Source organism: Bos indicus x Bos taurus, chromosome 1, assembly GCF_003369695.1.
Source record: "Bos indicus x Bos taurus breed Angus x Brahman F1 hybrid chromosome 1, Bos_hybrid_MaternalHap_v2.0, whole genome shotgun sequence".
NCBI classification, from domain to species: Eukaryota; Metazoa; Chordata; class Mammalia; order Artiodactyla; family Bovidae; genus Bos; species Bos indicus x Bos taurus.
In genome coordinates this window covers 22507435-22579523 of record NC_040076.1, presented here as the reverse complement: position 1 = coordinate 22579523, position 72089 = coordinate 22507435, and the positions used below count along the sequence as shown (strand labels likewise).

Below are 72089 nucleotides of genomic sequence, written 5' to 3'. Positions count from 1 at the left end.
TATTTGTACATTTTTAAAAATTAGATTAATTCCAGTATGTTCAGAGTAATCATAAAAGAGAAACAACAAAAAAATTGGATCACTGAGAAACTTAAAAGACACACACACACACAAAATCTTAAAATAACTCTAGGATCAATAAGTAATGTACCCAAAGCTGCAATTTAGAGGAAAATGTATAGCTTTATACAATTTTATCATTACAAAAGAAAAATTACAAATTAATAAAGGGTCTTAACAAAAGACCCTGATGCTGGGAAAGATTGAGGGCAGGAGGAGAAGGGGACAACAAAGGATGACATGGCTGGATGGCATCACCGACTCAATGGACATGGGTTTGAGTAAACTCTGGGAGTTGGTGATGGACAGGGAGGCCTGGTGTGCTGCGATTCATGGGGTCGCAAAGAGTCGGACTGAGCGACTGAACTGAACTGAAAACAAAAAATTAAAAGAAAAGCAAAGAAATAAACCAAATACATACCTGGAGAAATGTTTTTCTCCTTTGAAAGATGAATAAAAATTTCAGAGCTTTTATGTATGGGTTATTCAATAAGCAACACTGATACAATCATCTAATTTCAAAACTATTAGAATCCTATTTCATAATTTACCAAAAAAAAAAAAGAAAGAAAAACCCTACATAAATATCTAAATATTTAAGAGAAAAAGCCCAGCAAAACCCAAACCTACAAATACTTATATAAAAGCATTAGAAAAAAAATACAAGTGGATAGGATAGGAAAGGCTGTTGTAAGTAGCATAAGAGTCTAAAAACGTTTTTAAGGAATTATTGAGATGATTTTACCACATAAAAATCTAATACTCTAGACAATTAAAAAACAAAATTATACATCAGTTAGTTAAAAAAAAAGGGGGGGATACTTAAATGTCACAAATGTATTTTTATAGTCATTCAAAAAAGATAAACATCCCAAAAGAAAATAGGACAAAGGGTGAGAAATGGATCACTGAAGAAAAAAGCAATAAACTGATTTTTTTAAAAGTCTGACTTCACTAGAAATCACAGGAATGCAAATTACTACTATTTTTTACTTATCTACTGGCAAAGACTGAAAAATAATAACTACTGAAGACATAGGCAGTCTGAAAAACAGATAAGAGCATGTAAACTTTTCGGTGCCCAAAGTTGGCAATACAAATCAGAAACCTTAAAAACATACAACCATTTGGCCTATAAAATTTACAAAATTATCAAACAAGTGTAAAAATACACATGTACAAACAATGATATTCACTGAAGTTCCAATGATAGTGGAAAACTAGGGAAAAAATAAAACATACAGAGACTGGACAATTAAACGGTAGAACACTTGTTCCACACAACCATGAAAGATAATGATGTAAAACTATATATATGATATATTGATGAGTTTCAAAGAAGTCAAAACACAGCATGCCTAGTATGATCTCTTTTTCTATATACAAATACATATACACACACACACAAAGAGAGTATCTATTTATCCATCCACCTATCTATAGGTATATGGGACTTCATTAGCCACCTGCTACAATGCATTCTATAAAAAAGGCAATGCAGTTTGAGGATGGCAGAGTGAGAAGAACAATAAAAGAACAATGCATTTTGAAGATGGCAGAGTGAGAAGATGGTAGTGTCCTAAGTCCTCAACAGTGTTGTGGGACCAGCAAATTAACCAACCCAGGAGCCGCTGTAGGACTGCTTGTTGAATGAGATAATATAACTTCCATACAAACTGAGTCCATTGAAACATAAATTTTTGTAACTTGAAGCCAAAGAACTAATTGAAACAGTGTGCTGAACTAAAAATACATTTCACCTTAACTTACCTTAAATGGGTATCTCCCAATTTCAGCCTCCAGTTCTTCCGGGGTAAAAACTTTGCCTATGAATCTTTTAGCATCATATATTGTGTTCTGAGGATTAGAATCTGCAAGCTCTAAGCTTTCATACCCCACATAAACGTCGTCGTCAGTGAAGGATACCATGCTGGGTATGCTGATATGACCATTTTCATCTGGAATGACCTTTACTTTTCCTGTGCCAGGAAAAAACACCCCAACTGAACAATACGTAGTGCCAAGGTCAATTCCAATCACTTTAGGAGTAGGCAATGGTAAATACTGTTGTGCCAAATAGCCAGCCAACAGGAGAGTCAAAACAGCTGATCCTGAAATACAGGCAAATTAAAAGTTATGTCTTATTAAACTAGTATAATTTGATAAATTACAACACTAAAATCACTCTTCAATACTAGACTATAAAGTCTCAAAATTTTTTTCTTTTTTACTCATAACATTTCTCAAACATCATGTTTTTCACAATTCAAACTGACTATAATACCATTAAAATGAAGTAACAAAAAAGAAAAAAAAACCCTGTATGTTAGTGTACTTAAGGATGAGTAAAGGGCTGAAAAAGAAACATTTCAGTAATACTTGTACTAATATTGACAGGAAAAGTCATTTATCTGGAGCAAAAGTCAGAATGTAACCCAGTTCAGTTCAGTGGCTCAGTCGTGTCCGACTCTTTGTGACCCCATGAACCTCAGCACGCCAGGCCTCCCTGTCCATCATCAACTGCCAGAGTCTACGGAAATCCATGTCCGTTGAGTCAGTGATGCCATCCAACCATCTCATCCTCTGTCATCCCCTTCTCCTCCTGCCCTCAATCTTTCCCAGCATCAGGGTCTTTTCAAATGAGTCAGCTCTTCACATCAGGTGGCCCAAGTATTAGAGTTTCACTTTCAACATCAGTCCTTCCAGAACACCCAGGACCAATCTCCTTTAGATGGATTGGTTGAATCTCCTTGCAGTCCAAGGGACTCTCTTTCTCCAACACCACAGTTCAAAACCATCAATTCTTCGGCACTCAGCTTTCTTTATAGTCCAACTCTCACATCCCTACATGACTACTGGAAAAACCATAGCCTTGAGTAGACAGACCTTTGTTGACAAAGTAATGTCTCTGCTTTTTAATATGCTATCTAGGTTGGGCATAACTTCCCTTCCAAGGAGTAATCGTCTTTTAATTTCATGGCTGCATTCACCATTTGCAGTGATTTTGGAGCCCCCCAAAATAAAGTCTGCCACTGTTTCCACTGTTTCCCCATCTATTTCCCATGAAGTGATGGGACTAGAGGCCACGATCTTAGTTTTCTGAATGTTGAGCTTTAAGCCAACTTTTTTACTCTCCTCTTTCACTTTCATCAAGAGGCTGTTTAGTTCTTCTTCACTTGCTGCCATAAGGGTGGTGTTATCTGCACATCTGAGGTTATTGATATTTCTCCTGGCAATCTTGATTCCAGCTAGTGCTTCCTCCAGCCCAGCATTTCTCATGATGTACTGTGCATATAAGTTAAATAAGCAGGTGACAATATACAGCCTTGACATACTCCTTTTCCTATTTGGAACCAGTCTGTTGTTCCATGTCCAGTTCTAACTGTTGCTTCCTGACCTGCATACAGGTTTCTTAAGAGGCAGGTCAGGTGGTCCAGTATTCCCATCTCTTTCAGAATTGTCCAAAGTTTGCTATTTAGATTTTATAGTTTTATAATTAGCTTTAGATATCAATATTAAAACAAAATTCTATTATTAACATTTCCACACCAAAAACCCTGATATTGTAATGCTGAAACTCTTTTATCTCCCCTCTCCTTTTTCTTTTCAAAAGGATGAAATGGATAAACTGGAACGAAACAGTTTTGGAAGTTGCTTAGATATTAAACTGTCACTTCATAACAGAACACACTTAACCTTTTCTGTATTAAATATGAATGAAGGACATCTTGCAGCGGTGATATTTAGGAGAAAGAAGTGTGTAAGTTGATGCTAACATCCCCTGCACAAATGGTTCCTAGCTAACAGAAGCTTGCCAATAAATGTTAATTATGAAAAAAACAAATATGTACAAATGTTACACTGCCTGTAAACTTAAGTGAAGGAGAAAGAAGCCACTTCGAATTTATAGTTAATCTGTTACTTGGTTTCAGGAGGCTGTGTTATACACCTGTGTCCACTCAGGTTACATACAACTCAAAATGCCAATCTAAAGGAGTCTCTTTTACTAATTCTTAGCTTCGTAACAATTAATTACTCAATAAGAAATCCTCATCAACACGTAATGAAATGAAATCAACTCCCATTCCCACCTTCCACTGGCTCTTACAGACTCATTTTCAGAAACATTTTATCACATTCTCGTCTGGAGAGGGTAATTCCTACCCGGATTGGTGGAAACACTGGCCTACACATTAAAGAGCCCTGGGTCTCTCAAAATCCAGCATCCCACGAGCCTACACGTCGGTATGCTGCTAATGCTCCTCCCCCTTCCTCCACAAAGGAGTCTCGGGAATGCATATTCTAGAGGCCTCTCAAAGACCCCGATTCAACCAACGATTCAAAAATCGACATTCCTTGGATAAGAACACTTTCTGAGTTCCAACATCCTTGAAATGTATGCAGAGGGTCGCCGCCGGCCCTACCCGGGCCTACAGCGGCCGGGGCATTCCTAGAGGCGACCCCCAACCCGGCGTCAGGAACAGCCCTAAACCGCCTCAAGGGCACCTTTCTGACGCCTTTCCCGCCACGCCAGCGGGATCGAGCAGTTGCAACAACGATCCCGACCCATCCCTGCTTCCCTCAACCGCTCCGGTGCCCGCGACAGCGTAAAGAACCCTCCTAGTTACTAACCTAAGATCGTCATCTCTCCGGCCATCACAGTCCCGCCGAAGAGACTTGCGATGACTGTAACATACGTGAGGCACCGCCCCCAAGCCCCCTGGCAGACCCGCGCTCTTCTGGGAAATGTAGTCCTATTGCTCTGACTCGGTCAGAGAAACTATTAGAAAGGACTTCATTTCCCGTGAGGAGGCGGGGATTAGGGCCCCCATTCAACCGCTGCCAGTGACGCCTGAGCCGCCCTCCCACGCACGGGCTACAGAGCCAATTACGCTGGGATGGCGGAGTACTAAGAAGAGGGACTGGAGTTTCTAAGCAAACGTGAGGTAAAAGGCCATCTCTTTAGCACCGCCTCGCCGCTCTGCATTCTGGGAGGTGTAGTTCCTCTCACTCCCCGTTCGCCTACGGGAGAGTGAGGACTGTTTGGTTTTGGCGTTTTGGGATGATGTCCCTAACCAGGCCCAGGTTCCAGCGTTTGTTATTTCGTTCTTACTACCTTTTGAAACGTGCTTTTTTGCCTGGGATCTAGATTCCAGATGTGGGTTCTTAAATGTCTCCCATTCCCCGCACACAGCATCCTTTAGAAGAGCCTCTGTCACAGTGCAAGCCTAGAGGGTGACTGGGCGGGCTACCTTGGAACTCGGATAAGAACCTCACTCCTTTGCTTTTCTTTTGGGAAAAAAATGTATTCGAGCACCTTCAGTCAGTGCGATTTAACCAAAGGAGTAGGGATATGTTTTCTCTATCGCTAAAACCGAGGGACGTTAAAAACAAAAATGTAAACAAGATACCTTAACGTTCTCTTGAGTTAAGTCATAAGTGGCAGGAATTGTTCTTATGTACAAATCCCATAACATGCCACGGCCATTTGGGACCCTTGTGAAGTGTTTTTCTGGTTCTAGTCTTCAATAAACCCGATTTTTCTCCCTTCTTTGTCACTGCTTATACATAATGGCTCCTTCAGAGACTGTTTTGTCTGTTACTAATGTTAACATTCATCAGAACTATGATCTTGGAGAATTGAACTCTATTTCCTCACCTTAGTTGTAAGTCAGACGATCCGTGTTGACAGCAAGTCAACCTGCTAGGAGAATAATCGGCCAATGACTTTCTAACTAGCTTTCTAACCGATTAAAAAATGTATGTGAAAATGTTGATGGTTATTGAATATGTTATGGTTAATGGGGATTCATTATAATGTTCTCTTCACTTAGGTGGTATTTTAAAAATCTTTCGTAATGTAAAGAATAAAAAGTATGTGTATTTTTAGTGAGTAGTATTCACTACCATTTCCTTACGAAGAATGCATAATTCAAACAATCCATGAATAATATTAAGTATAATGATCATCTTCACACTTACTGAGCACGATGTTAGCCACTGGTAACAATCAGAAGGAGAGACAGAAGGTAGATACATAAATGTAATTTACTATGGTATATAACATAATTATGGTATGGCCATAGGGGATAAACAGTACTGAATAAAGTCTGTATAATTTTATCTTGAAGAGAAGACAGTGGAAGATAATATGCCTAAGAGTACTTTGAAGAGTGAAAGGGGCTGGGAGAGGTTGATGGGATAATAAGAAGCAGTTGGTTGGAGGTATTTCAGGATGAGGGAACTGGATTACCAAGAGTGTAGAAGCAGAAGGCAATCTCATAGATCAGAGCTGTGCTGTGTGCTTAGCCTCTCAGTCATGTCCGACAGTTTGAGATCCCATGGACTGTAGCCTGCCAGGTTCTCTGTCCATGGGATTCTCCAGGCAAGAATACTGGAGTGGGTTGCCATTTCCTCCTCCAGGGGATCTTCCCAATCCAGGGATTGAACCCAGGTCTCTCACATTGCAGGCAGATTCTTTACCGTCTGAGCCACCAGGGAAGCCCTAGATCAGAGCCGCTGGATCATAAAGCATCAGGTGGAAGTTTGAGAGACAAGACAAGAGATTAGACCAAATCAGGAAGATTAATTAATTGCGGCAGGCACTGGTCATTGCCTTCTTCCTGCGACACACCCATGCTAATAGGAACTATCTAGTCCATGGGGTCGCTAAGAGTTGGACACAACTGAGCGACTTCACTTTCATTCTTCACTTTCATGCATTGGAGAAGGAAATGGCAACCCACTCCAGTGTTCTTGCCTGGAGAATCCCAGGGACAGAGGAGCCTGGTGGGCTTCCGTCTATGGCATCGCTCAGAGTCGGACATGACTGATGCGACTCAGCAGCAGCAGTGAGACTAACCTGGTTGATTCTCAGGGTTATAGTAATGTTATTAATAACAGAAAATACCAGAGTTGGAGAGTAAAGATGAGGGCAGGAATATGGAAAGAAGTGTGGATATACTGATTTCTTCATTTTTCCTAGCAGGGAGTTAGTAAGTATTGTTTAGAATGGAGAATTTAAGAAATAGAAGCATAAGTAGATTATATAAGTTCATGAAGGCAACTTCCTGAGAGACCAAAAAATAATAACATTTATAAAAAAGAAATAGGTTATTAAGAATAAGTGAGATAAAAATATGCATTATTTCAGTTTTTCATAAAGGAGTGTCAATATATATCAAAATTAAACTTTTAAAATCCATGTATTAAAAATATATCAAGAAAAGAAGCAGCAAAACCAAAAAATATGGCAAATTTACGATCAGTTTTTATATTTATAAATATAAATGAGATAGACTAAAAACTTCCAAATTGTCACATTGTAAGTTTTTTAGCGAATGCAGTTGTCAGTGTTATTAGAGACTTTTAAGTGGATAACCAAATGAAGTTCATACCTTGAAAGTATCCTAGAGGGCAATGTGGACCTACCCCTTTATTTATAGAGAAAAATAAAAGGCCAAACTAAGGCAAGAAAATTATGCTCTTAATTAGTGTTTGTTCTCTTAATAAATTAAACGCACTTTCAATTTAGTGATTAGAGGTAGGTACTATTTAAAAATACTAGGTAGAGTGAACAGAAACGGCAATGGCACCCCACTCCAGTACTGTTGCCTGGAAAATCCCATGGATGGAGGAGCCTGGTAGGCTGCGGTCCATGGGGTCACTAAGAGTCAGACACGATTGAGCGACTTCACTTTCACTTTTCACTTTCATGTATTGGAGAAGGAAATGGCAACCCACTCCAGTGTTCTTTCCTGGAGAATCCCAGGTACGGGGGAACCTGGTGGGCTGCCGTCTATGGGGTTGCACAGAGTGGGACACGACTGAAGTGACTTAGCAGCAGCAGTAGCAGCAGGTAGAGTGAAAATTGTCTACATATCCCAATAATTCACATTATTACTTCATGAATGTGCATTAGGAAAATCATTGCAAATAATAAACTGTTACAACATATCAATGTAATTCAAAAGACAAATAGCCCTTGTTGTTGTTTAATCCATACTTATTTCTCTCTCCCCTCATCTATATAAGAAAAATTCATTGAGTGGAAAATCGATCCAGTTCTCTGCACATTTATTAAAAGAGTAAGTGTATTGAAATTACAACCTAGTGTGTATAACATTTTTACATTGTATGAAACACTATAATATTTGAATATAAAAGATTATTCCTATGTTAAAAGTATGCTGTTAACAGGACAAGTCTCATTTAATGAACCAGAGTATGCATATCTTTTTTTCCTTGTGCTATACTGTTATGGTTCCATTTATTTCTATCTTCTGGGCACTAAAAATTTATTACATGAAGGTTTTTCATGTAGAGATATTGGTAAGGAATAAATTTGGTTTGTAACTATTAATAAAAAGTTGATGCCAATGTTTTTTTTTTTCTAAGAATCTAATTATTATACTTCATGAGTTTTGAAGGATAAATATATTTCCTAATGAGTTTTAAAATATCTCATATTCTGGATATTGGCTGTAAGTTTTAAATGAATTTAAGTGGAAATATATGTTACATATGTCTGTAGTAAGTAATAAATATATTGCCTTTTAAAAATACGTTTCTGAGTAAAGCAAAGTATAACAAAAACTTAAAGGCATAAGAACACATTAATACTTCTCACATGATCAAAAATATATTCCAAACAATAAATCAGTTCAAGACTTAGAATTATTACCAGTATAATTGAGAATGAGACAAGCATACCCATTACCTATTATAGAGCATTGCTCTGGAGTTAACAGCTAGTGCAAGAAAATAAAATAGAGATATAAGTTGGGAGAAGAAAATAAAGAAGCAACTTTCTGATTATTTTCTAATTATGTAACTATTGTATTAATTTAGACATTCTAACAAAATACCATAGACTGGCTAACTCAAACAATTTATTTCTCACAGTTCTGGAGACCGGGAAGTCCAAGGTCAAGGCACTGGCAGATTTGATGTCTGGAAAATGCCTGATTTCTGGTTCATAGACAGCTGTCCTGTCTTAACACAGAGTGCAAGGGACAAGGGAACTCTCTAGAGTCTCTTTTAAAGGGTATTAAGGCTTCTGTGATAGCTCAGTTGGTAAAGAATCTGCCTGCAATGCAGGAGACCCAGGTTCAATACCTGGGTGGAGAAGAGCCCCTGGAAAAGGGATAGGCTGCCCACTTCAGTATACTTGGACTTCCCTTGTGGCTCAGCTGGTAAAGAATCTGCTCGTAATGTAGGAGACCTGGGTTAAGTCCCTGGGTTGGGAAGATACCCTGGAGAAGGGAAAGGATACACACTCCAGTATTCTGGCCTAGAGAATTCCATAGACTGTATAGTCCATAGCGTCACAAAAAGTAGGACATGACTGAGAAACTTTCACTTTCACTTTTTCACTTTCAACCCCACTCAGAAGGATTCTATTCTGAAGATCTAATCACCTCCTAAAGTCCCACTTCATAGTACCATCACACTGGGGTTTAGTTTCTATATTTGAATGGGTGGGAGTGGTGCACAAACATTCAGTTTATAGCAATTATATATGAGCACACCAAAAATATCTGTGAAATAATAGGAATTGAATAGGTGGGTCCCTTTAATAATATTGCACACAAATACATTTTCTATTTGCAAACAATAGCAAGTTAGAAAAATATGGCAGGAAAGATCCCAGTTAGAGTAGAAACAAACAAACAAAAAAAGATAAAATCCTAATAGCCAGGACATGGAAGCAACCTAGATGTCCATCAGCAGATGAATGGATAAGAATGCTATGGTACATATACACAATGGAGTATTACTCAGCCATCAAAAAGAATACATTTGAATCAGTTCTAATGAGGTGGATGAAACTGGAGCCTATTATACAGAGTGAAGTAAGCCAGAAAGAAAAACACCAATACAGTACACTAACGCATATATATGGAGTTTAGAAAGATGGTAACAATAACTCTGTATACGAGACAGCAAAAGAGACACTGATGTATAGAATAGTCTTTTGGACTCTGTGGGAGAGGGAGAGGGTGGGATGATTTGGGAGAATGGCATTGAAATACGAATAATATCATATATGAAATGAGTCGCCAATCCAAGTTCAATGCACGATACTGGATGCTTGGGGCTAGTGCACTGGGATGACCCAGAGGGATGGTATGGGGAGGAGGGAGGAGGGTTCAGGATGGAGAACACATGTATACCTGTGGCGGATTCATTTTGATATTTGGCAAAACCAATACAATATTGTAAAGTTTAAAAATAAAATAAAATTAAAAAAAATAAAAATAAAAGGAGAAACTTTCAAATTTCCCTAAGACTAGAACAGTGTATTTAAGTAAATGAAAAGACAGTACTTTCTTGGACAGGAAAACTCAATCAGTTTATGATAGAAAATTTTAAACATATATAAATTGATTATCATGTACCTCATCCCAGGTGGTACTAGTCGTGAAGAATCCACTTGCCAATGTAGGAGACACAAGACGTGTGAATTTGATACATGAGTTGGGCAGATCCACTGGAGTAAGAAGTGGCAACTCACCCCAGTATTCTTGCCTGGAAAATTTCATGGACAGAGGAGCCTGGTGGGGTATGATCCATGGGCTCACAAAGAGTCGGACACAACTAAGCACACACACACACCTCATCCAGTTTCAGTAACTATCAGCTAGCGACTAATCATGTTTCATATCTGTTTCCACCCATTTCCCATCTCATATTAGCTTGAAGCATATAGGAGATAGATATATCGTTTTATCTTTAAATATTTCAATGCTCCTCTGTCCATGGAATTCTGCAGGTAAGAATACTGGAGTGGTTAGCTGTTCCCTTCCCCAGGGGATCTTCCCATCCTAGGAATTGAACTCCAGACTCCTGCATTGCAGGCAAATTCTTTACTCTCTGAGCCACCAGGGAAGCCCTAGTATTTCAATATGTCTTTAAAAATTAATAATTTTCAAATATACACAAAATAATGTCATTTTTGTTGTTCAGTCGCTATGTTGTGTGCAACTCTTTGTGACCCCATGGATTGTCGCTCATCAGGTTACTCTGTCCATGGGATTTCCCAAACAAGAATACTAATACTGGAGTGGGTTGCCATTTCCTTCTCCAGGGGATCTTCCCAACCCAGGAATCAAACCCACGTCTCCTGCATTGGCAGGAGAATTCTTTACCACTGAGCCATGAGGATACCTGAATATGAAAATAATTCTCTATTATTAAGAATATAGCTAGTACTCAGTGGCAGCCTCTTCAAAATTCATACTTGAGTGTTTTTAGCACAACCCTAGTAGGCTTTGCTTCTTTCCTTGCTATTTGCTCTGAAAAGATGCCTTGGAATCCCCTTATTCATTTTTTCCCCATACTAATTATTAGTCATACCTCCAAGCCATACCTGCACCTTTTGCTTGGATTTGATAGAGACATAACTTGTGTGCTAGGGGGTTATTACTTAGGGATGCCAGCTCTTCTTATATTTTTAATTTCAATGAAATATCAAATACAATGCTAGATGGATATTTTCTAACTTGACAAAGTGAAAGGAAATCATTTGGAATATAAGAGTTTAATGAGAAAATAACCTTTCCACATGTTAAAACAAATGACAAATCTACAAAAATCAAAACAAATTTGTACTACAGAGGAAATAGAAAATAGACCAAAGACGAAAGAGGCATTTCCTTTAAAAGGAGGGGAAAGGGAGAGATGGATTATACATTAAGGTTTATTGGAACAATTGGTTATTTATGTCATTAACCATAAAAAGAGATATTTAACATTAAGATAAATTGGAATTGGATGAAAGATTTAATTCAAAAAGTAGATGTAATTTTTTTCATTAAGTTGAGGTTGGAAGAGATATTTCAAATTAAAACTCGGTAATTATAAAGCAAAATGAAAATGACCAAAAAAAAAGAGAAATTTGATTTAGAGAATTTAAAATTATTCATATATAAATATCAATTCAGTTCAGTTGCTCAGAAATGTCCAACTTTTTGCAATGCCATGAAATGAGTCAGGCTTCCCTGTTCATCACCAACTCCCGGAGCTTGCTCAAACTCATGCCCATCGAAGTCAGTGATGCCATCCAACCATCTCATCCTCTGTCATCCTCTTCTACTCCTGCCTTCAATCTTTCCCAGCATCAGGGTCTTTTCCAATCAGTCAGTTCTGTCATCAGGTGGGCAAAGTATTGGAGTTTCAGCTTCAGCATCAGTCCTTCCAATGAATATTCAGGACTGATTTCCTTTAGGACTGACTGATTTGATCTCCTTGCAGTCCCAGGGACTCTCAAGATTCTTCTCCAACACCATAGTTCACAAGCATCAGTTCTTTGGTGCTTGGCTATCTTTATAGTCCAACTCTCATATCCATACATGACTACTGGAAAAATCATAGCTTTGACTAGATGGACCTTTGTCAGCAGATTAATGTCTCTGCCTTTTAATTTGCTGTCTAGTTTGGTCAGAGCTTTTCCTCCAAGGAGAAAGCATCTTTTAATTTCATGGCTGCAAACACCATCTGCAGTGATTTGGAGAAAAAAAAAAAAAAGCCTGTCACTGTTTCCCCACCTATTTGCCATGAAGTGATGGGACTGGATGCCATGATCTTAGTTTTCTGAATATTGATCTTTAAACCAACTTTTCACTCTCCTCTTTCACTTTCATCAAGAAGCTCTTTAGTTCTTCTTTACTTTCTGCCATAAGGGTGGTGTCATCTGCATATCTGAGGTTATTGATATTTCTCCCAGCAATCTTGATTCCAGTTTTTGCCTCATCCAGCCCAGCATTTCACATGGTGTACTCTGCACATGAGGTAAATAAGCAGGATGACAATATACAACCTTGACATACTCCTTTCCCAATTTGGAATCAGTCTGTTGTTCCATGTCTGGTTCTAACTGTTGCATCTTGACCTGCATACAGATTTCTTAAGAGGCAAGTAAGGTGGTCTGGTATTCCCATCTCTTTAAGAATTTTCCACAGTTTATTGTGATTCACACAATCAAAGGCTTTAGTGTAGCCAATAAAGCAGAAGTAGATGTTTCTCTGGAACTCTCTTGCTTTTCTGATGATACAACGGATGTTGGCAATTTGATTTCTGGTTCCTCTGCCTTTTCTAAATCCAGCTTGAACATCTGGAAGTTCATGGTTCATATATTGTTGAAGCCTGGCTTGGAGAATTTTGAGCGTTACTTTGCTAGTGTGTGAGATGAGTACAACTGTGTGGTAGTTTGAGCCTTCTTTGGCATTGCCTTGCTTTGGGATTGGAGTGAAAACTGACTTTTTCCAGTCCTGTGGCCACTGCTGAGTTTTCCTAATTCGCTGGCATATTGAGTGCAGCACTTTCACAACATCATCTTTCAGGATTTGAAATAGCTCAACTGGAATTCCATCACCTCCACTAGCTTTGTTCCTTGTGATGATTCCTAAGGCCCACTTGACTTCACATTCCAGAATGTCTTTCTCTAGGTGAGTGTTCACACCTTCATGATTATGTGGGTCATGAAGATCTGTTTTGTGTAGTTCTTCTGTGTATTCTTACCACCTCTTCTTAATATCTTCTGCTTCTGTTAGGTCCATGCCATTTCTGTCCCTTAATGTACCATATTTGCATGAAATGTTCCCTTGGTATCTAATTTTCTTGAAGAGATCTCTAGTCTTTCCCATCTATTGTTTTCCTCTATTACTTTGCGTTGATCACTGAGGAAGGCTTTCTTATTACCTCTCCTTGCTATTCTTTGTAACTCTGCCTTCAAATGGGTATATCTTTTTCTCCTTTGCCTTTCACTTCTCTTTTCTCAGCTATTTGTAAGGCCTACACAGACAACCATTTTGTCTTTTTGCATTTCTTTTTTTGGGGGGATGGTCTCGATCACTGCCTCTGTACAGTGTCATGAACATCCTTCCACAGTTCTTCAGGCACTCTGTCTATCAGATCTTATCCCTTCAATCTATTTGTTACTTCCACTGTGTAATCATTAGGGATTTGATTTCGGTCATATCTGAATGGTCTAGTGGTTTTCCTTACTTTCTTTAAGTCTGAATTTTTCAATAAGGAGTTCATGATCTGAGCCACAGTCAGCTCCAGGTCTTGTTTTTGCTGACTGTATAGAGCTTCTGCATCTTCAACTGCAAAGAATATAATCTCTCTGATTTCGGTATTGACCATTGACTGATTTCAGTGATTTCCATGTGTAGAGTCTTCTCTTGTGTTGTTGGAAGAGGGTGTTTTCTATGACCAGTGTGTTCTCTTGGCAAAACTCTATTAGCCTTTGCCCTGCTTCATTTTATATTCCAAGGCCAAACCTCCCTGTTTGTCCAGATGTTTCTTGACTTCCTACTTTTGCATTCCTGCCCCTATGATGAAAAGGACATCTTTTTGGGGTATTAGTTCTAGAAGGGTATCTTTCTACCATGAGGTATCTTTTTTGGGGCAGATCCAACATACTCCTGTCTATCATTGTTCAGCAGAGAGTTGTAATTTTGGAATTCTCGCAGAAGATGAGCATTCCTTCTACTCCACCATCTTGTGAGTATACCGTATATAAATATACATGAAGTCAAAAGACAGATTTTAAACTGGGGAAATATTAAACCTGCACATTGTACAAAAAAGATTAACTTCCTTACTTAACAGAGAGCTCCTCTAAATATAAATATTTGCAACCTAAATAAAAAACCATAAAAGCTATAAGTAGTCAATTAATAGAATGAAAATAAGAATGAAAGTGAAGAGCTGGCATCAGTGACCAGTGTCTCCTTAAATTTTACACTCTGATTCTGACCCTCTGACAAAGTAGACTCTGAGGCAATAAGCATTATTAAATGTAACAATGAGTATTTCATGATAATAAAGGATAACAACCATCTTAAATTTGCATATGCCTAAACAAAGCTTTAAAATATATAAAGCTATAACTGATATAGCTTAAAAAACACATACAGGGAAAACATTAAAACCCAGAACCAGAGATGAACATTTTAGCATACCACTCTTAGTAACAGCTAGCTCATGCCTTTGTCATCATATGACATTTCTCTCTATGTCTTAGTGTATCTTTAGATGGTCATTTTCTTATAAGAACGTCAATAATATTGGATTGAGAAGTCATTCTACTCCATTGTGACCTCATCTTACCTAATTATATGTGCAACAATCCTACTCTCAGATAAGGTCACACTCTGAGGTACTGAAAGTTGGAATTTCAACATATTATTTTTGGGAGAGCAAACAATTTCCACTTAGATGGCAAAAAGAAGATGTTACACTTTTGCTTTACATTTATATAAATGTGATTAGAGTTTCTTTACATTTCCATCCTTGAACTATTGCTGTGTCATATTTGGTATGTAGTGTATGTGGTTAGCTCCACAGTAGTTATTACTATTTTTACATCATTAATATGCTTTTGATTTAACTTTAGTTTTTATAGTGTTCATTTCTTTTATGCTTTCATCTTTGACTATTTCAACTTGAAAATATTTCTTTAATATTTCTTATAATGCTGGTTCATTCGTAACACATTCTTTTAGGTATTTTAAAGAGAGGCTGAAAACATCTTTAATTCACCTTCATTTTTGAAGAATATTTTCACTGAATATAGAATTTTAATTGGCAGTTGTAATTTTTCTTCTCAATGATTTAAAAATGGCATTCCATTGCTTTTGTCTCTTATTGTTTTGGAAAGTCAGTCATAAATCTCATTTTTACTTTTTGACAGCAATGTCTTTTTTTTCTCTGCCTGATAAAAACATTCTTTTTCTTGATAATTTGAGCATTTTAACTGCGTTTTTCCATGTACAGTTTGTTTGCATTTATCCTTCTTGGGTTGACAGAGATTCTTAGATCTCTGGTTAATGCCTGCCATCACGGTTGGAAAAATCATCATATCTCTTCAAATATTGTCTCTACCTTTTCTTTGGAGATTCCAGTTGCACATATATTCATTCCTGATTATTTTCTGTTCTAGAGTCTAATATGAAATTCTGTTTTTCTTCATATTCTTTCTATGAGTTCTTCACTTTGAATTTTTTTTTCTATTTTTATGCTCACTATTTGTCTTTGCTGTGTAAGTCTGCTATTTACTGTGTCGTCTGCTATCGAGCACATTCCATAATTTCTTAAGTTCATATATATTTTTTTTCAGTTTTATAATGTCTCAATTTTATATTGATTCTAATTGTGTACTGGAAATCTTTTTTTTATTCTTTCCCTTTTGTACATTATTTAAATTATTCTTGTTATTTATTTTAAAGCTCTTATCTGTTTATTCCAATGACATTGCAAGAATGGAGAATCTTATATCATTTTATTTTAATTTTTATTTTCAGTTACATTTTCCTGCTTTTTCAGATTTCTCATATTTGTTTCAGCATGCCATAAACCATAGAGAGAAAGGTTGACCTTATTTTTCCTCAGTCAGTATTTGGCTCTTCTGTTATACACATGGACCGAGGGCAGATTACCTCAGTTCAATTGGAAATTTAGCTTGATGGGGGCTGAATTGTAGGTTAAAATAAATTTAGTGGTTTGGGGGTTTCATATATTTTAGGTAGAGACATTTCTTTTGTTTTTGAAAATCCCTAGAAGGGCTTTGTCTCCTAAGTATTGCTTGAAAGCAAAAGTTTTTACACCACCCTAGCACTCATGCTACATTTCCAGTGACTACCCAAAGCTTTGTTTCTCTTTTCTCCTAGTAGAGTTCATCTACTCAAGTCTAATTGCATCTTCAAATCACAGATTTGACAAATGTCCTAATGAATAATTACTGCTGATCTCATCTTGCTGAGAAGACATGTTCCAACTCTGGAAATAGTCTTTTCTTCTTTGCTTCCTAACTGCTCTGGTGTCTTTATAAATTTTACTTACCAGTGAATGCATTTTTTCCCATTTGTTAACATGGTTAACATGGGGGTTATGGCTTGTATCTATAGTCTGCAATCTACTCACTAGATTCAATAGACAGATATTTTAGTTTGTTTGTTAACTCTAACTGATGAGGCATGACTGGTTTGAATATTGTGATGAAAAGTATTTTGACATCACATTCAAACTCTTGGGTAATAAGGGCCATAATTCTTTAACAGTTTCTACCATGGATCTGGATATGGGAGTATGGCACACATGCTAGTCCTACATCTAATTGCACTATTTATTACTGTGTTCTGCTAACTTTGGTAGGTGGTATGTGTGCCCAAGACAAAGGAAGACAAGGAAGGAAAGAACCTACAGTAGAAACTATGAATGGTACCTCCATGAGAGAAGGGCCTATGATACCTTGTTCTCTGTTGTATTCCCAGTTTCTTAAACAGTGAATGCTAAATACGTTGTGGCTGCTTAAAATATATTAACTGAATGAATAAGTAAATAAGTAGTAAATATGGAGTGGATATAATAGGATGTAGGTAAGATCCAACCAGTCCATTCTGAAGGAGATCAGCCCTGGGATTTCTTTGGAGGGAATGATGCTGAAGCTGAAACTCCAGTACTTTGGCCACCTCATGCAAAGAGCTGACTCATTGGAAAAGACTCTGATGCTGGGAGGGATTGGTGGCAGGAGGAGAAGGGGACGTCAGAGGATGAGATGGCTGGATGGCATCACCGACTCGATGGACTTGAGTCTGAGTGAACTCCGGGAGTTTGTGATGGACAGGGAAGCCTGGCGTGCTGCGATTCATGGGGTCGCAAAGAGTCGGATACGACTGAGCGACTGAACTGAACTGAACTGAAGACCTTTTACTAAATTTTAGGAACACTCAACTGCTTACAGCCTATGATCATGTCTGGCTTATGTTCATATTTCCACAGCATACCATACCTCATTTTTAGATGCTTTTGAGTGAGTGATTGAATGTGTGTTGGAGAAGGTCATCATACATATTTTTAGCATTGATAAAACAATTGGATTTATCCATTCATTCCATGAAATTTTACCGATTGCCCATCTGTTGTCAAATTCTGCATAGATTGAGGGCAATTTTTACTTTTATAAAGTAATAATATAAAAATTTGTACAAGCAATAAGATAATATCTTTAATTTTTTTCACCAAATGCTACATAAGCAGTGTATTCAACAACCTGATAAAATAATGTTACTCTTTTATCTTGGGCATTAGTGTCTTCTGCAATGAAGCCAGTCAAAGACTATACTACCTTGAACTTAAAGATTCAAAACAAGTGACTCTACTCATGAGAAATAAATCACTTTTTTCTGAAAAACCATTCATTATTGATAAATTTGTATGTAAATATGTATCATTTAAAGTCTTTTAAAGTTATAACAGTCTGACTTGCTAAACAATTTATTTAAATGATTTATAAATCAAAATAATAATTATCATTAATTCTATAATAACTGCTTTATAGTATTATAAGCTGCATTTCTAAAACTTGATTTGGGGATAGGTTAACTTTTTAAAGATAGGGAACTAAGATTTAGAGAGCTAAAGCAGAATTTGAAGATAGGTCTGTCTTACTGAAAGTAAGCAAAGAAACTATCTTATTTTAGTCAGTTTGGACTGCTATTAAAAAATACTATGGATTGGGTGGCTTATACAATAGAAATGTATTTTTGCATAGTGGTTCTGGCAGTTGTCCATGATCAAGGTGCCAGCCAATTCAGTTCCTTTTGAGTGTTCTCATACTGGGTTGCAGATGGTTGCCTTCTCACTGTATCCATACATGCTTGGGAAGCAGCGGGGGGATGGGGGAAGGCAGTGGTGGGTGGAGAGAGAGAGTGAGAGAGATCTTTCTGTTCCTTTTAAGACCACAGTCCTTTTAGATTAGGGCCCCACCCTTCTAACCACATTTAATCTTAACCTCTTAAATACCCTATCTCTAGGTAAAGTCACATGGGGGGTTAATGCTTCAACTTAAGACTTTCAGTGGAACACAGCTCAATTCATGGCAGTTATTAAACACTATAATATGTAGTTTTGTAATTAACTACAGTTGTAGTTTTTTGTTGGTGTTTAGTTGCTAAGTCATGTCTGACTCTTTGCAACCCCATGCACTGTAGCCTGACAGGCTCCTCTGTCCATGGAATTTCCCAGGCAAGAATACCGGAGTGGGTTGTCATTTCTTTTTCCAGATCTTCCTGACCCAGGGATATAACAAGCATCTCCTGCATTTCTGGTGAATTCTTTACTACTGAGCTAACAGAAAGCCCCCAGTTACTACAGTTACAATTTTTAAATAACAATGAAATGATTCAACATCCTTAGGTTCTTTTTTTCATTTAGTTTTACTCATCTTCTGGGTGTGATTTACTTTGTGACCTACATTTAATAATTCTATGAATAACTCCCTGGCACATAGTAATATGTTTTGAATTAATGAATGATTTCCATCTTCAAAAAACAAGTTATGGTCACACAGATTTGTGTTCTTGTATGGTTTTCAATTTTTTGTTTCCAAAGTATGAATAAGTTAATATCTTATTTTTAATGCAGATGACATCCATTATTTATTCTTTCTAGTATTTTCTGAATTCAGATGATAGTTATAAACCTAAACTGTCTTTGGCTTCCTAAATTATATTATGCTTTATGATTTGGCACTTCAGTAGTCTAATCTTCTTTGTCGTCTTCAATGTTCTTCAACCCTCAAGAGTATGTAGCCACAGCAAGATCAACTTTTAGATATGGCTTTGGAGCACATGAATAAAACCATGTCCTTATAGTTAAAAATAATTTTCAACAGCTGGAACATTCAGTAAGGAGTTAATATGGATTCTAGAATCATATATCAATTTTCAGGTAGTTTTCTCTTTTTCAACAAAGAAAACCTTAAGAAGCATAGTCTTTTACAAAGAATTTATTTAGTTTTCCATAACAAAAATTTGGAGATGGAGGAGATGTGGGTTCTATCTCTGGGTTGTGAAGAGCCCTTGAAGTAGGAAATGGAAACCCACTGGAAAATTTCATGGACAGAGGAGCCTGGTGGGCTACAGTCCATGGGGTCACAAAGAGTGCAACACGACTGAGAGACTGAGCACACACACACCCACACATACACAAAATACAAAGTTTGGGGCTTAAATTTTTACCTGACATACAGAAAAAAATTTAAGAGAAGTGCAAAATAGCATTCTAGCCTTAACTACATAGAGGTTGAAGACAGAGGTGAGAAGGGAAGGGATGTGAAATGTTCAGAATTTCTGATTTAAATCTTTTAACAACAACTTATCTGAGATTTTAGTAATAAGTGTTGGAAGGTTTGTCTAATTTTTACCACACTGGCTCTACTAAGTATATCAAGATACTCTTTTGGTTCAGACTGGGATTAAGTCTATAAACTTGAAACAGAATAGCATCTGTTGCCTGGTAGAACAGGAATTATTCTGGGCCAGGTATTAGAGAGTTTCAGGGCCAGCTCTGTGAGGTTAATTACATCTCTTTCCACAGAGATGGCCTTGGAGAGTCACTTTTCTTCTAAAATGTTGTACCTGAATCCTCTCCCTCCATCCTTCCTTCTCTTTTCTGACCTTTTCTCTAAATTTATTCTATATCTACCATTTCTTACAATAAGGAACCAAGGTGAAAGAATTCTTTAAGTCAGGGAGCTTATAACTTAGCTGGAGAAGCCCAGATATTTAACAACTAGTTTCTAAAATAGTCATACAAATTTTAAGTGTGATAACTGCTTCAGAGACAGATTTACCTTAATGGAAAGGGGACATTTTAGATAATATTTTATGCCCTTTTTTCCTAACTGTTATTTCCAAGCATTAAAGGGAATGATTCAGCCTTTTATTTTCTTACTGCAATAAAAGAGAGATGTAGTTGCTAAGGGGCCAAGATTTCTATAAAGAAAATAATACTTGTATGCAGTCTACGTTGAACTCTTTTTAGACTAACTTTAGGACTCTTTTAAATATATTCTTAACAAAATTAGTTGCACTTTTCCTAAAAATTTCTTTTGCACTATTCTAGGAAATAGATTTAAACTTATTTCAGTGCCATATATTTAAGAATTTCAAGTGTTAGCTATGAGTTGTTTTATTCATGAAGATGGTGAGCTCAGAGGATTAGGTGAAATACACTATTGCCCTAGATTTCTCATTTTTTTATGTGAAATTTTTTTCTCTAAATTTAATCCAACTGAAAATATTTTCTTCATATAGCTTGTTGTAAAACAAAATTAAACAATGCAGTAGTATGTAAAATTAGGAAACTTTCCCCCTTCAAACAATCCAAATTCCCCATAATGGTAGATTTTCTTGATTTTTTTCTGCAGACATACATAACTATACATTTTTTAAACAGCAGATTGATCATATATATTATTCAGTAATTTTGCATATTTTCCTTAATAATGTATACTAAGTATCTTTCTATGTTGTTATACAAATTCTGTTGCAGTCTAAAGCTATGTAATTATCTACTACACTAATGTTCTGTAATTTATCAGTCAGATCCTTGGGTATTATTGGATGGTTGTGTTTTTTCTAGCTTGCTGCTCTTAAAATTCTCCACTGAAATCTTTCTGAATCTATATTCCCTTTTTCTATGATTATTTCTGCATTTCACTTATTAGAAGTTAAAAACTTGAATTTTCAATAAGTATTTTGATAGGTGTTTCTAGTTTGTCCTCCAAAAATCTGTTCCAGTTTACCCTCCTGTATATAAATTTTTATATGCTCCTGCCCTTCCCTTGGAGAAGGAAATGGCTACCCACTCCAGTATTCTTGCCTAGAGAATCCTGTGGACAGAGGAGCCTGGTGGGCTGCTGTCCATAAGGTCACATAGAGTTGGACATGACTGAAGCGACTTAGCATGCATCCATGCGTTGGAGAAGGAAATGGCAACCCACTCCAGTGTGCTTGCCTGGAGAATCCCAGGGATGGAGGAGCCTGGTGGGCTGCCATCTATGGGGTCACACAGAGTTGGACACGACTGAAGCGACTTAACAGTAGCACCAGCCCTTCCCTGCCTTCTGGCCAGTGCTGCATATTATTAACATTTGCTAATCTCATAGGAGATTATTACATTATAGTTGCTTTATTTTTGCATTTATATGTTTATAAGTGATAAAATCTTTGTTAATGTTTATAATTCATTTATATATATGAATCCATTTATTCATATATCATTGAAGAAAGTAGGGAAAACCACTAGACCATTCAGGTATGACCTAAAATCCCTTACAATTATACAGTGGAAGTGACAAATATATTCAAGGGATTAGATCTTATAGACAGAGTGCCTGAAGAACTATGGAAGGAGGTTCATGACACTGTACAGGAGGCAATGATCAAGACCACCGTCAAGAAAAAAAAATGGAAAAAGGCAAAAATGTTTGTCTGAGGAGGCTTTACAAATAGCTGAGAAAAGAAGAGAAGTGAAAGGCAAAGGAGGAAAACAAAGATATACCTATTTGAATGCAGAGTTCCTAAAAATAGCAAGGAGAGGTAAGAAAGCCATCCTCAGTGGTCAATGCAAAGAAATATGGGAAAACAATAGATGGGAAAGACTAGAGATCTCTTCAAGAAAATTAGATACCAAGGGAACATTTCATGCAAAGATGGGCACAATAAAGGACAGAAATGGTAGGGACCTAACAGAAGCAGAAGATATTAAGAAGAGGTGGCAAGAATACACAGTAAAACTGTACAAAACAGATCTTCACGACCAAGATAATCATGATGGTGTGATCACTCAACTAGAACTAGACATCCTGGAATGTGAAGTCAAGTGGGCCTTAGGAAGCATCACAAGGAACAAAGCTAGTGGAGGTGATGGAATTCCAGTTGAGCTATTTCAAATCCTAAAAGATGATGCTGTGAAAGTGCTGCACTCAATATGCCAGCAAATTAGGAAAACTCAGCAGTGGCCACAGGACTGGAAAAGGTCAGTTTTAATTCCAATCCAAAGAAAGGCAATGCCAAGGAATGTTCAAACTACCACTCAATTACGCTCATCTCAAATGCTAGTAGAGTAATGCTCAAAATTCTCCAAGCCAGGCTTCAACAGTACATAAACCGTGAACTTCCAGGTGTTCAAGCTGGATTTAGAAAAGGCAGAGGAACCAGAAATCAAATTGCCAACATCCACTGGATCATCAGAAAAGCAAGAGAGTTCCAGAAAAACATCTACTCCTGTTTTACTGGCTATACCAAAGCCTTTGATTGTGTGGATCACAAGAAACTGTGAAAAATTCGCAAAGAGATGGGAACACCAGACCACCTTACCTGCCTCCTAAGAAATCTATATGCAGGTCAAGAAGCAACTGTTAGAACTGAGCATGGAACAACGGACTGGTTCCAAATCGGGAAAGGAATATGTCAAGGTTGTATATTGTCACCCTGCTAATTTAATATATATGCAGAGTACATCATGTGAAATGCTGGGCTGGATGAAGCACAAGCTGGAATCAAGATTGCTGGGGAAAATATCATTAACCTCAGATACATGGATGACACCACCCTTATGGCAGAAAGCAAAGAAGAACTAAAGAGCCTCTTGATGAAAGTAAAAGAGGAGAGTGAAAAAGTTGGCTTAAAACTCAACATTAAGAAAATGAAGATTATGGCATCCAGTCCCATCACGTCATGGCAAATAGATGGGGAAACAATGGAAATAGTGACAGACTTTATTTTTTTGGCTCCAAAATCACTCCAGATGGTGACTGAAGCCATGAAATTAAAAGACGCTTGCTCCTTGAAAGAAAAGCTCTGACCAACCTAGATAGCATATTGAAAAGCAGAGACATTACATTGCCAGCAAAGGTCCGTCTAGTCAAAGCTATGGTTTTTTTCAGTAGTCTTGTATGGATGTGAGAGCCAGACTGTGAAGAAAGCTGAGCGCGGAAGAATTGACGCTTTTTTTTCCCCCATAAATGGAAGAATTTATTTCAGCATTAAAAAGAAGAAAAGAAATGCCATTATAATAAAAGACAGTCTTTGAGAATAAATCAAATTATCTTCATGAAAAATTCATGTGTTACATTGATTTTGAACTGTGGTGTTGGAGAAGACTCTTGAGAGTCCCTTGGACTGCAAGGAGACCCAACCAGTACATCCTAAAGGAAATCAGTCCTGAATATTCATTGGAAGGACTGATGTTGAAGCTGAAACTCCAGTACTTCGGCCACCTGATGCGACGAACTGACTGATTGGAAAAGACCCTGATGCTGGGAAAGATTGAAGGTGGGAGGAGAAGGGGATGACAGAGGATGAGATGGTTGGATGGCATCACCAACTCAATGGACATGAGTTTGAGTAAACTTCAGGAGTTGGTGATGGACAGGGAGACCTGGGGTGCTGCAGTCCGTGGGGTCACAAAGAGTTGGACACGACTGAGTGACTGAACTGAATTGAACTGCACTGGCTTGATAAAATGAATTCAAATTGTTTGTTAGAGTGATTTTACCAAATTTATGCTCCTGCTGCTGCTGCTAAGTCACTTCAATCGTGTCCAGCTCTGTGCGACCCCATAAAAGGCAGCCCACCAGGCTCCTCTGTCCCTGGGATTCTCCAGGCAAGAACACTGGAGTGGGTTGCCATTTCCTTCTCCAAGGCACGCACGCATGCTTAGTTGCCTCAGTCCTGTCCAACTCTGTGCGAACCCATGGACAGCAGCCCACCAGACTTCTCTGTCCACAGAATTCTCTAGGCAAGAATACTGGAGTGGTTTGCCATTTCCTTCTCCAATTTATGCTCCTATCCATGCCATATAGTGCTTTAATTGAACCACATGGTTGTCAACACTTGGCTTTATCATTCAGTTCAGTTCAGTCGCTCAGTCATGTCCAACTCTTTGTGACGCCATGGACTGCAGCATGCCAGGCCTCCCTGTCCATCACCATCACTCCTGGAGTTTACTCAAACTCATGTCCATTGAGTTGGTGATCCCATCCAACCATCTCATCCTCAGTCGTCCCCTTCTCCTCTCGCCTTCAATCTTTCCCAGCATCAGGGTCTTTTCAAATGAGTCAGTTCGTCACATCAGGTGGCTGAAGTATTGGAGTTTCAGCTTCAACATCAGTCCTTCCAGTGAACATTCAGGATTGATTTCCTTTAGGATGACCTGGTTGTATCTTCCTGAAGTCCAAGGGACTCTCAAGAGTCTTCTCCAACACCACAGTTCAAAAGCATCAATTTTTGGCATTCAGCTTTCTTTATAGTCCAACTCTCACGTCCATACACGACTACTGGAAAAACCATAGCCCTGACTAGATGGGCCTTTGTTGGCAAGGTTTTTGCTTTTTCATATGCTGTCTAGGTTGGCCATAAATTTTCTTCCAAGGAATAAGTATCTTTATTTCATGGCTGCAGTCACCATCTGCAGTGATTTTGGAGCCCCCAAAAATAAAGTCTGCCACTGTTTCCACTGTTTCTCCATCTATTTGCCATGAAGTGATGGGGCCAGATGTCATGATCTTAGTTTCTAAATGTTGAGCTTTAAGCCAATTTTTTCACTCTCCTCTTTCACTTTCATCAAGAGGCTCTTTAGTTCTTCTTCACTTTCTGCCATAAGGGTGGTGTCATCTGCATATCTGAGGTTATTGATATTTCTCCCAGCAATCTTGATTCCAACTTGTGGTTCATCCAGCCCACTGTTTCTCATGATGTACTCTGCATAGAAGTTAAATAAACAGGGTGACACTATATAGCCTTGACATACTCTTTTCCCGATTTGGAACCAGTCTGTTGTTCCATGTCCAGTTCTAACTGTTGCTTCCTGACCTGCATACAGGTTTCTCAAGAGTCAGGTCACTTGGTCTTGTATTCCTATCTCTTTCAGAATTTTCCACAGTGTATTGTGATCCACACAGTCAAAGGCTTTGGCATAGTCAATAAAGCAGAAATAGATGTTTTTCTGGAACTCTCTTGCTTTTTCAGTGATCCAACAGATGTTGGCAATTTGATCTCTGTTTCCTCTGCCTTTTCTAAAACCAGCTTGAACATCTAGAAGTTCGCAGTTCACATATTGTTGAACCCTGGCTTGGAGAATTTTGAGCATTACTTTGCTAGTGTGTGAGATGATAAAGTATGGCTTTATCATACTAGTTAACATTTTCTATTGTTATAAAACTAGTTATGCCTCATTGTGATATTTACTTACATTTTCCTTATTGTTAATGAGATTGAGTTTTTGAACTAATATTTTACAGTTTTTAGTACTAATATGTGTTGCAAATATTTCTATGAGGTATCTTTACCTTTATCTTACCTTTAATGTTTTAGTGACATTTATTTTAATTGTAATATGGATCATTTTGTCAATCTTTTATGATTAATACCTTTTACATCTTGTTTAAAAACACCAAACCTACTCTGAGGTGTTTAATATACCTTCTTATATTCTGTTAGCTTTGAGACTAGGTCTTTAATCAAGCTCACATTGATTTGTTTTTGATAAGGATCCTATAGTATTTTTTCATATTTATAACTATTAGCTGAATATTATTTATTGACAAGTTCGTAATTTCAATGTTTTGCATGGCCATCTCTATTATACATCAAATTTCAATATTTATTGGTTCTATTTCTGAGCAGTCCGTTTTATTTTACCAGTCAATTGACCTAATACCATTTTTATTATTATAGTTTTATAATAGATCATGCTATTAATCAGGGCAAATACCTTTGCCTTATTCCTTTTCTTCAAGAGTTTGTTGGTTATTGTTATTCTTTTTTTTATATGAATATTAGAAAAAAAAGTCTTGTTTTCATTTCTGTATTTGAGGAACTTAAAAAAGACTCCACTCTGTCCTACAACAGGAAAAAACAGAACAGACTGAAAAATCAACTATTCTAAGATTCATAAAATGGATAAATGGCTGGAGAAAAATATATCATGCTAACACAGTCAAAAGAGACTAGCTATATTAATTTCATGCAGAGCAAAATATAAAGTGAGGAAATGGATAAAGAGGACATTTCTTATTGATTGCTTGTTGATAAAGAAGTCAGTCTTTGTAGAAGAAATAACAATCCTTAACATGTATGTTCTTAACAACAGAGTGTCAACATGCATGAGGGAAAAAGTGCCTTTATCAGAAATAGATCCAGTAGGTAGAAAAATAAGTAGGGACATAGTTGAATTCAATAACCCATCAATCAACTGGGTATAATTGACATCTATAGACCTTTTCCAGAGAAGGTAATGGCACCCCACTCCAGTACTCTTGCCTGGAAAATCCCATGGATGGAGGAGCCTGGTGAGCTGCAGTCCATGGGGTCGCCAAGAGTCGGACACGACTGAGCAACTTCACCTTCACTTTTCACTTTCATGCATTGGAGAAGGAAATGGCAACCCACTCCAGTGTTCTTGCCTGGAGAATCCCAGGGATGGGGGAGCCTGGTGGGCTGCCATCTATGGGGTCACAGAGTCGGACACGACTGAAGTGACTTAGCAAAGATAGACCTTTTCGTCAAACAATAGCAGATTATACATTCTTTGCAAGCACACATGGAACATTTATTGAGACAGACCACATTTGGGGCTATAAAACACACCTTAACAAATTCAAAGTAGTAGAAATCATATAGTATCTTCTCTCAGTTCACAATGGAATTAAATTAGAAGTCATAATAATAGAAAGATGACTGGAAAATTCCAAAATATATAGGTATTCAAACAATACACTTCTAAATAACACATGGATCAGAGAAGAAATCTCAAGAGAAATTAAAAATATTTTGAACTAAATGAAATTAAAAACAGCTTATCAAAATGTAGGACATGCAGCAAAAGCAGTGCTTTGAAGGAAATTTATAGCATTGAATGCATAGATAAGAAGAGATGGAAAATAAAAAATCTAAGGTTTTACCATAAGAAACTAGAAAAAAAAGAGCAAATTAAATTTAAAGACTGCAAATAGAAGAAGTAAGAGTTGTACAGAAATCAATGAAATTGTAAACAAGAAGTCAACAGTAGCAAGAAATAGACAGTCTGGACAGTTGTCTATCTATTAAATAAACTGAGTCAAAAATTAATAATTTTCCCAAACTGAAAGCAACAGGCCCAGATGGGTTCACTGGTAAAATCTGTCAAACATCTAAGAAATAAATTATACCAGTTCTCTACTATCTCGTTCAGAATATGCAAATGGAGGAAATACTTCCTAATCCATTCTATAAAGCCAAAATTACTGTTATACCAAAACCAGACAATGACATTACAAGAAGAGAAAAATACAAACCAATATCTCTCAAGAACATAGATGCAAAAAATTTCAAACTTGACATCTTTCACAAAATTAACTCCAAATGGATCATAGACCTAAATGTAAAGCACAAAACTATAGAACTCCTATAAAATAACATAGGAGAAAACCTGTATGACTGTGGGTATTGATGATGACTTTTTAGATGCAACACCAAAGGCATGATCCATCAAAGAAGTGTTAAGTTGGACTTCGTTAAATTAAAAATTCCTGTTCTGCAAAAGACAGTTAAGAGAATCAGAAAATAAACCACAGACTAGGAGAAAATAGTTGCAAAAGACATATCTGATGAATACCTATTATGCAAAATATTATTATGCAAATAATAAATCTATTTATTACATATAAAAATATTAACAATTAATAATAATTATATAATTAATAATCAATAATAAACAAATAAGTATATAAATAATAAATAATGAGTAAATAAATAATATAATTAATAAAATATATAAATAGTAATTAATATTAATAATTAAAATATTAAATAAATAAAATATATTATGCAAAATATACAAAATCTTTAGAAAACTTAATAAGGAAACTAATGACCACATTAAACCATAGGCCAAAGACCTTGACACCTGAACAAAAAGATATACAGATGCAAACATTCATGTGAAAAGATGCTTTACATCACATATCATCAGGGAAATGCACATTAAACAACCATGCGATGCCACAGTACACTTATTAAAATGGCACAAAACCAGAACACTGACGACACCAAATCCTTGTGAGGGTGTGGATAACAGGAATCTGATTGGTAGGGAGAATGCAAAATGGTACAGTTACTTTACAAAATAGTTTGGCAGCTTCTTACAAAGCTAAACATATTATGCAGCAGTCTTGCTCAATGATATTTACCTAAAGGAGTTAAAAACTTAGGTCCATACAGAAACCAGCATGTGATTATGTATAGCAGCTTCATTCATAATTAACAAAACTTGGAAGCAACCACGAAGTGCTTAGGTAGGTGAATGTATAAATAAACTGGTACAACCAGACAATGGAATATTATTTAGTGCTAAAAAGAAACAAGATATCAAGCCATGAATAGAAATAGAGGAAATTTAAATGCATATTACTAAGTGAAAGCAGTCAATCTGAAAAGGCAACATACTCTGTATGATTTCAATTAAATGACATTCTAAAAAGAACAAAACTATGGGGATAGTAAAAAGATCAGTCATTTCAAGGGGTTAGAGTGGAGGCAAGGGATGAAAAGGCAAAGAAAGAGAACTTGTAGGGCAGTGGAAATTTTCTGTACAATAAATAATGATATATATGTGTTATTATACTTTATACAGAATGTACAAAACCAAGAGTGAACCCTAAGGTAAACTGTGGACTTTGGGTGATAATGATATGCTAATGTATTTTCATCAGTTGTAACCAGTCTGGTGGGGGATATTAATGGAGGAGGCTATACATGTACTCAGGAGGAGATCTATGGAAAATTTCTCTACCTTCCCTTCCATCTTATTGTGAGCCTAAAACTGCTCTCTCTTTTTTTTTCAAGCACTTAGATAATCCACTTTGGTCGGAACAGTGGATCTGGGACCATTTTAGTCCTGTCCAAGACCCTCCTTGAAAAGTGAAAGTGAAGTCGCTCAGTCGTGTCCGACTCTTTGCGACCCTATGGACTGTAGCCTACAAGGTTCCTCCATCCATGGAATTTTCCAGGCAAGAGTACTGGAGTGGATTGCCATTTCCTTCTCCAGGGAATCTTCCCGACTCAGGGATTGAACCTGGGTCTCCTGCATGCAAACAGGTGTTTTTACCATCTGAGCCACCTTTAGATTATTTTCTGTCTTGCTACTAGCCAGAATTCCGAGTAGTGATTTTTGCATTTGCCCTCAGGGCATCTCTGCCTCCTGAGGATTCTGTTTTGGCCTTCGTTTTGAATGTCATCAAACTTTAAATACACACACACACACACACACACATATATGTATTTTAGTCATTTAGAAATTTTCCTCAGATTTTCAGCAGCATATGATAAAAATAATATTTTACTGAAGCTTTTTTTCTTCACTAGTGACAGTACTAGTGTACCTAACATACAGTTCTTCCAGAAATGCAAGTCTTCCAGTTTTCTTATATCTGCAAACTTAAAAACTCTGAGTTAAAAATGTCAGAATTTAAGTTGACTGATGACTCCTGAAATGGCATTTTTTATTTGTGAATTAGGGTCAGTGAAAGTGACCACACACCTTAGCTTCTGCCATTAAAATCAACTGACCTGGATTCATATTCTCTTTCTGTGCTGTACATTATCACCAAAGTTGGAAAGAACTGTGTACCTAGATAGCTGAGAACTCTCAATCTTCTTTCTCTCTTATTTAAAAACTATAAACCAGAGATTATTTGCTCTCCAGATGGGGATATATTAATCAGTAAGAGTGAGAAACCATGCTGAAATGAGAGGAGAGGTCAAGAAAATCTCAGTATTAGGAGTTTGAAAGTTGCTCAGTCGTGTCCGTATATAGTCCATGGAATTCTCCAGGCCAGAATAATGGAATGGGTAGCTGTTCCCTTTTCCAGGGGATCTTTCCAACCCAGGGATCGAACCCAGGTCTCCCACATTGCAGGCAGATTCTTTACCAGCTGAGCCACCAGGGAAGCCCAACAATATTGGAGTGGGTAGCCTATCCCTTCTCCAGGGGATCTTCCTGGCCCAGGAATCGAACCGAGGTTTCCTGCATTGAGGAGGATTCTTTACCAGCTGAGCTACCAGGGAAGAACTTTAGAAAAACAGTCCAGAAGTAGATACGTCTGGATGGTGTTTCCAAAACTAAGAAGTCTCTGAAATAAAGACACAAAACCAGAAGATTATTTTGTTGACCTCTTATTCAATGTCAGGTTTCCTTATGACTCTAGGGTACTTCAAATTAATTTTAAAATTATGAATTGGAAGTCTGACACTTAAATTCTTAGCCAGACCTTACTATCAATATTTGTGCTTTCCATGATCATGCAGTAGCAGTTCACTAACATTTTGGCATACTATAATTTGGATGTAGTTTGGCTTTTAGCTTTGAGATGTAGCTTTATAAGGCTGAAACAAGAAAGGAGTCATTTCCATGTTTCAAACAATGTCCTCACCAGACAGACTGGGTAGAAGGATGCCAAGAGTACAAGGTTTGGAGCCAGACACCCCTGACTTCACCTCCCAATATACAATCTGAGGGAAGTTCTTCTAGACCCTGTGAGCCTCAGATGGCCCAGCTTGCAAAATGGAGATTACAGGTCCTTCTTTGCAAGGGTTGTGTGAAAATGAAGTGAAATATACTTGACAAATAATAGGTATTCATTAATTTTATTTATTAGGCATTCATTTATTCAATAGGATGACTGACTCCCAATTTTATTTATTAGGCATTCATTTATTTTATACTTGACAAATAATAGGCATTCATTAATAGTAGCATATATTCTCCACTATAATTATTAGTATGTACTTCCTAGTCTTGTATAATTCAGGAGAAATCTACATTTTCTTAAAGAGAATTAGCTAATAAAAGGAGAATGATAATTATTCTTTCATCTTAAGCAATATCTACCTTTTATTCAAGGAATGAAGAGAAGGAGGTAAAAGAGGATGAGCCTGGGGATCTCATTTACTAGGTTGGTCATCAATATGAATCAAATTTATTGCTTAACTTTCTTCCTCATTTATTATTGGCATAGACTTCAAGTAAATAATTTAATCATCGTATAGAATGTATGAAGTTATATATGAACTGCTTTCCCTGTAGCTAAAGTTTGAATCCAAATATTATTAGCAAAGTAACTCAAGTGGAGCCAATCTATTTTAGACCACTTATAGTGAAGGTTGCTGCCAAACTAATCTTTCCTAAACAGTGAATTTATCAAGTCACTCTTTGAATTTATCAAATCTCATCTTTCTTATGTCCTGATTCATCAAATCTAAACTTTCTGCCAAGCTTGAATCTCTCTACACTGGCCCTGCACTTTCAAGCCAAATATTCTTAGTTCTTCCCTTACACTGCTCTCTGCTTTAGCGTGACCTACTCCCTACCCACAAATAGAGTCTTACCAGGCTTTCCTCCCTTGTCATTTCTCATGTTCTCTTACATTCACTAAGACTTCTATCTACTTAGACCCAGCCCAGGATTCATATGTCCATTCAGTGCTTTTCCACCATGAGCATTCTACTATCTAACAATCCCAAAACTCTTGCAGAAACTTTTAGATGGCTTAATTTAGCTTATAACTGAATGCTGAATTTTGTTTACAATATTATTTTGGGTGAAATAAAGTGGTCTGTCCAATTAGAATATGGAGTCCTTGAAAATTGATTGTCTTACAGTTCTGCATCTCTTACAATCCTTTGAACATCAAGCTTTGATACATGTTCATTGATTAGCTATTTAATTATAACTAGCATTTTTATATTTGCCCACATTGTAACTTTACCCATGAATAATATCTAACTTACTCAGTTAATTATGCTACAAGCAAATTAAGATCCTGATTGCAATTTGTGGTTTTTGAAATATTTTTTAAATCTTGGTATTCAAAGCATGAAATTTGAGGGTGCTAAAGAAAATGCAAATTATATTTTGTTAGACAAAAGTATATTTATAGTATCTTAATTAATCTGAATTATTTAAGAAAAAATATATTCCCACTGAGTAAGTAAAAGTTCTCTCAGGGATAGGAGTCCCAATTTATCAGGCACAATCAGCTGATTAATCTTTATGCTGATGACTTTTAAGCACTGCTGTAGTTAACATCTCTCTTGAGAATTTTATAGCAGTGAGAGAAAATAAACCAGTCTCTTTTACTGGTTTATAATACTATAAGATAATTTTTTAGTATTTTTATGTCATCATGGCTTACCTTCATTTTCTAAGACAAAATCGTAACTTAAAGTCTTCAAAATATTTGTTTTATACTTTTTTATCACTTTCATTAACTATATTAGTATTATGTTCTTTCGAATAGCAAAAATTGTTACAGTATTTTGGTAGAGTTGTATGGTATACTGGTATACTTTAACTTTCAGTAGGATATTACAGTACACAAAACAGGCTTCATGTGATTATATTAGGTGGCATTAGCAAAGTTATCTTGCTAGCCCAAATTTTGTTTCCAGATTCAGAGGGAAAATGCACTCCACTGATTTTTTTATCGCCTTTTAAAAATATGAATCTCTCATTGTGCTCATGCTGTGAAATTTTAATGGTTTAGTGAAGATCCACCTCATGCGAAGAGTTGACTCATAGGAAGACTGATGCTGGGAGGGATTGGGGGCAGGAGGAGAAGGGGACGACAGAGGATGAGATGGCTGGATGGCATCACTGACTCGATGAACGTGAGTCTGAGTGAACTCCGGGAGTTGGTGATGGACAGGGAGGCCTGGCGTGCTGCGATTCATGGGGTCGCAAAGAGTCGGACACGACTGAGCGACTGAACTGAACTGAGTGACGATCTGGGCAAACAGGATACAGAGTGAAACAAGTATTAATTTTGAAGGCTTGAACAGTGAAATGCATAGTGACCAGCAGGTGTCGCTGTTACACAATGTAGTTGAGATTCTGGAGGCTTTTCTAACATTGACCTTATTTTAATCTAAATTGTTTTCAATTTTTTATATTTAAATTTCCTTTCGTCTTCCATACCACTTAAAGAAAGCCTTACTCCTTACATCTTTAATCTTGGCCCTAATTTTTATTTTCCTTAATATGCTCTATCCAAAATTCATCTTTAGTGCCCAACTTCTGCCTTCTTTCTCTATCTTGTACCGTTTTTTGTTTTGTTTTGTTTTTTTTTTTTTTAGAATGAGAATTGAATTAAGATCTTTAGAAGCCCTCAGGACTGAAAATATTGTGTATCGAATCTTCAAGTATGAATTAAATCAAAATACAGTAGATTGTAAAGTAATGGTAAGGAGGCTTGACTAAATTGCTCTTAAAAAAAATTAACTGAAAGTTCAATAATACCTGCAGCAATATGGCTATGTTTCCTTAATATATCAAATGAATGTTTTTCTTAAAATTTTAGGTCTATGTTGAGGGATTTCTAAATTAGGTCTGTGTTATATACAATCGGAGAAGGCAATGGCACCCCACTCCAGTACTCTTGCCTGGAAAATCCCACGGACGGAGGAGCCTGGAAATCAGCGGTCCATGGGGTCCCTGAGGGTCGGAAATGACTGAGCGACTTCACTTTCACTTTCATGTATAATCTTATCATTGTGTAAAAGAAAAGGCCAAGATGAAACCTAAAATTGGGCAAAGGCCTCAGCCAGGAATTTTCATGGACCAAACTGGAGTGGATAAGGGGGGACCAGGGAGAGCCATGTAAAAGCAGAGGAGGAGTAAATGTGCACACCTAGACGCTGCCCAAGGGAGTGTTGATTGTGCATTCTTTAAGATGAAAACCTAACATGTATCCGTTATTTAGTTGATAACGAATCCGTCTGTAATCCAGGAAACCTGGTTCGATTCCTAGGTCGGGAAGTTTCCCTGGAGAAGCAATAGGCTACCCACTCCAGTACTCTTGGGCTTCCCTTGTGGCTCAGCTGGTAAAGAATCTGCCTGCAGTGTGGGAGACCTGGGTTAGATCCCTGGGTTGGGAAGATCTGCTGGAGAAAGAAAAGGCTACCCGCTCCAGTATTCTGTCCTGGAGAATTCCATGGATTGTATAGTCCCTGAGGTCACAAAGAGCCGGACATGGCTAAGCGACTTTCACTTTCAAACTTTGTATGTATGCCCTCATTTTTTTCTTACTATAGCCCCAATCAGTGCTGTGATGAATCTCATACTGAAATGAATAAACTGAAGCTTAGAGACAAGTTTTGAAAAGATCTGCAATGAGGTTCGCTAGCATTCTTAACTCTATGCTACATTTTTAGAAGGCAGTTTGATATGGCTTTCCTTGTGGCTCAGGTGGTAAAGAATCTGCCCACAATGCAGGAAACCAGGGTTTGTTTCCTGAGTTGGGAAGATGCCCTGGAGAAAGGAATAGCAACCCACCCCAGTATTCTTGCCTGGAGAAATCCATGGAACAGAGGATCCTGGCAGGCTACAGTCCATGGGGTCACTCACACAGAGTCAGATGTGATTGGCACTTGACACTATATATATATATTTTTAACTTAAAATTTTGCATACTCTTTGGCTAAGGTTTAAAGACATAAAAGTGGATAAGTGCAAAATATATCTACAAGGTTTTTTTTTTTTTTTTTTCTTTAAGGGACTTTTATAACATTGAAATTCTTAATGTTACAGAAACAGTTTTCCACAAAAGATTGTATCCAATGAGGCTTCTTGGGCATCTCCAGAGCGGTGGGAAGCTGATCTGATGGGGATCAAATTATCAAGAAGGAGGAGGGAGGAAGCACAGTTACTGTCCTGTGGCTGGCAGACCTGGTCCAGATGCCCTCACAACTCTAGAAGACATTACCACTGTCGGGATTAGCAAACTCTAGCATTTTCTTTCCACGTTTAATTCAAAGTTCCAGTTAGGAAGGCCCAGAAAAGGGCCTCTAACTGACCAGATTTAGGTCATATACCAACACCTGGCTGTTGAACCAGGAGAGATCATGTCTTTCCTTGGGCTTCTGTAATAAAAGACAGTCTCCTAGAATTTTTCTCCCTTAATGTTTAAAAGCAGGTTAAATAGCTACTTCCAGAAGAGTTACTTCACTCTTCAGAAATTAGGATGCTATTGGGGAGAAGGAATGAGGCTAGGAAGATTAAAAATAAAAAAAAGACAAATGAGCATGCTACTGCTGCTGCTGCTAAGTCCCTTCAGTCGTGTCCGACTCTGTGCGACCCCAAAGACGGCAGCCCACCAGGCTCCCCCGTCCCTGAGATTCTCCAGGCAAGAACACTGGAGTGGGTTGCCATTTCCTTCTCCAATGCATGAAAGTGAAAAGTGAAAGTGAAGTCGCTCAGTCGTGTCTGACTCTTAGCAACCCCATGGACTGCAGCCTACCAGGCTCCTCCATCCATGGGATTTTCCAGGCAAGAGTACTAGAGTGGGGTGCCATTGCCTTCTCCGACAAATGAGCATAGGCTATTTTAAAATGGAAATATCCAGCAGTGGAGGATTGATGGATTCGTTATATCAAACTAATTCAAATGAAGTTGTGAAAGACTATTTCTTGACACTGAATGATAATCATGATGTACTAATAAAATTAAATTAAAATAAAACCAATATGTAATGTATTAATCTTTTCTTGTAAAAACATACAGAGTCATAATATGCATTTCTTTATTTGGAATTAGGAAACACTAATTCACAGTTAGTGGAACTAAGTACTTTCCTAAAATTCCCATCAGCTTTTTCTTTCGCTTCTCGTGACTTCTTTAACAGGTCTCCTATCACTGATCAGTTCCAGTTAATGCTGGGTGAAGAGTGCGGGGTGTGTGTGTGTGTGTGTGTGTGTGTGTGTATGTGTATCTGTGTGATCTTTTAGAATTATAACTTTTCCCTTCCGTTTGTCGTTTGGTTATGTGTTTCTGTGTCTGTGTAAATAGGTGCAGAGGCCGATTAAAGCCATGTGGACTGAGCCAGGGAATCATTTGAAAATCACTGAATAAAAATGATTATCATCTCATTTGAAATAATTGGAAAATTTGGGTGGTTCTAATTTCTTACCTTATTTCATAAATTTACATTAAGTTCTCTATGAGGGAGAAGTAATCATACTATTTACTGAACTTTATTGAAGAAATACTGAGACAATGAATAAGAACATTTTTTAAATGTGTTGTGTTTTAGGAAAATTTTACTATAAAAGCATTAGATAGTAATGATAAATTTCTGCTTGTAAAGATCACTAATTTTCCAGCATCTAATTTATAGCCATTTTTTGAAATATCATTTGATCTTGAAAACAAATCTGGAAAGATCTTGAGACACATCTAACAATTATGTGGGATCATGCCGATGTTTGTTGAATGTCTTCTAAGGCAGTCTGGACTACTAACCACTGTAATGCCTCATCATTTAATTATCACCCGCATCGTGCCGACATGTGACTTGTAGTTGTCTAGGTGTCTGATTAGTGTAAAGAATTATTTGTTTGGAGTAAATGTAATTTTGAGCCTTCTTGCTCTCCCTGTTCAGCTGAGAATGATCTGATTCACACAGACTTCCTTAGTGCACTGTAAGTTGTTCCACAAGTTACAGCTGAGCAAGTTTTGAAGTTAGATTATGATGTTAATGAGGTCAAGGATATAGACTTCATAGTCCAGTTAGTTTTGTTGCGTTCCTATCCCCAGTGCCTTCAGTTCAGTTCAGTCGCTCAGTCGTGTCCGACTCTTTGCGACCCCATGAATCGCAGCATGCCAGGACTCCCTGTCCATCACCAACTCCCGGAGTTCACTCAGACTCACGTCCATCTAGTCGGTGATGCCATCCAGCCATCTCATCCTCGGTCGTCCCCTTCTCCTCCTGCCACCAATCCCTCCCAGCATCAGAGTCTTTTCCAATGAGTCAACTCTTCAAATGAGGTGGCCAAAGTACTGGAGTTTCAGCTTTAGCATCATTCCTTCCAAAGAAATCCCAGGGCTGATCTCCTTCAGGATGGACTGGTTGGATCTCCTTGCGGTCCAAGGGACTCTCCAAGAGTCTTCTCCAACACTACAGTTCAAAAGCATCAATTCTTCGGCGCTCAGCTTTCTTCACAGTCCAACTCTCACATCCATACATGACCACTGGAAAAACCATAGCCTTGACTAGACAGACTTTTGTTGGCAAAGTAATGTCCCTGGTTTTCAATATGCTATCTAGGTTGGTCATAACTTTCCTTCCAAGGAGTAAGCGTCTTTTAATTTCATGGCTTCAATCACCATCTGCAGTGATTTTGGAGCCTCAAAATATAAAGTCTGACACTGTTTCCACTGTTTCCCCATCTATTTCCCATGAAGTGATGGGACCAGATGCCATGATCTTAGTTTTCTGAATGTTGAGTTTTAAGCCAACTTTTTCACTCTCCTCTTTTTCCATATAATCATTTGTCAGATACCTACTCTAGGAGAAGTGGGTTGAAGTTTTCCTGTGGATTAGCAGAGATCAAATACCTGTAATAGAAAAAAGAATCAAGATGCACATTAACTTTCTTATGTGAAGCTCAAAGCATTTTGTGAAACAAATTATTCAATAATTTTGAAAAAAAAATTGCAAGAAAATCCTTTTCTTGCAAAAGTTAATACTGACTAAGAAGTGGTAGTTTAAATAGTTTAGTTGTTAGAACATATTAGAAACAATTCAAAAATCAAAAATCTAGTTCTTGAAATCTCATTTGGGCCATATATTCCTTTGTCTGCCTGGAAGCAACACAGAGTCAGTCATCCTAGGAATTTTCTCTCTCCTCCTTTATAATTCTGCTTTCATACTTCCCTAATAATACATTGCAGGAAAATAGATTCACGTTTTTGTTTTGAAAAGTTGTGATTAAAATAATGAAAAGGAATGAAATAGATTTTCACTCATTTTTGCATGTATGTTTCCTATAGTGTTTTCAGTTTATCATTTTTTCAGATTGCATTTTTTAGGAACATGGTAAAATGAATTCACAGAACACATATACTTGAAAGTAGTTACTAGTTTAAGCTGGGCACTTAACCAATAATGTGTAACTACATGTTTATATTCCAACTGTATTAATTAATATGTATATAAATATATTAAATAATGAGTCCAATTTGTACCACCTCGAGTGGGAATGAAATAGTGGAACAAAATACATTTTGAACACTTTTTTATTTTATATAATTTGGACATACTTTGTAGACTATAGCCTGCCAGGCTCCTCTTTCAAAGGAATTCTCCAGGCCATAATTCTGGAGTGGGTAGCTGTTCCCTTCTCCAGGGGATCTTCCCAACCCAGGGACTGAACCCAATTCTCCTGCATTGCAGGCAGATTCTTTATCATCTGAGCCACCAGGGAAGCCCAAGAATACTGTTGTGGGTAGCCTATCCCTTCTCTATGGGATCTTCCCAACCCAGGAATTGAACTGGGGTGTCCCAGGAATCGAACCAGGGTCTCCTGCATTGCAGGTGGGTTCTTTATGAGCTGAGCTACCAGGGAAGCCCACTTTGTAGATAATTTCTGCAATCCTTATTCTTTGCTACTGCTAAGTTGCTTCAGTCGTGTCTGACTCTGGGCGACCCCATAGACGGCAGCCCACCAGGCTCCCCCATCCCTGGGATTCTCCAGGCAAGAACACTGGAGTGGGTTGCCATTTCCTTATTCTTTGCCACCATGTAAAATCCCTTCTTACAGTTATAATAGTTTGTATTTCCGTGTGGAAATAGGGAATGAATAGGTGTACCTCTTAAATTTCAATATGTAACAGGTAAGGAGGATGATTCCAGAAAGACTCCTAATTAAAATAAACAAATATGTGATTCTCCTCCTTTTGCAAACGTGGATAAAATAATTTGTAAATGCACAAATGAGTTCAAAAGAAGAAAGGGAAGTGCCTAGGTGCCAAAACTTGAGAGGCAACTGATCATTACAGTGCTAAGTGCACTAATTCACCATGCAGTTTATGAAGATCTCAATTCTGGTAGAAACCAATGAGCTGAATTTTAAGATTCATATGACAAGTGAGTATGAGGCCTGGGATCTTATGAGCCGTTTGAGCCAATATCACTACAAAAGCCAGTATCACTACCCTTGAAGAGCTATGCTATTGAGAGAAATAATATAAGAAGCGGGGGAAAAAATCTGTATCCAGTAAGGAGCTGGAAAGAAAGGAGCTTTCTCTAAGACCTGAGTGAAAATAAAAGTGAAACACAGCAATAATAGTCTTTTCTGAGAAATCAAAATCTCTAGTTAATCATTTTACAAGTTAAGAAGTCAAATTTATACTCTATAGCTGACCCTGAAACTCCAAAATGAGAGATTAACATAAAAATTGGCCCCATGCTGGGGATACTCTTGACGATCTTGCAGAAGCCTTTGCAAAATCACCCTAGAATTAGACTACATAATCGAGGTCACACAGAAATCTGCACAAAAATGACAAAACACAGAAGATGACTAAAGAGAGGAGCAGAATCTCCAGAACTTTGTTTAATAAAACAATCTGAAAAGACTGAAAAAGAAATTATTTGAAATCATGAAAGAAATGGAAACAATAAGAAAAAATATGGTTTTAATAAAATTATATAATTATATATAATATTTATATATAAATAATAAAATTTTATAATAATAGTAATATAATAAAATAATAATACCAAATTGAACTTTTAGGAAAAAATGTGCTCCCTTGTTTATAATAATAACAGATAGGTAAAAGAAACAATTCACCAGAACACTATAACAATCTTGAACTAGTATGAACTGATAATATAGCCCCAAAATATATGTGTTTATTTCCATTTTTGTGTCAAGTATAATGAAGACTTTTAAGCCCAATTCAGTTAATAATATATTAAGCCAATGAAATATTAATTAGACTGTAGAAGACTTGAGCATTTCAATTAACCTCCTTAACCCATGGAATTTTATAGAACCTGTACTCGATATTTTAAAAATATATGTTCTTTTCAAGAAAACATGGAATATACCAAAATTAATTATATTCTCATCCTGAAAAAGTCTTAAAGATGCAAGTACATCAATATTATGCAGATAATATTCCCTGACCAGATAAATAAAAATAATGAGGTAAATAAAAATTAATATCTTTAATACAAAAATATAATCAAAATACTTTATACATTAGGAAATTATCACAATGCATTTCTAAATTAATCATGGGCCAAAGTAGAAATCAAAATGTAAATTAGAAAGTATTTAGTACTGGATAACAATGAATATATTATATAACAAAACTTGCCAGATGCTGTTTAAGCACTAAAGGAAATGTTTGAGCTTAAATTCATTTGAAAAGGAATCAGAGTGATAAATAATGATTGAGGTATTCAACTAAAGAAGTTAGAGAAGTTAGAGAAAATTAAAATAGAAAGCAGCCTCATAGAATATAATAAAGATTAGAAAGTTAGTGAAATGAAATAGGAATGAATAATAAAGATCACCAAAAGTCATATACTGAGTTCTTAGATCTACACAGGTTTGTTTATATGAGTTCTAATGGTTTCTTCTTTTCTCTTTTTGACCTATATCTGACATTGTATTAATTGCACATTATTATAAAAGCTATTGTAAGCAAGACAAAGAAAGCATTCCAAACCAGTAGAACAAGGATGGACTATCAATAAATGGCACTGTAATGTTTCCATAGTTATACTTATAAAACTTCTTACCATGTACAAACATATGTTCCAAGTATATTATATACTACAAATAAAAAGCTAAGTATTGTTTAAAGGAAAAGCTTTTATGGTATTGGAGTAGAAAATAATTCTGTAAACAAGACAAGCAGAAACTGCAAAAGAGTAACAAGTAAGCATATTCAAATACCTTCAACATCTTTGAGGAAATGCAAACATTAAAACCACAATGAGCACTTTTCTCCCACTAGAGTATCTAAAATTAAAGAACTGACATACCAAGCGTATATGGTTGCCCTGCTTATTTAACTTGCACACAGAGTACATTATGTGAAATGTCAGGTTGGATGAATCACAAGCTGGATTCAAGATTGCCAGGAGAAATATCAATAACCTTAGATATGCAGATGATATCAATCTAGGGGCAGAAACAAGAGGAACTGAAGAGCCTCTTGATGAAGGTGAAGGAGAAGCATGAAGGAGCTGGCTTAAAACATTCCAAAAACTAAGATCATGACATCCGGTTCTATCACTTCATGGCAAATTGATGGGGAAAAGGTAGAAACTGTGACAGACTATTTTCTTGACTCCAAAATCATTGCAGGTGGTGACTGCAGCCATGAAATTAAAAGACGCTTGCTCCTTGAAAGCAAAGCTGTGACAAACCCTGACAGCAGATAAAAAGTAGAGACATCACTTTGCCAACAAAAATCCATATCAGTACAGTTCAATCACCCAGTTGTGTACGACTCTGCGACCCCATGAACTGCAGCACACCAGGCTTCCCTATCCATCACCAACTGCCGGAGTCTACCCAAACCCATGTCCATTGAGTTGGTGATGCCATCCAACCATCTCATCCTCTGTCATCCCCTTTTCCTCCTGCCCTCAATCTTTCCCAGCATCAGGGTCTTTTCAAATGAGTCAGCTCTTCGCATCAGGTCACCAAAGTATTGGAGTTTCAGCTTTAGCATCAGTCCTTCCAATGAACACCCAGGACTGATCTCCTTTAGGATGGACTGGTTGGATCTCCTTGCAGGCCAAGGGACTCTCAAAAGTCTTCTCAAATACCACAATTCAAAAGCATCAATTCATCAGTGCTCAGCTTTCTTTATAATCCAACTCTCACATCCATACATGACTCCTGGAAAAGCCATAGCCTTGACTAGATGGACTTTTGTTGACAAAGTAACATCTCTGCTTTTTAATATGCTGTATAGGTTGGTCATAACTTTCCTTGCAAGGAGTAAGCGTCTTTTAATTTCATAGCTTCAATCACCATCTGCAGTGATTTTGGAGCCCCCAAAAATAAAGTCTGACACTGTTTCCACTGTTTCCCCATCTATTTATCATGAAGTGATGGGACTGGATGCCATGACCTTAGTTTTCTGAATGTTGAGCTTTAAGCCAACATTTTCACTTTCCTCTTTCACTTTCATCAAGAGACTCTTTAGTTCTTCTTCACTTTCTGCCATAAGAGTGGTGTCATCTGCATATCTGAGGTTATTGATATTTCTCCCGGCAATCTTGATTCCAGCTTATGCTTCTTCCAGCCCAGAGTTTCTCATGATGTACTCTGCATATAAGTTAAATAAGCAGGGTGACAATATACAGCCTTGACCTACTCTTTTCCCGATTTGGAACCAGTTTGTTGTTTCATGTTCAGTACTGTTGCTTCTTGACCTGCATACAGATTTCTGAGGACGCAGGTCAGGTGGTCTAGTATTCCCATCTCTTGAAGAGTTTTCCACAGGTGGTTGTGATCCACACAGTCAAAGGCTTTGGCTTAGTCAATAAATCAGAAGTAGGTGTTTTTCTGGAACTCTCTTGCTTTTTTGATTATCCAGTGGATGTTGGCAATTTGATCTCTGGTTCCTCTGCCTTTTCTAAATCCAGTTTGAACATTTGAAAGTTCACAGTTTACATACTGTTGAAGCCTGGCTTGGAGAATTTTGAACATTACTTTGTTAGCATGTGAGATGAGTGCAGTTGTGCAGTAGTTTGAACATTCATTGGCATTGCCTTGCTTTGGGATTGGGATGAAAACTGACCTTTTCCAATCCTGTGGCCACTGCTGAGTTTTCCTAATTTGCTGGCATATTGAGTGCAGCACTTTCACAGCATCATCTTTTAGGATTTGAAATAGCTCAATTGGAATTTTATCACCTCCACTAGCTTTGTTCGTACTGATTCTTCCTAAGGCCTACTTGACTTCACATTCCAGGATGTCTAGCTCTAGATGAATGATCATACCATCATTTTTATCTGGGTTGTGAATATCTTTTTTGTATAGTTCTACTGTGTTTTCTTGCTACCTTAATATCTTCTGCTTCTGTTAGGCCCATAATGTTTCTGTCCTTTTTTGTGCCTATCTTTGCATGAAGTGTTCCCTTGGTATCGCCAATTTTCTTGAAGAAAATTATCTCTAGTTTTTCCCTTTCTATTTTTTTCCTCTATTTCTTTGCATTGATCACTGAGGAAGGTTTCTTATCTCTCCTTGTTATTCTTTGAAACTCTGCATTCAAATGAGTATATCTTTCTTTTTCTCCTTTGCCTTTCACTTCTCGTCTTTTCTCAGCTATTTGTAAGGCCTCCTCAGACACCATTTTGCATTTTTGCATTTCTTTTTCTTGGGGATGGTCTTGATCACTGCCTCTTGTACAATGTCACGAATCTCTGTCCATAGTTCTTCAGGTACTCTATCAAATCTAATCCCTTGACTCTATTTCGCACTTCCACTGTATAATCATAAGGGATTTGATATAGGTCATACCTTAATAGTCTAGTGGTTTTCCCTACTTTCTTCAATTTAAAACTAAATTTGGCAATAAGGAGTTCATGATCTGAGCCACAGTCAGCTCTGGGTCTTGTTTTGCAGTCTGTATAGAGCTTCTCCACCTTCAGCTGCAGAGAATATAATCAATCTGATTTTGGTATTGACCATCTCTGATGTCCATTTATAGAGTCTTCTCTTATGTTGTTGAAAGAGGGTGTTTGCTATGATCAGTATGTTCTCTTTGCAAATCTCTGTTAGCCCTTGGCCTGCTTCATTTTGTACTCCAAGGCCAAATTTGCCTGTTAGTCCAGATATCTCTTGATTTCCTACTTTTGCATTCCAGTCCCATATAATGAAAAGGGCATCTCTTTTGGGGTGTTAGTTCTAGAAGGTCTTGTAGTTCTTCATAGAAGCATTCATTTCAGCTTCTTCAACATTCCTGGTCAGGGCATAGACTTGGATTACTGTGATATTGAATGCTTTGCCTTGGAAATGAACAGAGATCATTCTGTCCTTTTTGAGATTGCATCCAAGAACTGCATTTCAGAGTCTTTTATTGACTATGATGGCTACTCCTTTTCTTCTAAGGGCTTCTTGACCACAGTAGTAGATATAATGGTGATCTGATTTCAATTCATCCATTCCAGTCAATTTTAGTTCACTGATTCCTAAAATGTTGATGTTCACTCTTGCCATCTCCTGTTTGACCACTTTCAATTTGCCTTGATTCATGGACCTTATGTTCCAAGTTCCTATGCAATAATGCTCTTTATAGCATCAGGCTTTACTTCCATCAACAGTCACATCCATAACTGGGTGTTGTTTTTGCTTTGGCTCCATCTCTTCATTCTTTCTGTAGTATTTCTCCACTCATCTCTGTAGCATATTGTGCACCTACCGACCTGTGGAGTTAATCTTTCAGTGTCCTGTCTTTTTGCCTTTTCATGCTGTTCATGGGGTTCTCAAGGCAAGAATACTGGTTTGCCATTCCCTTCTCCAGTGGACCACGTTTTGTCAGAACTCTCTACCATGACCCGTCCATCTTGGGTGGCCCTACATGGCTTCACTTATAGTTTCATTGAGTTTGTGAAGACTGTGGTCCATGTGATCAGATTGGTTAGTTTTCTGTGATTGTGGTTTTCATTCTGTCTGCCTGCTGATGAATAAGGATAAAAGGGTTATAGAAGCTTCCTAATGGGAGAGATGACTGAGGGGGAAACTGGGTCTTATTCTGATGGTTGGGAGCCATGCTCAATAATTCTTTAATCCAATTTTCTGTGGATGGGTGGGGGGTGTTCCTTCCCTATTGTATATAGACATATAAAAGTGTATATCTTTTATATACCCTCCCAAGTATATAGATATGGAGAAGGCAATGGCACCCCACTCCAGTACTCTTGCCTGGAGAATCTCATATGGAAGAGCCTGGTAGGCTGCAGTCCATGGGGTCGCGAAGAGTCAGACAGGACTGAGTGGATTCACTTTCACTTTTCACTTTCATGCATTGGAGAAGGAAATGGCAACCCACTCCAATGTTCTTACCTGGAAAATTTCATGGACAGAGGAGCCTGGCAGGCTACAGTCCATGGGGTTGCAAAGAGTCAGACAGGACTGAGTATGCACACCACAAGTGTATAGATATATAAAAAGTCATTGATCTGTACATTTAAGATTTGTACTCTTTATATTTCAAGAAAAAATTTAAACCAAAATCTTTTATCATTGGGTTCAATAAAAAACTAAAAATACAAGTGACAAAAAAGGTGACAATATTTGCAACTATGTAAGCTGAAAGGTTTAGTATCAAAATTCTATAAAAAAAAAACTCCTAAAAAAAAAAAAGCACAAGCAATTCCAGAACAAATAAGCAAAATACTCAAATGGACAATGATTAGCCAGAAACTATCAAAATGAAAAGCTGTTCAAACTAACTAGTAATTATGAAAGTGCAAATTAAATTGAAATATTTGCAGACTATAAAGAATCCACCTGCCAATGCACAAGACATGGGTTCTATGCCTGAGTTGGGAAGATCTCTTGGAGAAGGAAGTAGCAACTCACTCCAGTATTCTTGCCTGGATAATCTCATGTTCAGAGCAGCCTGTCAGGAAACAGTCCATGACTTAGTGAATAAACAACCACAATCCTAGAATGGTTTCTTCTTCTAGGGACAGTACAGTGACTGGGACCAGAATTATCTAGCAGCTTCTCATTCACCTGTTGCCCCTGAGCTGGCAAGACTCTAACAGCTGAGGCTTTTCATGCATCTCTCTCTGCGTTCTCCTGTTTCTGTGCAGTATGGTATCTTCAGAGAAGTTGGAATTCTCACATGGTCATTCAGAGCTCTGAGGCCATGTTCCAAGAAAGAGCTAGGTGGAAGTCTTATCTCTTTGTGACTGATACTCAAAATCCATGTAGCATCACTGATGCTTTTGTTGTTTAAACGAGTCACCAAGGTCAGTGTATATCCAAGGGGAGAAGATTTAGACTTTGCTTCTTGATGAGAACACGTCAAAGAACTTGCTGACATGTTTTAAAATCACCAGAACCGGAGTCTGAACCATAGTAATTTTGTTACAGGAAGGGGGACCCCTTCCAGGGCCCGAAAGTGGGCTCTTGTCTAACACTCAGAAATGAATTGTCTGAGGTGACACATGTGCTGACAAAGCAAGAGATTTTATTGGGAAAGGGCACCCGGGTGGAGAGCAGTAGGGTAAGGGAACCCAGGAGGACAGCTCTGTCACATGGCTTGCAGTCTTGGGTTTTATGGTGATGGGATTAGTTTCCAGGTTGTCTTTAGCCAGTTATTCTGACTCAGAGCCCTTCCTGGTGGTGCACACCTTGTTCAGCCAAGATGGATGCCAGAGAGAAGGATTCTGGGAGGAGGTAGTTGGACATGTGGTGTCTCCTTTTTACCTTTCCCGGACTCTTCTGGTTGGTGGAGGCTTATTAGTTCCGTGTTCTTTACCAGGACTTCCTGTAGTAAAATAACTCATGCAAATGGTTACTATGGTGCCTGGCCAGGGTGGGCAGTTTCAATCAGTGTGCTTCCCCTAACAATTTTGTTTTATGAGCTAAATCCCTAGAATCCATTGTTTTAGAAAAAGACATCTGGTGGCGCCCTATACTTCTGACAGCAGCCTTGTGGCCATTCTCACAAATAATTCTACAGACAGTCTCCTTTTCTGTATTTAAAGAGAGAAAATGCTCATTCTCAAATTCCTCAAAACTTTGTCTCTGCTCCTCTAAGCCTACAGCACTCCCCACGGACTGTTTCCATACTGGACTGGGGATAGAGTTTTTATAATAAAAATATTGTTTTTCTTGTTATATTTTGCTCTTTCATCAATCTTTAACATGAATTATCAGTGTCAGTCATTATTGTGCTGAACACTTTTTTGCTCCTTATTCAGCATACCCAACATATGGGTCTCTGGAGTGCACTTCCTTTCTCCAAAGCCAGTGACAGAGGAAAGAATATAAATATCAGCACCATTGTCATCATACTGCATAGACAGTTGTGCCTGAAATAGTGCTCCTAAATGAAAACAAACTACTGCTTACCTCAAAGTGGTGTGCACCAGGCCTTAGGGTGCATGCTGATCAACTATTTTTGTTTCTCCTGTCCCTTTGAACTACTCAGTGAAATAGTTCAATTTTTTTTACCCTATTTGCTATCTCAGATTCATCTCCTAATTCTATTCTTTCTGAGTATAAAAGAACCCCGATGTTTTCAAACTTAAAAGCTGCCTCACATCAGTGACAGATTCCATCCATTGTATTCATACCGATCCTACATTTAGAGCTAAACAACCTCTCTCAGCTCTGGCCTGGTCAACAGGTAAGACAGGATGCAGAAGAGGTGAGGCCTTTCCTGCTTTGAGCTTTACTCTCTCCTCCACTGGGCTGTCTCTGGCTCTTCAAGGTTGGGAGGAGGTAGGGAAGAAGGTGAGGAGGAGGAATACACGGGTGCACTTCACTGTTGGGGTTTGAGGGTACTAGTGTTACACTCTTTCTCCTTGTATTCATGTCACTGTTTCCATTCTGAAATCTTCCTGACCTTTGTACACAACTAAAATTTCACACTGAGTAATTTGTGAAATGATGGATTTAAGGAAATAGAACTTCTAGGCCCTATGGACATGGTGCTCCCTAAGCACCTGGGAATTTAGATAAACATGAAAGAGAAGAAAGCACAGGGTAAATTTTTTTTTAATTAAATGTTTTAAATTGGAATATAGTTTATTTACAATGCTGGGTTACTTTCTGCTGTACCTCAACATGAATCAGCTATATATACACATATTCCCCTCCTTGATCCTCCACCCCCATCCCACCCCTCTAGGTCATCACAGAGCACCAGGCTGGGCTCCCTGTGTTAATATGGCAGCTTCTTTACTAGTTATCTGTTTACACTCTGTTTTACACATGTTAATATATATATGCCAGTACTACTCTCTCAATTTGTCTTACCCGCTCCTTCCCCTGCTATGACCACAAGTTCGTTCTCTATGACTGCACTTCTATTTCTGCCCTGCAAATAGATTCATCTATATGGTTTTTCCTGTGGTCATGTATGGATGTGAGAGTTGGACTGTGAAGAAGGCTGAGCGCCGAAGAATTGCTGCTTTTGAACTGTGGTGTTGGAGAAGACTCTTGAGAGTCCCATGGACTGCAAGGAGATCCAACCAGTCCATTCTGAAGTAGATCAGCCCTGGGATTTCTCTGGAAGGAATGATGCTAAAGCTGAAACTCCAGTACTTTGGCCACCTCATGCGAAGAGTTGACTCATTGGAAAAGACTCTGATGCTGGGAGGGATTGGGGGCAGGAGGAGAAGGGGACGACAGAGGATGAGATGGCTGGATGGCATCACTGACTCGATGGACTCCGGGAGTTGGTGATGGACAGGGAGGCCTGGCATGCTGTGATTCATGGGGTCGCAAAGAGTCAGACACGACTGAGCAACTGAACTGAACTGAACTGATACCTTTTACCTAGATTCCATATATATGTATTAATACATGATATTTGTTTTTCTCTTTCTGACTTACTTCACTCTCCATGAAAGATTCTAGGTTCTGACCACCACCCCCTCCCCCCATTGTAAATGGGTTTGGATCACTGAGATATTGGGTTCTCGAGTAAAAGAATAACGGGTCCCTAGAGGAGAGGCTTTCCCAGACAAGAGTCCATGGGGTCGCTAAGAGTCGGACATGACTGAGCAACTTCACTTTCACTTTTCACTTTCATGAAGTGGAGAAGGCAATGGCAACCCACTCCAGTGTTCTTGCCTGGAGAATCCCAGGGACAGGGGAGCCTGGTGGGCTGCCGTCTATCGGGTCGCACAGAGTCGGACATGACTGAAGTGACTTAGCAGCAGCAGCAGCAGCAGAAGAGAGGAAACACAGGGCATGAAGAGTGAAGCCTGAGTAGGCCAGCCCTGGGTGCGGAAGTTGGGCACGCTGCCTGGACCCACAATATTCTGCTTTCTGTCAGCTCTGGGCTCCCTCAGTTATGGCCATAGTCTAGTCTGGCTTCTGCTTATTTCCTCTTTCATGTAAGAGAAAAGATCATGAATATGATGAGAATTCATCATAGCCAAGTTTTATATGATGCCTAAACTTAATAAGGAACAAAATATTTTTTATGTAACTTTTACACAATTAGAAGCAAGGCTTAAATGCAAATTTCCCAAGAAAATTATAATGATTAAAATCATTCATAGTCAAAGGTCAACAATTAATACACAATCAGCCTTTGAAACGATGGTGGAAGGAGAGAAAGGCCACTGGACTTCTAACTTCCCCATGGGTGGGAGATAACAACGTCTAACATCTAGGTGGGAAATGACTCACAGATGTTTAAGGAGACCAAGACTGGCTCCTTTTACCTCAACTGCCTCTGGAGAAGTAAAAGCTTTTTTTCTGAGCTATGTGATATTTTACATGGGTCATGCCTCCAAATGTTTTGTCTCAAAGTACACAGAAAACGACTTAAAAGGAACAGGGGATCTGGATTCCCTGTGGACTGTAATTCTGATTCTGAAGAACACATGCAGTTGCTCAACCACACTGCTGGATTGAGAAATGAGGTCTTGAGAATTAACCAAAGAAGTGCTTTCGAGATAATAGAGCTTTGCAGTGTTCCATCACCTGCAGGGGAACAGCAGGATAGATGGCTTTCCCTCTAAAGGACTAAACCTCTAAAACCCAGCCATGATGGAACTGAGGCTTTGGAGTTGTTTCAGGGGAACACTATAAAAAGTAAAACTCCTGTCACAGTTCACATCACTTCAGCACTGACATTACTTGTGTGCATTTGTTTTATATTTAGTTTTGGTGACGTTGGTACATATCACTGGAGGGATCCAGCTTTCGTATCAGGAGAAAAGTAGAGAAGCAGTTACTATGTGAAGAATTTGGCCAGATTTCCAGCTCCTGCATGCATTAGCACAAGCATTTCATCCCAAGAAGTTGGTAAGAAACTGACAGTGCAGAGAAACTGCTGTTGAAATAACTATGAAGTAATTTGTTCTTCTTTTTTTTTTTTTTTAACTTCCAGACTTTTCATGATTATTGGTTTCTTTGTTATTTGTGATTTCATTTAAAAATTTCAAAAATTGCAGATATTACAGCTCATTTAAACTTCTAAATTTTTTCACCTTCAAGTCAGGCCTCTTCTAATGCCTACTTACCTGATGGAAAAGCCAAACTTTAATTTGAGGGACATTGTCTTTTGTTGGTCAGGGGTGGCAGCCGAGAGGAGCAACCCCACGTCCAAGGAGTGGTGGCTGCGTGGGTGCAGGAGGGCTGAGAGGAGGGGCGAATGTGAATCTCCACATTCAAGGTCAGGAGGGGCAGCTGTGAGGAGATACCCCTCGACCAAGGTAAGGAGCAGTGGCTGCGCTTTGCTGGAGCAGCCGTGAAGAGATACCCCACGTCCAAAGTAAGAGAAACACAAGTATGATGGTAGGTGTTGTGAGAGGCATCAGAGGACAGACACACAAAGCATAATCACAGAAAACTAGTCAATCTAATCACACGGATCACAGGCTTGTCTAACTCAATGAAACTAAGCCATGCCGTGTGGGGCCACCCAAGACAGGTGGGTCATGGTGGAGAAGTCTGAAAGAATGTGGTCCACTGGAGAAGGGAATGGCAAACCACTTCAGTATTCTTGCCTTGAGAACACCATGAATAGTAGGAAAAGGCAAAATGATAGGATACTGAAAGAGAAACTCCCCAGGTGGGTAGGTGCCCAATATGCTACTGGAGATCAGTGGAGAAATAACTCCAGAAAGAATGAAGGGAGGGAACCAAAGCAAAAACAATACCAAGTTATGGAAGTGACTGGTGATAGAAGCAAGGTCCGATGCTGTAAAGAGCAATATTGCATAGGAACCTGGAATCTTAGGTCCATGAATCAAGGGAAATTGGAGGTGGTCAAACAGGAGATGGCAAGAGTGAACGTCAACATTCTAGGAATCAGCGAACTAAAATGGACTGGAATGGGTGAATTTAACTCAGATGACCATTATATCTACTACTGTGGGCAGGAATCCCTTAGAAGAAATGGAGTAGCCATCATGGTCCACAAAAGAGTCTGAAATGCAGTACTTGGATGCAATCTCGAAAATGACAGAATGAACTCTGTTCATTTCCAAGGCAAACCATTCAATATCACAGTAATCCAAGTCTATGCCCTAACCAGTAACACTGAAGAAGCTAAAGTTGAACGGTTTTGTGAAGACCTACAAGACCTTTTAGAACTAACAACCAAAAAAGATGCCCTTTTCACTATAGGGAACTGGAATGCAAAAGTAGGAAGTCAAGAAACACCTGGGGTAACAGGCAAATTCGGCCTTGGAATATGGAATGAAGCAGGGCAAAGCCTAATAGATTTTTGCCAAGAGAACGCACTGGTCATAGCAAACACCCTCTTCCAACAACACAAGAGGAGACTACACATGGACATCACCAGACGGTCAACACTGAAATCAGATTGATTATATTCTTTGCAGCCAAATATGGAGGAGCTCTATATAGTCAGCAAAAACAAGACTGGGAGTAACTGTGGCTCAGATCATGAACTCCTTATTGCCAAATTCAGACTTAAGTTGAAGAAATTAAGTCTGGGAAAACCACCAGACCATTCAGGTATGACCTAAATCAAATTCCTTATGCTTATACAGTGGAAGTGAGAAATAGATTTAAGGGACCAGATCTGATACAGTGCTTGATGAACTATGGACGGAGGTTAGTGACATTGTACAGGAGACAGGGATCAAGACCATCCCCTTGGAAAAGAAATGCAAAAAAGCAAAATGGCTCTCTGGGGAGGCCTTACAAGTAGTTGTGAAAAGAAGAGAAGCGAAAAGCAAAGGAGAAAAGGAAAGATATAAACATCTGAATGCAGAGTTCCAAAGAATAGCAAGAAGAGATAAGAAAGCCTTCCTCAGCGATCAATGCAAAGAAATAGAAGAAAACAACAGAATGGGAAAGACTAGAGATCTCTTCAAGAAAATTAGAGATACCAAGGGAACATTTCATGCAAAGATAGGCTCGATAAAGGACAGAAATGGTATGGACCTAACAAAAGCAGAAGATATTAAGAAGAGGTGGCAAGAATACACAGAAGAACTATACAAAACAGATCTTCATGACCAAGATAATCACAATAGTGTGATCACTCACCTAGAGCCAGACATCCTGGAATATGAAGTCAAGTGGGCCTTAGAAAGCATCACTATGAACAAAGCTAGTGGAGGTGATGGAATTCCAGTTGAGCTATTTCAAATCCTGAAAGATAATGCTGTGAAAGTGCTACACTCAATATGCCAGCAAATTAGGAAAACTCAGCAGTGGCCACAGGACTGGAAAAGGTCAGTTTTAATTCCAATCCCAAAGAAAGGCAATGCCAAAGAATGCTCAAACTACCACACAATTGCACTCTTCTCACATGCTAGTAAAGTAATGCTCAAAATTCTCCAAGTCAGGCTTCAGCAATACATGAACCATGAACTTCCAGATGTTCAAGCTGGTTTTAGAAAAGGCAGAGAAACCAGAGATCAAATTGCCAACATCTGCTGGATCATGGAAAAAGGAAGAGAGTTCCAGAAAAACATCTAGTTCTGCTTTATTGACTATGCCAAAGTCTTTGACTGTGTGGATCACAATAAACTGTGGAAAATTCTGAAAGAAATGGGAATACCAGACCACCTGATCTGCCTCCTGAGTAATCTGTATGCAGGTCAGGAAGCAACAGTTAGAACTGGACATGGAACAACAGACTGGACATAGAAAAGGAGTACGTCAAGGCTGTATATTGTCACCCTGCTTATTTAACTTACATGCAGAGTACATCATAAGAAATGCTGGGCTGGAAGAAGCACAAGCTGGAATCAAGATTGCCGGGAGAAATATCAATAACCTCAGATATGCAGATGACATCACCCTTATGGCAGAAAGTGAAGAGGAACTAAAAAGCCTCTTTTTAGTTAAAAGTGAACGAGGAGAGTGAAAAAGTTGACTTAAAGCTCAACATTCAGAAAACGAAGATCATGGCATCTGGTCCCATCACTTCATGGGAAATAGATGGGGAAACAGTGGAAACAGTGTCAGACTTTATTTTGGGGGGCTCCAAAATCACTGCAGATGGTGATTTCAGCCATGAAATTAAAAGACACTTACTCCTTGGAAGGAAAGTTATGACCCACCTAGATAGCATATTTAAAAGCAGAGACATTACTTTGCCAACAAAGGTTCGTCTAGTCAAGGCTATGGTTTTTCCAGTGGTCATGTATGGTGAATGTAGGACTGTGAAGAAAGCTGAGTGCCGAAGAACTGATGCTTTTGAACTGTGGTGTTGGAGATGACTCTTGAGAGTCCCTTGGCCTGCAAGGAGATCCAACCAGTCTATTCTAAAAGAGATCAGTCCTGGGTGTTCTTTGGAAGGAGTGATGCTAAAGCTGAAACTCCAATACTTTGGCCACCTCATGTGAAGAATTGACTCATTGCAAAAGTCTCTGATGCTGGGAGGGATTGGGGGCAGGAGGAGAAGGGGAAGACAGAGGATGAGATGGCTGGATGCTATCACTGACTTGAGGGACATGAGTTTGAGTGAATTCCAGGAGTTGGTGATGCACAGGGAGGCCTGGCGTGCTGCGATTCATGGGGTCACAAAGAGTCGAACATGACTAAGCAACTGAACTGAATTGTCTCTTGTGCTCACTTCTGTTGTCAGAGCCTTTTTTGTTGGTTCTGTGGCCTCAGTCTGCTCTGGTCCCTGGATCCTGGCAGAAATTCTGTCTAGGATACTATTCTCAAGTAGTTTTTTTTTTTTCCCCCACTCAATAAATAGGTATGGGAAATGGTGGTATTTCTATGTTTATCACTAGGTGAGAATGTTTATATTTCATTTGGGAACCCCAAAATAGAATTTTGATGCAAAGATAGATAGTGATAGAAGTGGCAGATGAAATTACATAGAGTCCTACCTGACATCCCTTTAAACAAATACACAGTTAAAATCCTCATCCTCTTATTGGAGCTTCCCTGGTGGCTCAGAGGGTAAAATATCTGCTTGCAATGCGGGAGACCTGTGTTCCATCCCTGGGTCGGGAAGATCCCCGGGAGAAGGAAATGGCAACCCGCTCCAGTACTCTTGCCTGGAAAATCCCATGGACAGAGAAGCTTGGTAGGCTACAGTCCATATGGCCGCAAAGAGTCGAACACAACTGAGAAACTTTACTATATCCTCTTATTAGTTTATTGGAGAGGAAACCCGATTCACTATTTTGTTGTTTGGCTGTGACTTGTGGTTATCTAAAAAGACAGAGAGATTCTCATTCTTCATTTAAGATAAGACTATAGTTGTAATAATTAAAAAGTACTAGAATATGGTTCGGAGAAGGCAATGGCACCCCACTCCAGTACTCTTGCCTGGAAAATCCCATGGACAGAGGAGCCTGGTAGGCTGCAGTCCATGGGGTCTCGAAGAGTCAGACACGACTGAGCGACTTCACTTTCATTTTTCACTTTTCACTTTCATGCATTGGAGAAGGAAATGGCAACCCACTCCAGTGTTCTTGCCTGGAGAATCCCAGGGGTGGGGGAGCCTGGTGATCTGCCATCTATGGGGTCACACAGAGTTGGACACGACTGAAGTGACTTAGCAGCAGCAGCAGCAGAAAATGGTTAGAGTATATTAACAAATCAAACATTTGGAATAAATGTCCAAATATGATAAGCAGGAGGTCTCCTAGAATCATGCAGATAACCTCTTCAAGATTCCACTTCTTGTTATGATGACTTGGCCTCATCTATTTGAGAATGTTACCAAACAAAACAAACAGCCATGAGAATGATTGTAGTAAAGCAAATTCTTTGTGTTACAATTGTCACTTGTTTTATTAAAATCAGTAGAGGTAGACTCATGCTGAATTAAGTCTTTTTAAGATAGAATTATGAAACGTATTCTGTTTACTTGGCTTTTACTTCTGTTGGAGAATAGAATAGTAATCCTAAGAGTTAGCAAAGATTTACCTGATCTGGGTTCCCTCAGTTCAGTTCAGTTCAGTCGCTCAGTCCTGTCCGACTCTTTGTGACCCCATGAACCACAGCATGCCAGGCCTCCCTGTCCATCACCAATTCCCAGAGTCTACCCAAACCCAGGTCCATCGAGTCAGTGATGCCATCCAACCATCTCATCCTCTGTCGTCCCCTTCTCCTCCTGCCCTCAATTTTCCCCAGCATCAGGGTCTTTTCAAATGAGTCAACTCTTAGGATCAAGTGGCCAAAGTATTGGAGTTTCAGTTTCAGCATCAGTCCTTCCAATGTCTGTACCCTAGAAAGATAATTGTAAGATTTTCAGTTCAGCTTAGTCACTCAGTCATGTCCAACTCTTTGTGACCACATGGACTGCAGCACGTCAGGCTTCCCTGTCCATTACCAACTCCTGAAGCTTGCTCAAACTCATGTCCATCGAGTCGGTAATGCCATTCAACCATCTCATCCTCTCCCCTTCTCCTCCTGGGCATTCAATCTTTCCCAGCATCAGTCTTTTCCAATGAGTCAGTTCTTTGCATCAAGTGGCCAAAGTATTGGAGTTTCAGTTTTAGCATCAGTCCTTCCAATGAATATTCAGGACTGATTTCCATTTCCTTTCAGACCAGGGGCAATGGCACCTCACTCCAGTACTCGCCTGGAGAATCCCATGGATGGAGGAGCCTCGTAGGCTGCGGTCCATGGGGTCACTAATCGTGGGACACGACTGAGCAACTTCACTTTCACGCATTGGAGAAGGAAATGGCAACCCACTCCAGTGTTCTTGCCTGGAGAATCCCAGGGACAGGGGAGCCTGGTGGGCTGCTGTCAATGGGGTTGCATAGAGTCAGCACGACTGAAGTGACTTAGCAGGAGCATCAGTCCAAGGGACTCTCAAGAGTCTTCTCCAACACCACAATTCAAAAGCATCAATTCTTTGATGCTCAGCTTTCTACATGGTCCAACTCTCACATCCATACATAACTACTGGAAAAACCATAGCTTTGACTAGACAGAACTTTGTTGGTAAAGTAATGTCTCTGCTTTTGAATATGCTGTCTAGGTTGGTCATAGCTTTTCCTCCAAGGAGCAAGCATCTTTTAATTTCATGGCAGCAGTCACCATCTGCAGTGATATCAGAACCCAAGAAAATAAAGTGTCTCATTGTTTTCATTATTTCCCCATGTATTTGCCATGAAGTAATGGGACTGGATGCCATCATCCTAGTTTTCTGAATGCTGAGTTTTAAGCCACTTTTTCACTCTCCTCTTTTACTTTCATCAAGAGGCTCTTTAGTTCGCTTTCTGCCATAAGGGTGGTGTCATCTGCATATCTGAGGTTATTGATATTTCTCCCAGCAGTCTTGATTCCAGCTTGTGCTTCATTCAGCCTGGCATTTCGCATGATGTACTCTGCATATAAGTTAAATAAGGGGGGTGACAATATGCAGCCTTGACATACTCTTTTCCCAATTTGGAAAATTGTTCCATGTACAGTTCTAACTGTTGTTTCTTGACCTGCATACAGATTTCTCAGGAGTCAGGTGAAATGGTCTGGTATTCACATCTCTTGAAGAATTTTCCACAGTTTGTTGTGATTCACATAGTCAAAGGCTTTGGTATAGTCAGTGAAACAGATGTTTTTCTGGAACTCTCTTTTCAAATTTTGTGTGTAACGTGATACTTTGTGTTACACACAAAATTTTAAAGTCACTCAATGTTTAACCATTAAAAGGCTTTTCTTTATCCATTCCCACCCCCCTTCAATTCCACTTCACTGTAATCACTGTAATTGTGATTATATACTCTCAGATATTTTATTCAATGGCTTTCTTTTTATCCTCTTCAGGCTTTTCTTCTGGAAATCATACTAGATAGATTTTGGCCTCTTGGGAATTTTCCTCCCTGTCTTTTAATTCTTTTTTCTATTTTTAAATTTTATGCACTTTTGAGTTGTTCTGGGAAAGTTCTTCCATCTTTTTTTCTACTGGGTTTCTCTTCAGCTATGGCTATTAAGGCTATATATCAAACTTTTTTTAATTTCAATAAATATGTATTGTTTCTTTTTCATAGTCACCTGTCCATACATCCTAGATGAAATACCTGCATCATATTAAGAGTAATTAAATTTTATTTTCAATATCTTTTCTGATTGCATAAATAATTATTTTTATTCCACATCAATTTCTTTTGTGTTTTGTTTTTCTTTCTCTCATGGTGTTGGTTTTCATCAAAGCTCATCTGTATGGTTGAGAATTCCAATTAACTTGTCAGTATCCAGCCTGGAATGAAGGGTAAATCATATGCCAAGGGCCTATACTTCACTTGCTTTCAGCTAATGTGAGGTGGTGAGAATAATGTCCTAGAAACTGTTTTTCTGGCTCTAACATCTCCTAGTTCTCTATAGTGTCATCAGTTAATTGGGTTACTACCCTGTCTCTTTATCCACACACTGTTTATTACAAGCCTTGACATAACTGCAGAGGCATGATGCCTGGCGATAGAGGGTTGCGTAATCATCCAGTCGCAATGCTCTCCTTGCTGTAACCCAGCAATCATGTCAATGGGACCATGCTCTATGTAATAATTGGAAGATTGCTTTTAGCATTTAACAGGATATTCATGGTGTATTTCCAGGTTATCCACCTGATTGTTTTTAATGACTGCATATTATTACATTGTGGAGACATGTTATGATTTAATTACAAACAAACAAGATTGTTAAGTTGTGGATTGTTTAGTTGCTTCCAGTGTTTCCTTATTGTAAACAAATTTTTAACAGCATATTCTTGCTATCATTTTTAAAGAATAGATTCTTAGAAGTATGATTGCTGGGTTAAAGAGTATGAACATTTTTAACAGTTTATGCTTCCATAAACAATATAAGAGACTGTCTGTTTCTCCACTTTCAAATCAACCTTAAACCTTTTCAGTTTTGTAAAACCAATAGATGAGAATGGTATCTGACTTATTTTGACTCATATTGATTCTGTTATAAAAAGTTCTCCTATATTTTTTCTAGTACGGTTATAGTTCTGTTGTTTTCACATTTACATCTTAAATGATCTGTCATTTATTATGGTACAAGTGTGATGTAATAATTCAACTATTCTTTTTCATATGACAATTAGTTACTTTAAAACTATTAACTGAATAAAACATCCTTTCTCCACTGATGTGAAATGCAAAATGTATCATATGTAGATTCCAATATAAACTTGCATTATACTGAACTCTATTCTAGTCCACCAAACTACTTCTCAACTCTTGTGTGCCTATGAGACTTTATATTTATAATAATAAGGAGATACATTTTAATATCTGGCAGGATACATACTTTCTCATTTTCTCATTATCTTTTCCAAAATTTTCTTAGTTTTTTTGTATCCACTTGTCAGATTGAAAAAAGAAAAAAATGTCAAACTTCTGTTTGGAATACTATTAAATTTCTCTAATAATACTCCCATCTAGCAAAGTGGTATATTTGTTACTATATGTTCTTTAGTTAGACAGTATAGGTTTCTTCTTATACTTTTTATTATTTCCTTGTTAAATCCATATTTAAGCATTAACAAATTTTGTTGCTAATATTTCTTCTTTTCTCTGATATTATTTTCCAACTTAATCTTTTATTCATAAAGGAAAACTATTAATTTTTGTGTTTTTCCCCATATAGAGCCAATTTATAGAACTTAATTGTTAGTTTTAAAATTATTTTAGCACAGCAAAGGATAACATATTTACAAATCATATTTCTGAGAAAGGGTTAATATCCAAAATATATTTAAAAACTCACACAACACAATAGGAAGAAACAAACAAAAACCCAAACAAATAATCTATTGAAAAAATGGACAGAGGATCTGAATAAACATTTTTCCAAAGAAGACATAGACTAACAAGTATATGAAAATGTGTTCACCATCATGAATCATCATGAAATGCCAAATCAAAATCACCATAACATATTCTGATACTTGTTATAATAGCTATTATCAAAAAGACAAGAAGTAAGTGTTGGTAAGAATGTGGAGAAAAGGGAACCTTGTGTACTATTAGTAGAAATGTAAACTGCTACAGCCACTATGGAGAACAGTATGGAGGTTCCTTAAAAAATTAAAAATTGAGCTACCAAATGATTCAGCAATTCTGTTTCTGGATATTTATCTGAAGGAAATGAAAGCACTAGCTTGAAAAGAGATGTGTACCTCGATGTTCATTGCAACATTATTTATAATAATCAAGACACAGAAGGCCTTCCCTGGTGGCTCAGACAATAGAGAACCCGCCTGTAGTGCAGCAGGCCTGGGTTCTATCACTGGGCCAGGAAGATCCCCTGGAGAAGGGAATGGCAACCTACTCCAGCATTCTTGACTGGAGAATTCCATGGACAGAGGAGTCTGGTGGGTTACAGTCTTTGAGGTCGCAAAGAGTCGGATGTGCCTGAGTGACTGAATACACTTTCAAGACATGGAAGCTACCTAAGTGTCCATTAATGGATGAATGGATAAATAAAAAGTGATAAATGTGTGCGTGTGTGTGTATGTGTGTGTGTGGTATAAGTGTGTGTGTGGTATAAGTGTGTGTGTGTATATATATATATATGTTTCTGTTTATAGAGGTGTGTGTGTATATATATATACATATATACACACACACATACACATATATCAGTGAAAGTGAAGTCGCTTAGTTAGTCATGTCCGACTCTCTGCGACCACATGGACTGCAGCACACCAGGCCTCCCTGTCCATCATCAACTCCCAAAGACTGCTCAAACTCATGTAGGTTGAGTTGGTGATGCCATCCAACCATCTCATCCTCTGTCGCCCCCTTCTCCTCCTTGAATCTTTCCCAGCATCAGGGTCTTTTCTAATGAGTCGGCTCTTTGCATCAGGTGGCCAAAGTAATGGAGCTTCAGCTTCAGCATCAGTCCTTCCAATGAATATTCAGGACTGATTTCCTTTAGCATTGACTGGTTTGATCTTCTTGCAGTCCAAGGGACTCTCAAGAGTCTTTTCCAAAACCACACAGTTCAAAAACATCAATATATACCACATTTAAAAAATCCATTTATATATATATGTGTGTGTATATATATATATTTATGTTATATATATCATACAATGAAATACTTTCTGCTATAAAACAAGAATGAAATCTTGCCATCTGCAACAACGTGGATGCTCCTTGGGGATATTACATTAAGTGAAATAATTCTGATAGAGAAAGACAGATACCATATGATACATTTATATGTGGAATTAAAGAAAATACAAAACTGAACTCGTAGATACAGAGAATAGATTGGTAGCTAGAGGTGGGAGGGTGGGAGTGAGCAAAATGAGTGAAGGTTGTCAAAATTTACAAACTTTGAGTTATAAAATAATTAGGTCCTGAGATATGGGCTTTTGAGTTGGACCTAGCAGGAAAGAACCCATCTGCCTATGCAGGAGACATAAGAGACTCAGGTTCCATCCCTGGGTTGGGAAGACCCCCTACAGGAGGGCATGGCAACACACTCCAGTATTTCTTGCCTGGAGAATTACATGGACAGAGGAGCCTGGTGGGCTACAGTCCACAGGGTCATACAGAGTCAGACACCACCGAAGTGACTTAGCATGCACGTACAAGATATAATGTACAGCACAGTGAATATCATTAACAATACTGTGTCATGTATTTGAAAGTTGCTTAGAAAGTAGATTTTAAATTTCTCACCATAAGAAAAAAAATGTAACCATGTGTGGTGATGGAAGTTGACTAGATAGACTCTGTGGTGATCATTTCATAATATGTACAAATATATTGTTATATTGCCCCTGAAACTAGTATAATATTTTATGTCCATTGTGTCTCAATTAAAAAAAAAATCAACCCAACAGCTGTGAGTATAATTGATTAGAAGGGAAAGAATGGAGTTGTGGCAGTAACCCAGAGAGGACCAGGCTCATGATCCAGGTTAAAACTTTATTCTTTGATATCTCCTTCTCCCTTGCTACCAACATGCAATCAATCATGAAATCTGATAGGTTTTAACCTTTATACTTTCTGATATATGACATCCTATTTCTAGAAACAAAAAAATATTTTTTTAAAAAAACAAAAAGATTTTAGTTATTTATTTTGGATTCCCTAGACATAAATTTATATCATTTGCAAATAATAATAGTTTTATCTTTTTCCCCAAAATTTAATTAACAAATTATTTTCTGAAATTGGTTTACATAAGCTAAACTCTCCAAACTATTGGTGCCCCTCAATTATCTTTCTCCTGGCTTTATTAGGGGTGGTTTTAGTATGTGATCTTTTAATATTTTCTGTTAGTTCCTAATAAATGATATAATAAATGCTTAATGACTTTAGGAAATTATCTTTTTTATTTTCATATTAGAATAAATTTTTTAAAAAAAATTAGAAGTAACTGCCACATTTTATTAAGATTTCTCTGTGAGGAACAGGGGATGATTCTGCATCATCTGGGGAAATACTTCTAGCTTGGCATGGAATCTTTTTCTGTGTGCCTGGTTTTTCTCTTGCCCCAAGTGATCTTCACTGGAATATTTGCTACTTGAATTTTCACTATTATCTTTTATTATATGAATATGTATTAAACAGAGTACAAATATACTGAAGCATTCTCAACTGATTTTCAGAATACTTGCTTTTGTCCAAAAATCTCACCAAACCCTCTCTGAGGCCATGTGGTAAACTGTCACTGTCTCCTGCCTCAATCTTCAATCTGGATCTATGCTCTCTTTGGCAATTCTGTTCTCTCGGTGGTAGTAGCAACCTCAGTGGCAACAGGAGAGGGGAGATTTTACATCGTCTTTGGCAAGAATCAACACTTCCTGCCTGGAGTCCAAAATGAGAATAAATTACCCACTGTGCAGAAACATGGAAGTCATGATATTCCCAGTGAAACATGTTTAAATAGTCTCTGGGCAGTCATGTTTGGGGGCGTTACTGTCTACAATACCGTCGGGGTTACATTTCCATGAGATTTTGAATAATTTAGAAATAAAATACAAATTGTTCATTCTGTAATGTCTATCTTTCTTTTGCACTGTTTACACTTTAGCATTTTAATAGCTTTGAGGGATGGTGTCCAGGTAATTTGCATCTTTATTTCTGTCTTTCATGGAAGGAAAGAAAGCACAGAAGTGACTTGGGGAAATCAAGCAAGTTGGCACTGTGGATGATTACAGTTATGATCCTCAAGATAATTCTTAAAAATGGGACCTTTTTGCCCTCAAATGGAACTGGATAATTGGTATGTCGCCGTGTATTTTCTTTTGTTACTGTAGGTTCTACCAGCAAGAGCTTTAACGCGTCGTATTTTATCCCTGCTTGCTATGTGAAATGGTTCTAAGTTTACTATCTTCCCTTGACCTTTTACTGTGCTAGTTATTTTGCTTTTCTCATAACTAAGATTTCCCCATCCTCCCAACCCTTCTTTATTTACTCAACTTTTTAATTTGGTAGCTATTCTCTGAATTTCTTCCAATTCCTTGGTGTATTAATACTTCAACAAAGAAAACCCAGAACTCTGAACGGTGAGGGCTTTTAAATGCCAAGTACGGCAGAAAAATTGCCTCATTTGTTTTCACATGTGATACTCTTATTAACAACAGTTCAATTCAGTGTTTATTTTTCTGGCAAGAATATTCATTATTGACTCATCCACTGTATTCCTCTCCTTATAAACTTGAGGGCAAAACACAATGAACAGAAAATAAAACTTAAAGCATGAAGCAGAGATTGGGGGTCATGGGAATGTGGCATTATACTTTCTTAAATTAGTTTAGCTTTTGTGGTATTTGTTAGGCAAATAAACTTTGGGTATTAAATCAACAATATATTGGCAATTATACAAAATTCAAATGCCAATCTGCACCTACCTGACTTCAGCAGTGATGTAAATAGGATCCTATTAAACATTACCATTGCTGATGTTCTAACGTTAATTTAGTTCCTACAGGTAGTTTTCTAGCTTTTATTTTTACACTTTCAGCTAGTCACCTGCTATTGTCCCTTTACTTTTATTCCAGATAGAAGTCTATACTTCCTCACCATAAATATGAATTCAAGGATATTTTATAGCACTTCATAGTTTGCTAAAAAAGAAAGCTTTCATGTATATGATCTCACTTGATCTTATAGCTTTTTAAGGTGGACAGAAAGTAAATTTCTTATTCCATTTTACAGATGGAAAATCAAAGTTCAGATTACCAAGAAGCTCTCTGATGCATTAGCACATGTGGCTAATTGCATGGATACTCATTAGAACTTAGACTAGTGCACAAGTCTTTTGACTCCTGGTCCATCATTTGTTCAAGTTAGAACTCTACCAGAAAAGTTTAGCTATTATTTTAACTCTGCTTTATCATTGAGCTTAGACTATGCCCACAACATATCAATGGCAATACCCAAAGGCAGATGGAATGAATATGGATCACAGAAGTTAAGAAGGCAGAAATAAAGAATGTGAGTCAAGAGAGGAGGTAGAGGGACTTCCCTGGTAGTCTAGTGGTGAAGACTCTTCGCTTCCACTACAGATGGACCAGGTAAAATCCCTGGTCAGGAAACTAAATTCCTACATGCTCCAGTGTGCAAACCAAAAAAAAAAAAAACAAGAGATGAGGTAGAGAGAGTAGTGTCATGAAAACTGTCTCTGGACATTTCATGGTACTGTTGTTGTAGATCATCAATCCAAATTTTGTTTTTAAACAAAACAAAACATCTATCTGAGCCATTTAATATTGATTAGGGCTTCCCAGGTGGCTCAGTGGTAAAGAATCTGCCTGCAGTGCAGGAGACACAGATGTGGGTTCAATCCCTGGGTTGGGAAAATCCCCTAGAGAAAGAAATGGCAACCCACTCCAGTATTTTTGCCACGGATAATCCCAAGAGGAGCTTGGTGGGCTTCAGCCCATAGCATCACAAAGAGTCAGACACTACTAAACGCACACACATACTATTCACACATGCTATAAATTATGCTAACAAGGGCATATATGGGTATCTGTTACTCATGTAACTAGTATTTCCAGTGTTTGTGTATGTGTGTGATTTGTGCTTGTATTTGGAATAATAACAAAAATAACCATTGCTACAACAATTCCTTCCCTCTGAACCCTAGACCTCAGAGATCCCATCTCTTCCTTTCTCAAAGGCCTCACACTCACCTTGCTGCCTCAGTGAGAGTGTTCCTCCCCCTGGGACAGATGCCGGCAAAGTTGGGCAACGAAGCTCTTGCCATGGGGCTTCATTGCTATATGATAGACTGCCCAGCCTCACCCCACATAATCTTTCAGCTTACCTTGTCAGTATAGACATTGCAAACTTGGAATCAAAAGGAAAGTCATGACCCATAGCAGGCAGTGCTCTTATTTTTAAAAGTGTTTAGAAATCTGAATCCAGAAAGTCAAGTGCTGAGATTTCCTGGAAGTAAACTGTAAAATGCAATAACAGAAATGTGAGGTTTTTAACTTTTCTCTCATTGCTGTTTGACTTCTGATCCTATGATAATTCCCTCAGAATAGTTTAGAATTGTCAATGCATCTAATACATTTCTCTAGTACTAGCATTCTAGCATGGAGTAAGTTATAATTATGGGATACTGTGGTATTAGGCAGAAATTCACCCTCCCTCTACCATTCTGGCTTCCATTTCTGGCTCACTGCCACTCTCTCCTATGGCAAAGACCCAGAAGCCTGGGAACGGAAGAAATACACTATCAGTTCTCTTCACACCTACCTGGCTTTTTGCCACATTCAGCTGAGAGCACCTGAAAAATAACAACTAGGTTAGCTGCCATTTTATTGACTTGTGGAAAAGGAGGAAGCCAAATGGCTTAGTATTCCTGATTTAAACTGAATTCAGTTCAATGCATCACATATTTCTGAGAGCACCCTCTGTGACTGGCACAAAGCACACAGAAGTGAATAGGAGTTTGTTTCAGATGAGGCAGATGCTTACAATATATTGTGATAAAAGGACTATTATTTGTAGGTATGAATAAGCAATAGCGCCGGGTGGGAGGGCATTTATTGCCCCAATGAGAGGCTTATCCATTTGCATTAGACCCCTCAGCCCCTAGCCTATCTCTGAAAGTGGCAATGGACTCCAAGTGTTCGCTGCAACTCCCTAGGAGGCGCTAGGACCACCCATGGGAAGTAGCGGGCTGTTGTAACCATCTTGCCCCCTTGGAATAGCTGACAGCCAATGGCATTAAAGGTATTAAAGGTCTAACCCTTTTAAGTTGTGACTTGGCAGGGGACCATTTTAGTAGAAAGAGCAACTAGCACAAAAACTTTTTTTTAAATTATCAGCAGCAAACCAATGTTAAAGCCTGTCATGGCAGTAAGACATCCTTGCAGACCAGGGAACACAGTAAGTAGACTGAAACATATTGAGATAATATTGTAGTATTGAATTACACCAGAGATAATAGCATTGATTCATCCCAGAAGGATATTGTAAATAATGAACAATTAATTGTTGCAGAAACTTTGAAAATAAATCGATGAAAATCAAGAAGACAGATCTGGGTGACTCAAGGAATCTGTTTTTTTTTTTAGAAAGCTCAGGGTTAATGATATATTTGCAGTTCTGTCTGCTAGGAGCTTTGAGAAAAATTGTGGTACTGTTGTGACCTGGGTGTGGACTCTTCTGAAGTCCCTATGCTTTCTTCTTTGCTCATTGTTGTTCAGTTGCTAAGTCATGTCCAACTCTTTGCAACCCCATGAACTGCAGCACACCAAGCTTCTCTGTCCTCAATTAGCTCCCAGAGTTTGCTCAAACACAGGTCCATTGAGTCAGTGATGCCATCAGTCATCTCACCCTCTGTCACCCCTTTCTCATCCTGCCTTCAGTCTTTCTCAGCATCAGGGTCTTTTCCAATGAGTTGGCTTTTCATGTCAGATGGCCAAAATATTGAAGCTTTAGCTTCAGCGTCGGTCCTTCCAATGAATGTTCAGGACTGATTTCTTACAGAAACCTTAAAAACAACAAGGCTGACAGAAAGACACATGTAAAAACCTCAAGGGAAAAATTTTCTTTAATATTTATTTTGATTGAGGAAACAGCCAGAGGTCTCTGGTGATGAGGTGGAGAGCCGGGGTCTATCGGTTTAGAAAAGTGGCCAGGAAAGATCTGTTTTTCTGTCTCCTGCATAGCACTTCTGTCATTTGCATTTTCTTTTTCTCAAAATGCAAATCACATTCATTGCCTTCTCTGACCCTCCATCTCTGTCACTCCTGTGGGCATGTGGAGAAAATGACATCTTTAGAAAAGGTCAAGTATTTGTCATGTAAGAAAACTGCATTCCTCTTTCCCAGAATTATGATTTCAAGAAACAAAGGCAAGGAGTTAGGTTACCACAATCCTTCAGTCAAGTTTATTTGTTTGAGTCATAAGGAATGTACCCACTTTATGGAAGCTTTAAATTACTTATGTGGAAGTAAACCTTTACTGAAAGTTTTCATCCTTCTTTGCCTGTTATCTCTTTGATCCCCTAGTGTGCGTTCAGAAACCTAAGCAGTTTTCCCCCTGCTTGAGATTGTTTTCAAGATATAGTGAAGTTATGAGGCAGTTATTCCAAACAAGTGAAAAATAACTATCTTCAAAGACATGTGGATGTAAGGGAAGGTGATGGTTCAAAATTAAAAAATTACCACCCCTCCATTTTTTTTTTTTTTTAACTCCCAACCAGTATAAAGAGCTTCACCTTCTGGTCAGTTTAAGAAAAAGAAGGGAAGTTTCTCAATTGTGTCCAACTCTTTGCGACCCCATGGACTGTAGCCTGCCAGGCTCCTCCCTCCGTGGGATTCTCTAGGCAAGAATACTGGAGTGGGTTGCCATTCCCTCCTCCAGGGGATCTTCCCAACCCAGGGACTGAACCCAGATCTCCTGCAATGCAGGCAGATTCCTTACTGTCTGAGCCACATGGGCAATTTAGAATGACTGCAAATCATTTTGAAATGCTTATTCTTGTATTTATCTTTGTGATAATAGCTTACACACATGGAACGCTTCCTATGTGCCCCTGATCTGCATTATCTTATTTGATTCTGACCAGGAGCCTGGGTGGTGATCCTTTTTAACCCCTCATTTTGTGGGAAAGTCAGCCATCCCTTCACCTCACTTACATCATCACCAGCCCTATTGATTTTATCCCAGGATACAGCACAAACTGTCCACTTAGCTCCTCATCCAGGGTCAACCTGCTAGTTTAAGGGACTATCATCCCTCACTTAGTCTCCTGCAAAAATGGTACTTCTTTCCATTCTGGCTCTCATCCAACCTCCATAGTAGCCAGAATTACCTTTCAAAAATGCATATTGATCACATCACTTCTCCCTGAAAAATCCTGGTCTCTGAAGTTCTGCGGAAGCTGACCCCACCCTGTACCCTGCCTGTTCTGAATCCACCTGCTTCCCTAGCTCATCTTTACCATCCTCTCCTTGCTCATACCATCCAGGCTCATGACAGTCTTTCTCCTCTGGAACATGACTGCATGTCTTAACATCAAGTATGCTGTTTCTACCCAAGCTGTCTAAGGCTTTCCTTCAAAATCTTCCTGACTACTCCTACTCCTCACTTAGGTCTCTGCTAAAACATTGCTTCTCAAATTCCCTCAACTCATCCATCTAAACAATTCTCTGTTCTTATAGCTGTTTATAGCTATTTATCTCTATACACATCTCTCCCTCATTGCTGTGTTCATATCCATCTCTGTGTCTATCTGTGTCACATATACTGTCCTTTCATCTGTGTGGATAGATTTTGTCTCAGACCCTTGCTGACTTTTATGTAGGTCAAGACCTGTCATAATTTTTCACCAGTCCAAAATAACTTACCATTTATTGAAAATGAAACAAAAAAATTTATAAAAACAAAGCTAAACATTTTGGAAGTGCTTTTTAAGATTTGGAGACCTTTCTCCTTGACGCGTAGGTGGCTGTGTTCTCTCTGTCTTCACAAGGTCTTTGTTCTTCAAGTGTTGTGTCCTCATCTCCCCTTCTTAAAGGACACCAGTCACACTGGATTAGGGTCCACCCTAATGGCCTCATTTTTGGTGAGAGGAGGCACAATTCAGTCCAAAACACATAGGTAGTGAATTAAGGGTCTGAAGTTCAAATATTGGACTTTCCGACTCCAAACTCCAGGTCTCTTCTTCCACATCAAATCTGCCTCTGTGTCATTAATTCTCTTCTCCACTGACTACATTCCATCTTGTTAAACTCTGCTTCCCACCATCCCAAGGAGCTGCTCCTTGCTAGTAAGATTTTGAAGAAATTGAAGTCCTTTTTCACTAGAGAAGATGGAATGGGTGAGCTGTTAGGAAAGGAGTCAGCAGTCAGGAAGAAAAATGCTTGAAATATAGATTAATGAGGTTGTACAATTATCGGCCTGAAAAAAAGACACTCATTGAATGAATATGGATTATTTGCAAAAGATTAATTGAAATTATTCTCCATTAGTAGGAACTAATTTCAGGAGAAAATAATAGGTTTAGTCATTGCTTTATTTGCTCCTCACCATAACCTTGTTAGGTAAACAGTTTCTTTATTTTTATCATTGTAGAGAGTAAGGAGTTGAAGCTCCAAGAGTTTGTGTGACTTGCCCAAGGGGTGGAACTACGACTCAGTCGCTTCTTTTGATTCACAGTGCATGGTCTCTTACTTGGTTGGCTGCCTCCCTATTCAGTGTACCCACAGGATGCTGTGTGAAGTTCTGTAGATAACTTGTAGATTCACCACAGGATATGCTCTCAGAGAACTTCCTTTGTGAAAGATCAAACTATCATGCTCCATGTGCTCTCAGCCCTGTCCCTGAGAGAAGCCCAATGACACACAACTGGACATGCTCATCCACACTCACAAAACCACATCTTGTACTTATGAGGGTGCATTTTCTGAATGTGGAACTTACCCAACGGGGAGTGGGCACTAACTGCCACACAGTATGACTGAGAAATTCACAAGTACACATCTACCCTCAGATATTTCTGTCCAGATACTATACTTCCTCCTCTTAACTAACACCTCATCTGTAAGAAGAGCTAATTTGGTAAAAGACAAAATGTTTCAACTGTCACCATAACAGTGATTTTCACTAGTGAGTTACGAAATAAATTTTGTGGGTCAAGACCAGCATTTCCAATATGAAGTAGAATAAAATAAAATAGAGAATATCAGAGTATACTGCATGAAAATGTGAGGGAATATTGTTTCATGAAATTTGTTTCCATTTTTTTCTCTGTGTATGAGCCTATACACTGGATCCTTATGAAATTTATTTCTTGATCAATGGCAGTGAAAAAAGAGAAAAATAGTTCTTTAAAAGAAGCATCTTTTTATAGTTTTGAATTGAGGATTCTTTTGCTAATATGATAACAAAATGGACTCTTTCCCAAGATAAATGCACACGAATTTATATACCTATGTTTTGGGTGCCATTTTAAAGGACCTATGGACCATATGAATCTCACCTACTGATCTTGAGTTAAGAACACTTGTTCTTGTTAAAATGGCATTCTTCCTGGAAAGGGGGAAGTGGCCCTAGAGATTGCTTCTGGGCACTTTTCTTCAACATTTCCATATTTTAACTTAAATACCTTTAGCATTTTAGAGCTAAGAATCTAGCCTAAAGAGGATGAGAGAATTTATTCAATATTTAGCTCATTGTCTTTTACTGAATAAAATAGATCTGGCAATATAAGGGTTTTCAGGCCGTACCATATCAGCTCCACCAAGCTTAAGTTCCGAAAGGGGAGAGAGCCAATACACACTGAAAGTGATGAATTCAGATAAAGTTAAGTTTTAAAGGAAATGATTAAGGTGATGTGATAGAAACAACTGGAGAGGAAATGGGAGAGATTGAGGAAGGTGGTTTATTTTGAATTGGGGTTCAGGAATGTGTCTCATTTATTAACTTGGATTGTTATATAAATATTTGTGGTTGTGCCTCCTCTATTATATTTCACCCATCAGCTTGCTTTACAATATTTCAAAGCACTTCATGAATATTTATTGATTGCTAATTTAATTTTTTTAGGGAGAGATGGAGAAAACAGGATGTTTAAAAGTATGGATTCTGGCATAAGAGAGCCTGAGCTTGAATCCTTGCTCTGTCCTTTCCTACTAATGTGGTTATGGGCAAGTAATTAATCTCATAAACTTTAGCTTCTTCAGGCTTATCTCTAAAATGGGGCGAATAGTATTCTCTGCGTGCTTAGACTGTTATGAGGCCTAAATAGGTTAATAAACATAAAGAACTTGCATATGATGTTTTCTGATGTCCACCTCGGTACTTAGTGCCTTTGAAAACAACCGTTTTGTGGTAACTCACAATTTTGTGAGTCAGGAACATGGGCAGATCTCAGTGAGATAGCTCGTCTACTTTGTTCTGCCGATTTGTCAGTTAAAGTCTCTTGGTGATTTTTAGCTTGTGGATGAACTAGTCAGAAGTGTGGGAGCAGGGAGTGAGTGTTCCAAGTGGCTTCACTCACATGTCTCTCATGTGGTGAGATGAGTGGAAGGCTGGACTCATCTTACAGAGCTCCTATTGGAGGCTCAGGTCTCCCAGAGAGAGTGTTCTAAGAAAGAGGAAATAGGACTCAATGGCTCCCTGGAATCTGGGTCCAGAACTAACAGAGAGATGCTTTTGCCATATTCAAGTGGTCAAAGTTATCAAAGAACCAACTGGGATTCAGGAAGGAGGTATAGTGCCCACCTTTCTAGATATAGTAAAGAATGTGTAGCCTTCTTTAACCTGCCACACTATCCATAGCACCTAGAAAGTACTAGATCAGTCTAAGCTAAAAATTCTATCCTGTTATACACTTTCAGAAAGTGTGCTTTTATGTTTATTTCAGACTGTTGTAGCAAAATCAGACTTTAGGCTTGCTTCTTCTTTACCTTTTATTTACCTTTTCATGCTTCTTAAAATAGTCCTCATCAGTAGGTGGCAGTTGAGATTTAAAAACTAGTGCACCTACACAGACCACTGAGCATTAACTGTGGGAATTTCCCTCCCGTCATAGAAACGGTTTTTCTTTATGCCACAAGTCATACAGAACTCGGTTTCAGTTAATTCACTGGTTGCCCATAATCCCACTAATACCACCACACAGTTGTGTGTTTCCTCTCCAGAGGCCAAGGACTTAGAAAAAAGGGTGATATCTAAGTACATTAAAATTCATTGGTAAATAATCATATTTTCCTGGGCTGAACCCCAGGCTCTTTTTTCTCCCCTCACCTCCAATACCAACAAAATCTAACGTATGAAAACAGAAGAAATAAAAAAACACATA

General features: G+C 38.2%; 1 protein-coding gene and 1 long non-coding RNA gene across 2 annotated transcripts in view; both read right to left on the bottom strand.

Annotated features, from left to right (window-relative positions):
- HSPA13 (heat shock protein family A (Hsp70) member 13) overlaps positions 1-4856 on the bottom strand; it is a 13255-nt gene extending 8399 nt beyond the window's left edge. The window contains exons 1-2 of the mRNA XM_027548321.1: positions 4693-4856; positions 1831-2171 (exon numbers count right to left, since the gene is read on the bottom strand). Coding sequence (XP_027404122.1) covers positions 1831-2171; positions 4693-4717 — 366 coding nt within the window. The 5' untranslated portion in view covers positions 4718-4856. The remainder of the gene's footprint in view (positions 1-1830; positions 2172-4692) is intronic.
- Positions 4857-38134: 33278 nt separating this feature from the next.
- LOC113898530 lies at positions 38135-65668 on the bottom strand. Its single transcript, XR_003512676.1, has 3 exons — positions 65528-65668; positions 65091-65223; positions 38135-38283 (listed from the first exon to the last, which is right to left on the bottom strand). It is a non-coding gene; the product is annotated as an uncharacterized LOC113898530 (long non-coding RNA).
- Positions 65669-72089: the final 6421 nt, after the last annotated feature.